Here is a 52,401-nt window from a genome sequence, read left to right as displayed (position 1 = left end):
GCTGCAGCACTTCAGCTACAACAGGTGAGAAGTCCTAAGCTCCCATGATGAAGTCAGTGGCAGGCAAAGGTTCATCAAAAAGGGGGCTTAATTATCTCTTTTTCCTTTATTAACACCTATTGAATCTCATCTTGTAATCTCAGGCAACACTTCTCACTCATGGTGTGCCTGTGAATGAGAACACATTCAGTGTCTGGCACAGCCCTTCTTGCAAGTGTTTTGCTGGTGCTGCTCTTTCTTCTCCTGGTTTTCAAAATCTGATTGTGATTTGCAACATGCAAAACACCCCAGCAGAGATCAGCATTTCAAGGTGGCTTGCATTTCTTAATGCTGTTTCCTCAGCACATCACAGAAATACTTTCATTCTCACTTATCATAACTTTGGATATGTGAGGTGGTGGGATTGCTTCACACAGCAGTGAGTGCAGAGCAATATCACTACATCCACTACAGCTACACTATACAGAATTTGGGAAGTTTTCCTCAAGGAAGGGATAATTCAGCTTAGTCATAGGCTCATTTATATCAGATTTTCTCATCACAGGGTCATGACCCAGCTGAGATGACTTAATGTTCTATAGACTTCAGAACCAAAGTCCAAGAAAAAGAAAAATAATACCACATCAGTCTTCAGCCAGGTTGAAGACTTTTCCTCCTTCTTGGCAGGAAAGCCAGCATCAGCAGCATTATGTAACCCACACATCATGGGCCCCAGGAGCCACTGTTTCATCCTGCTCTGCTCCTTGCACTTTCACACTACTCCCTAATGTCTCTTCCCAAAACTGGTACCTACCAGCCCAGCCCGAGGCTTTCAGGCCCTTTTACAAAGATCTTGCTTCCTTAAATCCTCAGTCTTCATTCCTGCAGATGTCCTGCATGTCCTTGCCAGAGTATTCCCTTCTCACGAGGGTTTGTCTGCTCCCGTCACGTGGGGTGAATAAATTGGAATTAAGGTTGAACTCCTGCTCCTCTGAGGGGTCCAGCTCAGCATATGTCAGGATGATCTCCACAAGGGGTAGCTTGGCCCATTGGCATTCCACCTCCATTCCACCTGAGCTCCTGAGACACTGGCTGCAGCTCAGCAGGACAGATGGACACATCTAACTTCAAACATGAGAGCAGCCCCAGGAATCAGAGTAGTGGCATTGCCTACTCGCCCACCTGAGTGCTCAACTGACCTAGCTTTGGCTCTGGATTTAAATGCTGGAGGCTGAGTCTTTGCTTGCTGCTTTAAAGGAACTGAACAAGCCTCCTTTTTCAGATACTGAACTCCAGCTGGTTTAGCTAATGTCAGGGGAAATCATGAGTCCTTTGGAAATCGCTGAAATTTAGGCACATAATGTGTAAAAGAAGATTGTACAAACAATGCAGCCAAATAAGTAAATCTTGGTGAAAGAACAGCCATTTACTGAGGAAACAGCATACAGAGAAAAGGAATTAGCTGGGAAGTACTGTTTTGTAAAATTATTTGTCCAATTTCCGTGTAAGCCATCAGCAAATCTTAGACATTACCTTGGAGATTTCCAGCCACTGGAACATTGCTGCCAGCTCTCTATTTCCGTGCCACAGAGATAAAAAAGATCTACTGAACAGTCCTCCCTTGCTTCCATGCTGCTCTTACACAACTTTCCCACTATTTTCTACATGGTGACATTTTTAAACAATAAAAACTTCCACCTGGCATAGGAGACTCTTGCTCTCTCTCTCTCCATTTCCAAAGCACAGAAGAATCAGTGATTCACCATGGCTAACAAAGAATGAAGGGGCTGCAAAATGGCTCTAGAAAAGAAATATCAGATGTACAAGTTCCCTGTTGTGGGAAATGAAGCCATCTCTGCCAGCCCTGCACTGCCACTGCAGCACAGAGTTCTTGGTGCAGACAGTCATGAAAAGAGTCTTGGAAAGAGACCCTAGGAAGCTGCATTTCCACCAGTCCTGAGATTTACTGGAGCAGAATCATAAAGTTAGTTTGCTATTTATTTCCACATTAACTCCACTGAATAGGAGTGGGCCAGGTACAAACACTAAAACAAGAACAAACCTGGCCTTTAATCCAAACTCTGAGACTTGACACAAGCATAAAAATGTAATATAGTAAATATATTTTTTTTAATGCTCAATTTCCTTCAAATGCACTTATCTCTAGGGTTGCAGCTGCCAGCCAAAATCTCTCTATCTCCAGAGATAAATAGTGAGATTATGAGATCATATCCTCTGAAATTAATTCCCTGGTATTCAGTTTCTCCAGCTTCGATCCATGAATTCTGCACAAAATGTTTGAAAGAACACAGTGCATCTTGGCTAAAGATTACTTGTTAATAAACAGGATTATTTTATGAACACAGAAATTAGAGAAGGTCAATAAACAAACTCTATTTTAATAACATCCTCTGCATTGTTTCCCCAAGAGAACCAGAGCAGAAAGTGCATTGATGTTTCTATGAAAACTCCAGCTCCACATACTCTGCTGCTGCTAGTCAGGCCCCTCAATTGCTCTGGAGCAAGATTGCATGAGCTGAGGGTGAGCACTCTCCTGGCCTGGGGGTCAAAGACAACTATGCTAAAATGAGCAATAGCATGATAAAATGGCAATAATATGAAAAAAAAAAACAACAAACCCAGAGATAAGGTGCAGAACATGGGTCTCTCCAAGAAGTGCAGAATGCATCTTAGGCAGACGGTTTATGTGCTTTCAGAAGCAGATTGCAATTAAATCATCCACCAGTAAGTGGGTGAATGGTCATTTTTTTGGCTGAGCAATAAGCTGAAGAGCTTAACAGTCTGCTAAAACATTTTATCCTCTGCATGGCCATTTTCAGCCAATCTATGGCCAGCCTTTTGAGGTATCACTGTATTAAAAATGTTCTTTCCTGAAGGTACTTCCACACCATAGCAGATGTCACTGACTTGGCACTGTTTGAAGGGTCTATTAAAAGTAATATAATTAATTACTTGGGCTGTCATCACAGCACTGCTTTTGAGATATTTAAAATGGTTTATTATTGATAGCCTTATGGTGCCATGTGCTGAGCACCTTCACACTCAGCCCTGGCCACTGAGACAAGGGCCAGGGCAGTCCCAGGCGCTGAGCATCCTGTCTCCTCCTGAGGCTGCTGCTCCACGTGGCACTCAGCACAGGGCCCAGTGCCACCACTGGAGACCTGACCCAGCAGCAGGCACTGTGGCCAGGTTGGAACACTGAATCCTGGGCCAGTTGGGGATTTGGGGAAGTGATATTCCCTGCAGCTGGGTAGGACCCACACCAAAGTGGAGGAGCGTGACAAGAATGGAGCAGCAGGGCTGAACTGCTCCACACTGACCATAAGCCCAGTCCCCTTTGCCTTGCTCAAGGGGCATAACCTGTAGTGATAACAAGAAAAAAGGAGCCTTGAAAAGGGGGAAGGAAAGATGCTTTCTCTGTGTGTTTTAGTGTTAGTATTTTGTCTTCCAGTACCCAAAAAATTAATTAAATGAATAATTAATTGGCAATATATTAATTACATTTTCCTCAAGTCTAGCCTGTTTTGCCCATGATGGTAACTGAAAGTGATCTCCCTGTCCTCATTACAACACAAACTTTCTCATTCCTGATCTTCCTCTCCTCTCTCCCCATCCTCTTAAGGAGGAGAGCGAGTGAGCAACTGGTGGGAGTTTGGCTGCCAGCCCTGGCCATCCCACCACACTTGGATACCAAACATCTCACATGGACAAATCCTGAGTCATGGGCAGGCAACTGGGAACTACAGCACCTATGGAAACCTCAGTGACAGGGATGGCTCCTGGTGCCCACTGACCACCAGACTCAGACAGAGCCATGCCACCACTAAACTCAGCCTGCATCCAATTTCTTCCTCACTAAGGAAATCTTTGGGGTTCTGCAAAATTTCTGCCAGTGCATTTGACTTCCATCTTGGGACAGAAAATGCAGTATAGCAAAGCATCCTTGAAAAGTTGCTGAGCTCTGCTCTGTGGCATCTATTGCCAATAAAATGAAAAGGAACAAATTCTGAGTGGTGAAGAAAAATCTATAGGCATACAGAGGATAAAAGAAGTAAGAGTAATCTGCTGCCTAGGTCTCTAAAGCACAAATCTTTGGTTCATTTCAGTTGCTGATATTGCTGTTGTTTGTTTCATTTTAGACATACCACCAGGAACAAAAAAGAAGCATCACATTTAGGGTTAGGTTATAAAAGATAATTTACACAGTTTCCTCCCAAAATCAATTCAAAATGTCTCAGATATGAGCCAGATCATGCAAGCTAAGATATCCCTAAACGCTGTAAACAGAGTACAAGTAAATATGAATTTGAAATATGAAAAGAGGGGGATGTCTCCAGGCATCTTTCTCAGCATCCTCTCTTGGTGATACAGAAGAGTCATCAGCACACTAGTGAACACAGTCATGTTCAATATTAACAGGAACTTTTCTCAAGTGCTACCAAGGGCCAAGAAATTGTACATAGGAAGTAATATAAGAGTGGTTAAAGTAGAAAGAAAGTAGAACACAAGCGGATTTAGGCTCTCACCTGAAGTCTATTGAATAGAACGGGTAGAAAACCCCTGACTCAGTGATGCCTTGTATCTTTCTTGAGAGAGATGCATTCAAACTAGCATTTTCTCTGTAGGAAACAAAGCTACAGATACTTCTCCAAGCCCAGAGACAAATCTGAAAAGCAACAATAATGAAAATGAACTAGAAGTGAAAGCAGGGACCTCGCTAGGTGTGATTGTGCCATGCAGTTTGGCAGCTATGTATATATGTTTGGGCTGCAAACATATATACATGGTGTGGTGCTGTGCCAAGTGATTCAGGCTGGCTCTAAAAGAGTTTTTGTGTAACCAAAACCTCTATGGCTGTCTTTGCTTGGCACCCCATTTGATCTCAGAGGAGCAGAATGCTTTACCTCAGTAGCAGGTGGCATCAGAGCAACACTTAAACTGGCCAAACCCAGACTGACTAATTTCCAGCTACAATGCATGTCCTCCATCCAGAAAGGTTTTCCCAAGAATGAAAGAAAGGCTGTAGGGAAAAAGAAGCCCAGCACCCAGGAATCTTCTATACAGACCATTATGACCAGCTGCACTTACTTGACAAGATGAAGTGTTCCTTGTGGCTGCTACAAGATCTGCTAGATGCTGTTGCTGGCCACAGTGGTGGTCCCAATGAGGAAAACTCTCTCCTTTGGAATAGGAAAAAGCTGTACTTGATCCCAAAGTAGAGACTGGATGAACAGGCTAAATTTTCCTCTGTTTGAACTGTCAATTTACAAGAGAAGTTTACCATTTGAGTACCATCCTCCTATTCTGCACTGATTTATCTTTTTCTCTCCCACTTCTTGCAAATTGAAATAAATGGATTAACTAAAATTCAATTGACCTTCTGTTGTTTAAAACTGAGTCTTGCTTGTTATGCTCATACAAAATGGCACAGAACTAAGCAGACATCCAACCTAGACAGGCAGGCTTTTATGTTATGTAAAGCATAAGCAGATTTCAAAGCAAAGCTACTATTAACCTCTGCCTAATTTTTTCTAAAAGGATTTTTTTTTTTAAGAATTTGAAATCAGGGCAAAGCAAAAACTACATTTCAGAATAAGGCTTGTTAAACAAATGCCAGTGAGATAATACATGACTCAAACATACTGCAATGTTTCCCTCCCTCTGTCTTCCCATTTACAGAATCAAAATCAAAGAATGGGTAAGTTTGGAAGGGACCATGGTGGTTCAAGTTCTCTGCTCAAGCATGGTCATCCTAGAGCACATTGGAAGAACTCTTGAATATCTCCAACAAGTGAGACTCCAAAACCTCTCTGGGCAATCTGTTCCTGTGCACAGTGAAGTTCTTCCTCATGTTCAGGTGAAATGCTGTGTTCAGTTTCTGCCCATTGCCTCCTGTCCTATTGCTCAGATGGAGCAGAGCCTGGCTCCAGCCTCTTGGCTTCTCCCTTCAGGTACTGACAGACATTGGTGAAGTTCCCTCTCAGTTGTCTCTCCTCAAGGCTGATCAGGCCCAGCTCCCTCAGCTTTTCCTGTAAGAAAGATGTTCCAGCCCCTTAATCATCTTTGTTACCCTCCACTGGACCCACTCAGGAGCTCCGTGTCTCTCTTGTACCGAGGAGCCCAGAACTGGACACAGCACTCCAGGGCTGAGTAGAGGGGCAGGATCACCTCCCTTGATCTGCTGGCAGTGCTGTTCCTAATTCAGCCCAGGCCATCACTGCCCTCCTTGCCACAGGACACACTGCTTGGATGGCTTGTTGTCTATCAGGACCCCCAGGTCCTTCTCCACAGCTGCTTTCCAGCAGGTCAGCCCCAGCCTGTGCTGATCCATGGGGTTATTTTTCCCCAGGTGCAGGACCCTGCGCTTCTTTGAATCTCAGACAGTTCCTCTGTGCCTATCTCTGCACCCTGTTGAGGTGTCTGGAGGGCTGCACAGCCCTCTGGGGAATTGGCCTCTCCATTTCAGGTGGAGTTTCTTACCATCAGGTGGCCCCTCTTGCTGTGTGTGCTGCACACCTTGGTCCTCAGCACATTTACATATCCGTGTAACAGTAATAATCATAATTACTCTGAGAAACAGAGGGTGCTGCTCCAGGGAAGACTAGCTCATGGTGAGGTCTTATGAATTTACTACTTCATTTGGGAAACATCAGTTGAATATAAAGAAGCAAATGTATTGCCACTTTCTCGTCTCTTAATCATATGCTAGAAGCTTCTTATTAAGGATATTCAAGTGACCTGTGTGACAAATTACTGCTTCAATCATTTTCCCTATGGGCACTGCTACAATTGTGCCATCACAGATCTAGGCAGTAACATTTCAGCATTGTGCCAGGAGCAGACCAGAAAATGAAGTAGGACCCACAATTTACTTCTTAGCAGTTTAGTCCCCAAAGAGTGACAGTGCCCAAATGCCTCAATTCATGCCCACTAAGAGGAACCATTCCTGCTTTTCCTTTTTCACCACTTACCACTTTGAAGAGGGCTGGACACTGAAATTTCAGACACTGAAAACCAGACCTATCAGGTAATGTACCACTTCTCTTTCTTTTACAGCAACAGGGTTATTCCCTCTTAGCTACTGTATTCTAAACATATAGAATGAAGCCAATTATCTTGGCCCTCAAAGGTTGGGTGTTCTAATCTGCTTTTCCCTGTGTTTGGATCAATTCTGTCTTTTTTGAAACCTCTTTGAATCTTTACTCAAATATCTGTATCAGTAATAGCTGATCAAAACTCAAAACTTCCACCATGTGGGGAAGTCCAATGATGATGAAGTCCCAAGACTCTGCAGTACAAATTTTAACATTGCTAACACTCCTCTGGTTCAGTGCAGCTAGAGATAGGCACACTCAAACAGCCATCTATTAAAGCCCAACCAAGGCTAAAATAGACAGGCTGTGCAGCTTCAATGTGAATATTTATTTCTCTGTTTTGTCTTAACTCTTGCAATCTAACTCCTCCACCCAGCTATGCAGGGTGCTGATCTCACATCTGCATAAGATACTGACCAACCTCAGGCCACACAAATTTCAAAGCAGACTTTTCATCCTCTCTGGAAGATGTCAAAACATTCAAGTGTGCTATATAATTAAAAATACAAAAAATGGCAAAATTAATTACTGAAATTGCTTTTTGAAGTGCTTTGTACCAACTTGTATGTAACATCTAAAATTATAATTGGAACAAGATGCTTTTGGCTTGTCAAATTTAAAAAAGGTTCAAAACCTTTCCTTGAAATTTTAAACAGTATGTGTATGTGAAATACAATTTCTAGCACCCAACCTATCTGCTTGAAAATTTTCAACTGTTTTGCTTCAGTAATTTTACTCCTGTTCCCTGAACAGCTGATTGTTTTCACTGTTTTCTGTTAATAAACAGCACATAATTAAAGATAAACAAGGTATCACTGAAGGATGACTTGATGGAAAAGGAGTTACCTCAGTGGTACCACACAACATATGCAGGGCTCTGAATTAGAAAAGAATAACATGGTTTAGCTTTCCCCTGCAGAGTTTCAGTGATTCTGGCCTCCCCTAAAAAGACATGAACAGAACTGGAGCAAGTATTCCCATTAAAACTCACACTGACAAAGCAGAAAGGACTCAGTAAAACTGCATAGGTACGTTCTACACCCTTTGCTATTACTTCAGGTGTAAGTATTGAAATTTGGACTTAAATATGTGTTCAATACATGTTGGTCTGTCCACCTGATTGCATTTTAGGGAAACAATCATTAACTAAGTATCCATGTTACAATCATCTCAATCATTGTGTGGTCAATTTTGAGTGCCTTTTCTTTTAATACACTTTTTAAAAAGCAGTCTTTACATCTAGGCATAGTGAAAACAGTTTCTAAGAGGCATTTTGCAGGAATCTTTAGCTTTGAAAGTATAGATAGCCCAGAGAGAATTGTATTTTCCACTCAGTACCTAGTGGATATTTCCTGTATCAGAGCATCCTGGACACAGCTCAGAGAAGCAGGCAAACATTCACGAATTCCATGATCCCCTGCATCACTATGGCACAGAGGGGTTCTCTGAATATGGAACTGCAGGAGTGCAATGTCAATGTCACAAGTAATGCAATGTTAATGGCACAAGCTGCAGACATCACCAAAGCAATATACTTTACTAACTCATTACCCTGTCTCCCCCTCCTGCTGCTTATCCTACAAGACAGTTCTCTGCCCAAAATGGGACTTCACCAAGCATGGACTTAATCTGAGTAATAGGGGAAAAAAAGCACCAGAACAAGATATAAGGGATCTTCAGAAGTTGCAGCTCACCTCTATGATTCCTTGCGTTTTCCATCCTTGAATAGCTCAGAACAACCATGCAGTGAGCAGCCTTTGTCCTTTACAGATGGGACTGGTCTGGCCTCAGAAGCAACCCACTGTGTGATACCTCTGCTACGTAAAGTCCTGATTTCAACCTATCCTTTACAAGCATATAGGCAAAAAAAATGGAAAAAAAAAAAAAGACAATAAAGAAACCAGACTATCTAGTATTGTCTCAATTTAAAAAACATGAGTGACTGCAAGAGCTAGATACTTCTAGAGCCAGCCACATTCCTAGCATCCCTGTGCACAGTCTGTGTAATTCGTAGTATGTTTTATCTATCCTTCAGTAAGTCCATCTGTACGTATGCCATAGTTACCACAGGAGAGTTAAAAATACACCCTAGGTGTAGCAATACATAAGGCAGATCCTCACCAGTAAACTAGGAAATGAGTAATTCCCCACTCTCCTGAACAATTCTTCACAATGACAACTCCCCCCTTCCCACACACCTACACTCTCACACGCCTGGAGAAGCCGGGGGCGGGGGAAAGCTGAGCTTTGCAATGTTGTCTGGAAGCTCATCAGATCCAGGCTACTTCCAGTTAAAGGAGGGAGCAAGTTCAAAGCCTCTGCTGATCTCTGCCCTGAGCTGGCATTGTGCTCAGAGACATCTGTGCCTGCTGCTGAGACACAAGTCTGCTGAGCCAGAGAAGAATGTGCACGAGCACGTCCCCTGTCAGGAAATAAAAACAGGATAGCAGGGAAACCCCAAACCTGCTCAGGTGGCTGACAGTACTGGAAAACTGGCTTGAATTAACAGGAGAAAATGACAACCAAACCCAAGTGAACTACAGTAGCTTCTGAGCACTGGCAGAAGATGCTGAAGGGGAGTGAAGACCAAGGCGAGGAGATGCACAGAGGGAAGGTAATCCTGGCACTGTTGACATCATCCTGCTGTGTGGATCTGAAGGGTTCCAAGCTGCAGGCTGCTTTGCAGCACTGGCTTTTTTCCCCCTCTCCCTAAATGCATGTACTTTAAAAGTCTCTGGTTTTCAAATCCTAGATATTGGACTGGAAATGAAGAAACAGCCTTCCAGAACAGTAAGGTACTTCAGCAACTATCATTCAGACATGCTTGATGATAAGCTGTATAATTTGTCACATCATTTCCCTTCTGCTAATTGTTAGAGGATTCTGCATTGAGATAAAAATTGCCCAATTGCTGCCATTAGCTTGGGCCTGGATTTTTTTGCAGCATCCATAAAATCTTCAGAGTCAGTTCACTGACTAGAAATGGAGCTACTAACACACACTTTGTATTTGCCATGACAAATACAGTGACAACAGCTGTGGCAGGTCCCATCTCTAAGCTTTATCTGGTCCTTCAATATCATTAAAGAAGGGAAGACGAGTGGGGAGAAAACAGATACTTGCATGCTTGTGAGCCAAAACAATTTTAAGCAGAGGTAGGTTCCTACTGCCCTCTGCTGTAACATCCTTTTAGAACTCCTAAGAAGGAAGCACGACTGCCTGACGTGCAGCACTGGGTGTTACACCCAGATTGTATTAAAACTGTGAGGAGTGGAACAAGACAGTTAAAAACAATAGGCTTTGGTTTCTTGCTACTGCTTTAAATTCTTGAAGTGGATTTATACCTCCAGATGTTGACCCAGGCTCTACCAAATTACTGGTAAGTCTCCCTAGCAAAATACTCCATTGAAGCTGCCTGAAGCTTCTTTGGCACTGCACAATCACTGCAGCACCAGAAACACCAAATTTTCCTAGCATAAAAATGGGATACTTTGACTGGACAACCCAAGACATTTATATATATTTTAAATAGGGGAAAAAAAGTCTAATTCATCATAATATAAGATAGTGATATAACTTACATAATGAATAATGGTGGTCACTATGCAATACTGACGTGTATTTGCAAGTTGATCTATATTTACAGAATTTCTTTCAGCTGTTTTTCCAGTAGTTCTTGATGTTCCTTGAAAGCTTTGCAATTTGTGGAGACTTCTACAGAACTACAGGCTTATACAACAAAATTTAAACAAGTAATTTTTGTCTGTGTTCTTTCCCTCTAATATTCAAACACCAACAACCCTAAATTTACTGAAGCTGGCTGTGATACATCCTGTTCCTTCTCTTGCCTCTACTGTTCATGCAAACAAAATCCTTTCCTATAGAAAATACTATGTATTTAGGGGCAGTGAACAAGATGCATCCATTTAGTTGGACAACACAGCCCTTCCCCCTCCCAAAATAAACCAGACAACACAATATCTGTAACATGATAATTGTAGCTTGGCAACATGCACGTGTGAAGGATTGCATATGTAACACATACTGTCACAAATAGAGAGGCTACATCTAAATACAAGCAGAGGCTGAGAGTCTCAATGCCATTTGGGTATACATGTACTTCCTGTTAGAAGGAACAGGAATTAGACATTAAAATCACTCTAGTGGACCTGAAAGCCTCTTCTGTGAACAGCTTGTGACACCAACATTTACTCCTCTTGTAATTTCATTCCTAAAGTCTTTCCAGTAACTCTGCAAGCAGCTGTAGTTAAGGGAGAACAGAATCCTAAGTTAAGGCTGCAATACATGGACACTGCATAGGCAAGGTACTGATCCATAGATAAATCCACACCTGCACATATCTACACCTCATACAAGGCTAACAAGATTCATTGCCTTTCTAATACCCTCTCTGAACTTTGGATCAAGTTTCCTGTGTGAGCTGCTATCCCTTCAAAGAAAGGAGGACATAATTACAGTTCTCAAATAGCCTGAGGCATTCAAATTTTTTTTTTTTTTTTTAAGGTCTGCATTCAGCTTACATGAAAAGGTCAAACAGTAACCTAATGAGGCATTTGAGTTATGGGAAATCCTGGGAAAAAAACTGCAGAACAGAGCCTGCAGGCAACTGCATAAATGCTAGTGAGATTTGGGATTCTGTGAGGTCTTCAGAATAATATCAAATTACTGGAGTAAATTTGCTCAAGGAATGGGCTGGATCTTTTTAAAGATCTGATTCTGATCTTAAGTTGTGTTTGTCTGTAGTGTAGAGATATGCAGGTGTTACATACCCTACTGTTAAACCTTTAGATTTCAGTAGAGCCTTCTTCAGGGCTCTTTTTCACCTTTTTAGCAAACAGCCCCACTTCAAGAATTTTTCTGTGTGAGATTAAAAATGCATTTTTCCCACCTAAAAAGAAAAAAAAAAAAAAATCCTGCAAATAAGAACAGGATCTGGAAATTGAACTAGAGGTTTGGAAGACAGATTTTCTGGAATCTAGGGTGTGGCTTTGAGGAAAGCCGCATGAATTTCAATACACAAATAGTCTTAATGACAAAACGGAACTACTTCTGTGTTTAATTAAGTACACACATAGGTTCTCCACCTAAATCTGGACAAAATCAAGGGCTAAGGACTGCTAATCCATATAAAGCTTCATTCTAGGTTATATATATTAGAAGAATGTGATTGAATACATTGAGCTGAAAGGCTAGGGTACAACTACTATTTTACACTACAATAGTGCAAAGCTACCAAAAGTTAAAGCAAAAACCAAGGGAACTCTAAAATAAGTAAGCTCTATTGGCTTTAAAAGCAGTATTGAAATCACGGTATAACAAGACATGCCAGAATGTTTCTGGTTTCACTTTCATCTCCAATTAATTTTCACCTTTGCATAAGGCCTTCTCTTATAGAACATTTATTTTACCCACTAGAAAAGAATACTGAGCTAGCAAATCTTAAATTATATACTATTTCAAATCTTATAATGTACTACTCATCTTGGCATATGAATTATCTCACAAAGGTTGATCACCCAAGTGGAAGGCAAGGCCTGTCCTCTTGCTCCAACATGTTAATCTGATTGATTAAACAAATCCATCTGAACAGCTGATAGGTACTACTGCCTGCAGACTCTGCAAAATCAAAGTCCATATGGCTACAATTCTTCTTTACCAACAACATCTCAAAACCTTTGATGAGCAAAAGGCAGATGAAGCAGAGCAGTCCTCTGCTGAAAATATCAGGAGAGAGGAAGCAGTATCACCTTACTTCATCATTAGCATAATAAAGTGCCTCCCTGGGACAGCCCAGCAACATGAACATAGTCAAGTTTCTTGTGAGTTCTCTTTTCTCCTCCTTAGAGAAGTGTCACAAGGGAGTAGCCTTGTAAGTGAGTGAAAATTCAATTTCTTCAGGATGTATTGGGGTGAGGTTCCCATGGCATCATCTTCCTCTTCCTCATATACCCTTACACAGGCTCCAGTATCTTACACAGTCCCTGGAGATGTGAGTAATTTATCCCAAACACTTTCCAGGGGAGTAAAGAGGAAGAGACCGCTCTTCCCCTGTCAGCAGAGGGTTACAGAAAATTATATATGCAATTGCCAAGTGGAATTCTTACTTCCACTAGCTCAGTTCTATTGCATATCACCTGTCCAAAGCCATTTTACCCCCAAAGGACACCCTTTCCTTTCAGGAGACAGCTGGCAGGTCTCCCTTCCTTAGTAACAGCCTTGAGATAAACATAGATGAGGTTGTTGAGGCTTCCAGGTCACTTTTTTTTCCATAAATATACAATTAGGCTTTGGAGCAACTTTCCTGGAATTTAAATTGTACAGTAATTAGATACTGAACAGGGTGACTAGAATTAGAGGAACTACTGGAAAGGGCTTCACTGAGGTTTCAACAGTCACATTATGCAGCTTCCTTCAGGATGCATTTTTTAGTCTTGCAGGACTCCTAGAAATGTCCATAGGTGTGAACTAGAGAAGGACTGAGACTGGGCCAAGCACTATCACAGAGCTGTTGTATTATTTAATTTTTAGCATAAACCTTGATACACTTTCACCCATGCCAAAATGCCATTTACAAACAACATCCCCATGTACCATTTCCACACTGTGGAAGAAAGATCTGGCAATGCATGAACTTATTAACTTACAACAAGAACTTATTGTAAGAGTGAGAGGGCAGAAGATCTCTGTTATCTGGACTTGCTACATCTCACTACAGCCATTCTTTGGTGAATACTTCATAAAATACCTAAGACAACAGGACTGAGGTGGGTGCTTGATCTCGATACTCGTTATGTACAGGTATGCATTACAGGAACCAGCTAGTAAGGTTAGTTTATTATTTCACAGTTATAGAGAATCACAGAATCATTTACACCGGAAAAGACTTCTAAGATAATCAAACCCAACCTTTAAGCAGTGGTTGTTCTTCTCTGGGTGTGCCTTCTCATCAATATCAGTGGGAAGTGGACACAGATTTTTTCACCAGGAAGGTTAAGCTTACCCATTCTGCATTAGTGGAAACAGAGAAAGGAGATCATATCAAGAGGTAGTAGCAGCCATTGGGTATGCAACAGTACCTGTGCATAGAAGCAGCTCAGAAAGGAAGATGCTGTTGCCAAGGCAACAAGAGTGTAGAGGTTCTGGGCATCCTCTCCTGGACTCCCACAGAGAGTTAGGTTCCACTCTGGCAGAGCCAGAAGGACAGGAGGCACTACCACCATGTGCCCTCCCACAGGGCAGAACTCTTCCTCTGGGACACGGGGCTCAGCTGGCACAGGCAGTGCAACATCTCATCAGCTGAAGCCAGACAGAGCCTTTCTGTTTCTGTTTAGCAGGAGTTCCAGCTGCTTTCAGAAATCCCAATGATAAAGTACAAGCCAAAAGAAAGAAATCCAGATCCTGTCTTTCAGTTTAGTTCTAAATTAGCAACTGTAGCCCTTTAAATTGTTGCTTTTTTGCCATCATCCAGAGAAAATCAGTTGCTTGTCATGCCTCAATTAATACATGACCTGACAGGTTTTTTGCTGGGATCCAACAAAGGACATTCAGCAGATATTAATCATTAGACAAGCTTCAAGTGAGACTTTCATGTTCAACAAAAGGCTGATCCCATGCAGCAGTAGATAAACCTTGAACCTAAATAGGTGGCTCTTGCACAGTGTGAGGTGAAACCTTTGCCTTGCAGGTTTTTTTACTGGCTACTACTTGCTAATGATCCATGTGGGATTCTGGCCAGAAAAGCTGACTCACTAGGGATGGCCTGCCTCACAGTACAGCCATCACAGCACTGACAGCTTCATACTGGGAATGGCTGACATTGAAAAAGAGCATTTTTCAATGCCTAAGGCACTTTGTGCAGGCAGCATTAATTTCTGTTTTGCTACTTTTCCAAGGCTTTCCATGTCCTTCCAACAATATACTTGCTGTGCAGTAAGAATCAAGAAGAGTTAACAAATTATCTTTCCTGCCATTCCTTTTCATGAAGTGAGACTAAAACCTCATAGCTGCAAAACTGCTGTGCCTGGGGCTTCTGAAATGAGCTGGACATGTATGTTCCATCTGTTTAAAGAGTAATTACAGGGATCAACATAAGCTTCTTGCTTTTTATGGAACAACATTTGCTCTTGTTAGTGAAATAGCATTTCAAGAAAGTCAATAACTACAGAAATAAATTGATTGTGGATACAGCTACATTCAGTAACTCTGAGTTTTATGAATTTGAAATCAATGAATATTTAATGTGCCTGGCAAATTACAAGTTTTTTCTCCAAAATACCTGCTGTAACAATGGTTTGAATTAAAGCAGCATGTGGTAAAGGGCAATCAACTTTAAAGGCAAGACAATCACTTGCTTTAAAAAAATATTAACACACTGCTACTTCATCAACAAATGGTTAAACCTCCCTACCTATCACACATGGGATTGACACAGGAGACATTCAGGAACATGCCCGTACGGCCAAGAGACAACAACAGATGGCACATGGCTGCAGTTTGTGTTCCAATCTGTGGCAGTTTGGAGTTCTTAGGGAAAAAAAAAAAAAAAGACAGTATCACATTACCTCACATCTTAAATAGAGTGTGAACTGTTGCAATAAAGCATGAGGGGGCAGCATCTTCAAGAGTTCAACTCTTTGGAAGAGCAAGCCAAAGAGTTTTAGAAATATACTAAGTCCAGAGTACACAGACTGATCTGGCTTGTGGTTCAATCCTCCAATCTCCCTGCAGCATCTCCACAGTCCTTATGAACATCATGCCAGGAGGAGGAAAAGTATTTCATATACACATGACCTACCACTGAAAACAGTCTTTTTTTTTTTTTTTTTTTTTCTGCATCTTAGACATTCTTATACAAGTGACTATTGCTGAAGGACCCTGAATTCTTGGGACAAACTAATTTTAAGTATAAGATGTCATCATTTTGCCAGATAAAGTCTTGCTTTGTGGAAAATGGTGAAAGAAGCATGATATAAATTCTTTCACTATCTTTGTTATAGACTACACAACTCAATTGCAAAATTCTTTTAGCTAGTAAAAGAAACATCTACATGCTATTTTCCTAAATTACTGCAGTTCACATTTAGGTGAGTACAGGCCTATCACTAACTTTGAATGAAAGGTCACTTTGTCTACTCTTTTGGCCAGCAGCATCAAACATTTCAAAGATGTATTTGTTTCTTGGGGTTGTTCCCACTGAGCTGTACTGTTTATAAAACAGTATTACCAACTATCACCACCTCCAGCTGAGTAGCCATTTAATAGGTAGCCTGGATACCAGAAAAACAGTTGTTAAAACAGCACAGAACATATTAACATACTCACCAGAGTATGTTAACCTTTACTGCAATTCAACTGCTTCTTTTAGCTTTGCTTTTAATGAGCTTGGGTGTCATGCGGGCTTCAGGGGGATACTTGAAAATGTATATATATATATATATACACACATAAACAGTAAGAAAGGATAGCAGCAGAAGCCACAAAATAATAAACATGAAGCAGAAGCAACTAAAATAAAGGCAGATTTTCAGACTGAAAAAAACTGGATACATAAAGACCATCAGAAGTAGGTATCAAACTATACAACTAGCTTATTTCCCACCAAGCCTACAATGCTTAGTACTCCCAGAATGGAAATAATAAAACAAGATGAAGTCATATGTTGACCATTTTCTTGGAAAAGAAAAAAGGCAGTCATACTGAAACAAGATAAACATCAACTGCAGCACACTACTTCTGCTTTTCCTATAGGAAAATGGATACAACCAGTTGATTTTCAAGTATTATTTCAGAGAGGAATTTTGAGTGGTTTCCAGTAAAAGTTGGCAGTAGGCTAAGATGCCTATTTCAAAGCAGCATGTGTATCATTCCAGTGCTCTTCCCTTGTTTCACTTGTTCTTGTTTCTCCTTTAAGTTATAGACAGCAGTGGGTACTCTCTCCTACATGGACAGATGCACAGTGACTTCTAACATCACAGGCTAATATTCTTTAAATTTAAGAATACATGCTCGAGTTTTAAGAAATGGGACTCAAATGCACAACTGAGTTTTAAAGAATTACAGACACTTGAAATTTATGGAAAAGCAAGAAGCACTTGTGAAGTTGCAGAAGTCCAACTCATACCTCATGGACAACATGTTGGCATGGGATCTTCCACAGATACTAGCAAATGGTTCCAATGGGAAGAATGCAGACAGATGCCTTCATCCCCATTTTTTGTAGAAATTAACCCTCACATGGCAAGGCCACTGCAGCATACAGTGAAGGAGGAACTGCAGTGTTTGCTTCAGCTGCTGCTTAGAAGTGTTATTTGTGGGACAGCAAAAACACAACAAGAAGCAGTCTTTGATATGGCTGAAGCTGATTTTTCTTTCTTTGAATAAGTTGAAATGAAGAAATAAAAAAGAAATTGGATAAAACAAAGACTAAGGCAGAACCAAAGTTCTGGGGTTGTTCCAAGCAAAAAGCCAGAACCCTTTATTAGGAAATAGTGGCCACTGTTGGCAGTACATCCACAGGACACTGTTACTGTCTTTAAGTAGGAATCTAACCCTGGCTGCAGGCCTGAGTCAAGAACTCATCTTCACTCTAATCCTCAGTATCACTATTGTCAAACAATCCTTCAGTTTTCTCTTCTGCCATCATACTTACCTACCTTAAAAGGTTGTGAGGCAGATTTATTGCTCAAGTGCTTGGGGATTACAGACTATGCAAACATAAAAGCAGGACAGGAATGAACGAGATTTGCAGCATAGAGAAACATTTCTTCTCTTACAACATTAACATAATGAACTTCACCCCTCCAAAAAAGTCTTCTGTAGTTTGAAGACTAGAACACCAACACTAGTGACTCAAGAGATTACCATAACAAACCTGTAACAAACCTACATGCACAAACTGGCGCACAAATACAGTTTGAGTAATTTGGTACAAAAATTACCACATCCAAACCCTTTAAAAATAGCTGACCATAAATGCCTGCAAATAATTATTGATCAGTTACATTAAAAAGCTGCACTTGACCTATCTGTACAGACCTGGGTGACTAAAGAAGCCTTGATCTTCCTTAAGCAAGGTTCAAATGCCTATTTGCTGTGCACTGATGCCACCACCTGGCTGTTTTCATAACTCGAATTCCTGCATCTACTTCTTAATTTTACTTAGGGCTTTTTTTGTTAAGGCAGCAAAAGCAGTTAGTTCATCTAAGAAAAAAAATACTTAGCCCATTAAGATTTCTGTATTGTCACCTACAGAAAGAATACACAACATTGTATGGGAATAAAGTGATGCCTGACAAGTATGTGATAGTGAAGTTCTTGTGTGATTACCAGAGGAGCCCAAAAGTAATGCTTAATGACACCTTCACATGCTGGCCACAAGCTTCAGAGCTTCATTTCCTCAGTTCAACACTAGAGAACCCTGGGAGCAAAAGCTATTTGTTGTTCTGAACTACCACCTACTGCTAAAAGGACAGAATATATTTTATAGCAAAACAAGCACATGCTATACTCTCAAACAGATGCTTGAACCAATAGTTCAGCAGAAAGCTGAAGACATCCAGTTACTCTGAGCCCAGCCTTTATTGAAGCCTCCTTTTTAGTTATCACACCCTTCTAGTTTTCCACATGGCTTTGTACCCTTGAAAACTACAAGTCAGCAAAATCTGAATTGTATTCCCTGAGAATAGCAACCCTCATGTGGGTAAAAACACAAGGATCTCAGGGAGCCAATGGGGCCTAGAACCTCAGGGATAGAGAAACAGATAGGTATGAGTGGATTAATACAAACTTGTCTTAGGGATTGAATATGGTCCTCTGAGAACTAACAGCCAAAGCTTAAAGAGTGTAGCTTAACCTAAGGGGCATAAATATGCACCCCAGTGTTGAGGAAGGCCAAAGGACCAGTAAGCCTGTACTGGATGTACTTCCACATCACATGAGCTCATGCTCCACCCCCACCCGAGTGCAGAGTACCTGATGGCCAGAAGCATGTGAAAGCTTCTTGAAGGATCAGGCTGACCTCGCCTTTTTTCCTGCAGCTGGCTCATGACTTGCTATCAAGAAATGGGATGTGAGAACTCTGGAGGGAAATCAAACGCCTCCCACCACCATCCCAGAGAATCCTGCTCCTGAGCCTTTGGGAGTCTGGCACACAGGCTGTCCAAGAACTGCTGTCAGGCCTGCTCTAAGTTGTAGGCAGCTGTGACAAGCTCTTCCTTCTCCATTCCCTTCTCACTTGTACCTTAGACTGCAACTATGAACAGCACACCTTCCAGCATGGCCTCCCCTCAGCAACCAATGCTTGAGATCTTGTACTACTAGCTTGTCTACCTCTCACTGGACTACTACATGTTTGGAAAATCATTGTCAGCAAGCAGGACAACATATCCTTTTTTCTCCTGCCACCCCCAAGGGCACCTTGCCCAAAACCAATCCATGACTGCAGGTGCCGACTGAAATAGCAGCCCTGTACCTGACATCCAAATCTCCAATCCTGCAGTGACCACACAGTGGTGCAAGGCATCTCCTCCAGAAGAAGCTTCATGCTGTTGCTCCCAGGGCCTGATTAAGAAACAGCTGCCATTAAACCTTTCAAGCTTGTTGGAATGTGGAATGGAAAAAACAGTATTACAGTGTCAGCAGGTAACTGCTTTTTGTTTCAAGTAAACTGACAGCACAACCAGTATTTGTCCCTGCTACTGTTCACAGGACTGTGTGCAGTTGTCATCAGCTCACCCCCTAACAGCACCCAGAGAGGGGAAGACACTGTATTGTCTCTGGAAGTTGAGAAAGGTTACACAGGCCCCTTATCCTTGTAAGCAGTCCATATAATTCCTTGGACAGACCTCACGTGGCAGGAAATAGGCACTTTGAGGCATACTTGTTTCATGGCAGATTTCTCCTACACCTCACAGCTCTATGGAGTTGCTTTTAAAGACCTAAAGCAGCCCTCCTGTTCAGATTAGCACCTCACTGTCTCTCCACACACTCAGGCCCCATGTGCTAGTTCCATCTGAAGCCTCACATGCCTGTCCCCATCCTCCACCCTAACAAGCTGGATAGGAAAACAGTAAATTCACCTGGGCCGAATCTCAGTTTCACAGGAAGCTGAATGCTTCTGAAGAGATGTCTTCAGTATCACTGTAGTAAAGACAAATGCTCATAATGTTTGTTGCCCTGGTCTTCAAGAAGGCCTCTTCATCCTTTTTGAACTGTACCCCATATCCCAGCTGCTGATCTTCTGGTAGTCAGGGACTGCTGAAGTGCACAGCCTCTAGGCTATCCAGTCACCAAAGATTTCATCCATCTCATGACAGACTGAAAAATGAGTATTTCATTTCAGCCTAAGCTACCACCATGCTGTAACACCTGGGAAGTCAAAGAGACTTTGCCACCATTGTCCATTTCTTCTTTTCTGCCCAATCAGAGCAACAGAAAGCATGATAAAAAGAACAGAAAGGCTATTGTGCAGATTGTGGGACAGCAAAGTAACAGACTTCAGTGGGACTCAGTGGTTTGGATCATTGACACCATGGGCATACACTAGGAACAAACTTCTGTTGCATACAACTAACCCAAAAGACTTAATTTGCATACAACTGCAGAAGCCCTGCAACCCAAAGCAGTACATGAGGACAACCAGGAGGATTCACTTCAAGGCCACAAAACTGCCCTGAACCAGTGTAGATTCAGCTTCTCAAGAGCAACTCATTGTAGATAACCAATGGAACCTGGTTAAACATCAAGTGATTCTCTCAAATCAGGTCTAAACTGTGCAAATCTCTTTTCAGCAGTACATGCCTATAATACCAGGCCCATAAGTAGAATGAAGAACCATGTAACTACAAGAAACACAAATAGTACAATATTTGGTTAGGTAAGGTTGCAAAATTTAATACCAGCCCTATTCTGATAGTATCTCCTAATTAAAATCTCCCATAAAAGCCAAAACTAATATACTTTCTTTTCTGTAGTTTTGATATATATACCCGATCTAAACCCACTTCATACTTTTTGTTATATATTTTCCACCAGTCCTTCTCCAATCACTGGAAAACAAAGCAGATAATCTATAACCTCCCCATATTTGGTTAGACTTGAAAACAGAAGATTCTAAAGGTGGGGGAAGAAATCCAAAAATCCTCATCCAAGACAAAGACTAATTTTTCTACACTTTACATGGGAGCTCTAATTCTCTCCTAACTACTCATTTCAGAATTTTCAGACACTTCAAGTATCTGAAGTATGACTTCACAAAATCTGCAAAACTGGGAAATAAATTTGTAAATCTGAGATAAGCCTAGTTTTAATGCATCATGGTCTGAGTTGTTAGGAACCATGCACCATGCACATATTTCAGTGCTGATCAAGGAATAAGGTTTCAGATGAGACAAGAGCAGGATAAATATGGAATAAATGTCAGCTCTGCATTTGCAGTAACAGCATTCCATGCACTATCCTTTGGCCACTAGATGGCATCTGCGGCCCAGACCAATTTGAGCAAAAAAACCAAAAAACTACATCAACTGGATTGGGTCTTTATTAAGTAACCAATGTAAATAATTGAATAGTATTAATATAAACAAATCAGACCAAGCTAAAAAGTATGTCTTCTTACTCTAGGTGGTAAAGGCAAGGGGAGAGCTTCTAAGCCTACCATGTCAGTCATTGCTATTTCTATCACTAGAGAGAAAAAAAAAAAAAAAGAAAAAAAAAAAAGAAAAAAAAAAAAAGTAAAAAAAACTGTCTCCCAGCCCCACAGGAATCAGCAATTCAATCTGACAATTTCCACTTAGACTTATCAAAAGATAAGCCACAGACAGGAACACTTCTTCATTTAAAGACACCTTTCTGTTCATTGATTCAGACTTTGGCAGAAACCAGCAAGGTGGATTTCTAAGACCAAACAAGCTTACAATAGGAATGTAAGTTTAGTGACAATAAAAGCAACTTCCTTCTGCGGATCAGATGAATTTCCATCAGTTCCCCAGGCAAGTAAGTGCACAGCAATGCACAGCAGTGGGATGCTACTTGCTGTGTCACACCTACCTACTGGTCCCACTCTCAACAGAGAGCACAGTACAAACAGAGATTGTCCTCTCAACAGGATCCTGAAACTTGGCGACATCTGGCAGCAGGACACCTGCAATTAATCACACTAAACCTGGAAACAAAATGACCAAGTAAGACTTCAGTGGCCACAAGTATTCCTGTGTGTCTCTATGCAGCAAACCAAATGCAATCCATTAGTTTAAGACTCTCACACCGCTTTCAGCTAGTCTATTTCTACAGCAGTTTTTGCAAATAGATTAGATCGTTACAAACAATGTACTTAACAGAAACAGTGTTCAAGGTATTAGAGCAGCACAACCACAGGAAACTTTTTTCCTCCTTTAAAGCAGCAGACAATTATCCATGCATAGAAAACACTGAGCACTATAAAGCATACAAAAAAAGTGATGCAAAACAAGAATCTTGTATCAATCAACACAAAAGAGATCAAAGCTGTATTCCTTGCAGCATATAAATTAGTGTTTGGGAACTCAAAATGCCCATCAATCAGAAAGGAACAAGACAAGAGGTTGTATGCCATGAATACTCTACTATAAACATGGAATGAGTATTACTGTCAGAAGAAGGTGGTGGTGGGGGGGAGTGTTAAACATGCAAAAGCACATCTTAAATGGTGTAATGTTTTATATGCCTCTCAACAGTCCATATGAGAATGTTCTTGTTTATTCCAGGACACTATACATGCTATTTAACAGTATTTAAGGCTTGTACAGACAAGATGTTTATGTGGAAAAAAAATTATTAGCCATTAGACCATTAGCAATTCCCATGGAAGAAAGTTAATTTTATCTGAGTAGAATTAGACTGAGTTTATTTTTTCTACTTCTCCCAGAATGGACAATATTAAAAATAGAGATCCATACCAACCCTGTAAATGTAAGCTGAAGTGGTGAGTTCTGTTATGTATCAGAGTTGCTTTTAGTATGGAATATCAGTCATATCTGCAGGGGTAAGATTACTACATCACGTGTGTTTTCCACCATATAGATGATGAGGCATGTTAGCAGACATCCCAACTCTACAGAAATCAGAACAACATTTGAATAATTTCCAAATTACTGCTGCTATGTAAAAACATGATTCTTCAGAATACCAGCACCCAGTGTGGCTCACTAGAGCCATTAAACAAACTAAAGATTTCCTATTTCTTTAGGACACAGAAGAAGGCCCGAAGACTTTATTTTTCTTTTGACATAGCATCTGTAACACAAGCGAGCATGTTAGGTACTCACATAACATACAGCTTTACACCTGGACATTTTATGATACAGAAGACATTGTTCCAGAAACAAAAGAAAAAATGGAAAAGGGTTAATCCAGATGTTTGGTAACACAGAGGCTGGCACTTGGTAAAACCCAGCATTTTCAAAGCTTGCAAAAACAAACCTCAAGTAAGCAACGACTTAGAGCAGGAAGTTACCATGTCAATGCTTACAGATTAGATTTCATTAATTACCTTGTCGCAAACTGCAGTTACTCTCACACAGCTCTTATCACTGACTTTCAAGAACAAGTGTCTTTGAACAATATCAAAAAAAATCTACTCATTTTATTTTAAGCATTGAAACTGGCGTTTGCTTCAAAGTGGGGTAGAATAAACCACTGTTCAAAACCACAGACCAACCCAGTATAAATCAGTAACAGATAGATATATTGTAAGATTTCCTTTTCTTTATAAACAACCAATTCTACACATTTTGAGTAAGTCAGGTATGTTAAAATAACCAGTCAGACTTCATTCAAATGAATTAGACAACTTTTACTAAATGAAAAAACCCCTACATTTAAAATATGCATTTAAAACAAAATGGAATTAGAAAATACTTAAATCCATTTTAAAGAACTTGCTCACTGTGTCAGAAATCAATATATCTCTTGCATTATATAATGTGCCAGTTCATAAAACATAAGTTACTAGAATCCTTGATTTAACATTTTCAAAGACAATACTGAAGTCAAGAGTTTACATCTACTGATGCACATTTAGAATGGTATAAATCTGCAGCCTTCCCCCAAAGAATCTAACAAATTTGATAGTTTTCAGTAAAAGCTTTTGTACTTGTGTCCAATAAATATTGCATCCTAAAGCATCACAAATCTGTGCCTTTCATTTATCTTACTATATATTTTGCATCTTCTCTATAACTTGTCATTTGCCAATGTTAACTCTTTTAATAAAGGGGAGAACTGAAAAGAAATACTGCATAACTCTTGATCACGTACAGAAATTATTGCTACTATAGTACACTACAAAGCAGAAGTCTATACAATAGTATATGAAATTTGATAATGAAAATCCAAATGATAGAACCTTTAGTGATGTAAGCCTTACTATAAAGTTGAACATTCCTGTAACATTCTCAGCTCACCACCCATCATCTAGCATACTGTACGTTGAAGAACATCCATTTAAATGCACCCTCTTCTGAAAAAGAATGTCAGCTTTCAAAGGCTTAGCAAATAAGGATCTTCATGTCCTGTAGAACTATGTAAGATGAATTTTGATGCAGGTAGGAAGTTACCTGGAAGCTAAGCATGCCAAAGGTGTTTCATGCTAATAAAACTAAAGCCAAGGTACCACTAAATCAAGTTACCAACTAATAGGCAATACCATTTTTGTCCTATCTAAGTTAAATGAAGTGCCATCGCACAGTGTAATGTCAATAATTTAAAATAGTGTAGTGCACAAATTCCATGTGTGGCAGTTTAAGTTAAAAGGTCAGGACAGGTTTTTCTGTCTTAATGTATGTTGGCTGCCAAGCTGTCCAGTCTGGGCATTTGGGACTCAGTTTGCCTTTTAATCACTACTGTACTATAAACTTTGCATTATAATGGGGCACACGGCATTATGATGACAAACCAGGGGATGAGGGGGAGGATAAGAGATCAATGGCTGTTCCAGAAAGCCCATTCCTCATATCAATTTCAAAGAGCCAGGAAATAAGACTAGATACCATATTCGCATCATTCTAGCTACAAAATAACCAAAGTAAAAGCAATTAAGCAACAATAAGACCACATTACACAAATGGAACATCATGCTCTCATCTGGTTTAACTATTACACCAAGTTTTAACTGGGATGTTGGTCAACTTTAAAAACCGTGGTAAATGTGAATATGTAGTTGAAATAGTTTTTTACTAATTTTTTTCCCTCTCTATGCTGGATATTAGAACTTGGAGCTATACTTGTTACAATACAGTGTCGCACATCTTTCTACTAGAAAAAATTAATAAAGATCCTTTACCCGTCTCTTTAAGTTAAACGTGTGACATCATAAAGGGTGTCAAATGGCTGGATGGTTTTACAGTGCACACTTATTATATACTGTAATATGGAGTTTTGTCCTTGACAGATCTGATGGTGTTTTCTACATTATTTCCTTTCTTCACCTCTTCTTCGGTGGGTTAGCTGTGCGAGGTGGAGTGACTGGACGCCCAGAATTCAGTCCACCATACTGGTACTTGGCTTTCTTTTCAGATGGTTTCAATATCTTAGAGAAAATAAAGAAGTTCCTTTGAGTCAGCAACAACTAAGAACAATTCAAATACTGTTAAGCCCACATGAAACCTTGTTCAGCAGCAACAATGGGGATGAGGATGGTGGGGGGGTGGAAATCACATCACAACTCGATAAATTTCTTAGTTCTACATGCAACAGTAACAGCAACTCTAAGTCCTTCTAGTTCTACCACTATGTTAAGGAGGAATGGGGAAAGAAAAGGGACAGAAAACACATCCACATTAAACTTTAAATTTTGAAATGAGCATTTGAATAGAATAAACAACTTAATATGCAATAATTTGGAAAACATCAAATCCCAGTTTTCTGGAGAACAGCTGGTTTGCAGTTGTAGTTGTTCACAAATGCCAGCCTCCTGTGCAGCCCTCTCTGTAGCCCAAGAATATTGCTCTACACTAACCACCAGCACAACAACGAGCACAGTATCACAGTCCATACAGCCCAACACCTACACTCATCTTGATGCACAAATATACCATACCTGGAAGGAACACATCAGAGTTTCATCCACACTCATCATGCCCCCTGCATTGTCAAACTCTCCACAATAATTTGGAGCTGAGAATAGGGTGACCAACTGCCGTTTAGCAAAGAACTCGTATCCATCTTCAACCACCTGTCAACACCAGAGAAATCAATATGGCTTACATATGAAATTTTGAAGAAAGAAAAGAATCTTGAGACAAGCTGGACTTTATATTAGAAGGATAAAAGAACTTATCAAAAAGCTATTTTGTGTCTTGACTTTCAGACAGACAAGTTCACTCATTTTATCTTACCTGGCACTGAATGCCAGGCCAGATAGCATACCCCACATCCGACACTTCAAATGTTAAACACACAAGCTTGACTGTTTAACATTTTCATAGTTTGAAGTCCAATGCCAGCATGAGGATTCCCAGCATTTAATGCTTTATACACAGACATGGATATTTGGCCTAATTAGTTTGGAGCATACAAGGTCTGGATACCACCTTCACTGCAAATTGAAACAATTAAGTTTTGCTTAAACTGGTGTTGATTGCACACACCTCAAGTGTATGTGATTTTAGAGCATCAAAATTATAAAAAAAGAGCCATTCTGCCAGATCTTGCCTAAAAGTATAATACACCTTTACAAGTAGTAACATCTGCTAAGTATGTTCTCTCTTCTCCAAAACAAAAGCTTCATGTTACAATGTAGTACAAGTACACCCAACTGCTTACTTCGGTGCGATCTTCATGATCTTTTACAAGATATCCTTCTTTTATGAAGAACTGAATCAACTATATGAATATAGCAAATTGGTAGTAATCTTGATCAGAAGTTAAGAAATCTGGTCAGCATGTGGAATCAATACTGAATCTTCTCTAATGTTTGAGCAGTAAAATTATAAAGAAAAAATTTTAAGTGTTCTAATAGTGTAACCAAGCCTAAAAGTGACATAGAATAAAGAGCCTATTTTTGTTTCACAGCAGGAGGGAGCTTCTAAAATAGACTAAATAATGAAACTGAAATGTTATACAGGAAACTGAAACCTGATGTCCACCTAACTAGCACTCTTGCTTGAAGTAACCTAATAAAAAAGTGTGCTAAGGATTGACAATGCAAAAACAGCCTGACTGAAATGTGAGGAATTAAAAACAATCTATGCCTAAGTACTCTGGATAGCTGAACTAAAAACTGGGAACAGTGAAAGTTTTTATGTACAGACTTGTTTGTAGAGATAGTAAAAATGCATTTAATTTTTCCATGAAGCAAAGCAGAGGTAGTTTAAGCCTGAACTACCAGGGAATTGTCTACTGCTGAAGCTGAATAACTCAAACTTCAGTGTAAATCTCAAATTCAAGTCACTCTGCTCCTTTAAATCTGGAGACTTTACCTGTGATGTTCACATACATCAGTTTAACATTTAGCAGACAGTACAAAAGGAAGAACTCAATGGAGAAATCCAGTGTTATTATTCTACTCCACTGACATTAGACACATGTGTCAACATGAGCCAACAGAAGGACACAGCCTTTATAGGCCCTTTATTAGAAAGATTTTTTTTCTCTAGAAATAACAGTGCAAATGAAGTTCCAAATATATGCTACTGATAAGGAGCAGGAGAGGTTTTAAGAACAACAGCAGCAAAATTCATACCTGATGAGCTCGACAGATCAAATCCAGATCATGACGATTCAGAAATTTACTGACCACATCAGCACCAAAAGTGAAAGAGACCCCACGATCATTTTCACCCCAACCTTGCACATCTTTGTCTGGGTCAGACCACAGCAGGTCACAGAGCAAACCTTCAAAAGATAATAAAAGTGAAAATGCCAGTCTTAGGAGGTATTTTATAATGCAAAACAGTTCTATTGTAATTACCAGAGCAACTGTCCTAAAGAAAATAATCCTTAACAACAAATGCAACAATACTTAAACAGAAACTCAGACAAAGAGTACAGTCTGTAAATCTGGAGATTGTTTTCCCCCCCTCCCCCACTGAAAATGCCTTGAGATTAAAAAAGTCAGAGCCAAATAGTTCTCTGAAATAATCTTTTATTGCAATATTCAGTGTGTTTACAGTGAGCATTTAAGGAGTTTAAAAATATTAAAAGGCAACCATCAATTTTACAGCTCACCATGAAAGCTTAGTTTGAAAGCTGTAGTAAAAGTCCTATAAAAGACCAGTCATAAAGGCAGCAAGTAATTTTGTACCATAAGTTTTTGAACAGGAACAGCTTTGATTCTTACCCTTCCTACCATTCATGAGGAACCTTAGATGACTAAATCAAAATGTAACAAAGCAAAACCCTGATACATCGTTTCACATAGCACTGTCAATTTGCTTGGACCCCCATTGACTGTTTCAAAAAACCCCGTGGCAGCCAGTCTGGAAGCTAAGCTACAACAATAAGCCTCTCTGGCATTTTAGCACTGGTCAAGATTTTTTTTTTTTTTTTTTTTCTGCCAGCAAAAGCTCAGCCAACTCTGGAGTTAACACCAGGTATTAAAAAAGATTTCTCTAGATCAACTGCAATGCCTTTACACATATAGAACTTTCCATAAATATTAGCATGAGAACGAACTAGGCCAATCCAACTGCAACACAAACAAACCCCCAGACATTTGAAAGGCATCCCTAATGGCTTCTTACCATGAATTTCCAGCAAGTGACAGAAGCTGCTTGTCTCAGCTGTTTAGCAAGTGCTTAATCTTCTATTCTTTCTCCAAAATCAAATCATCTTTAGGGTCATACAGAACAATAGGCAAATCTGTCCTAAGAGGTCTTTAAATTGCAGTCAAAGTTGCAAAGTCTTTTTTTGTCAGGCTAGAAGTCGTCATGATCTAATCCTAGCACAGCCACATGACCATCTACCAAAACCTCTGTATCAACACAAACATTCCCTGAGTGACACCCCTCCACAAAGGGGTAGCTTTGAAGGGCTTGAAACTTTCATGGTAGTGAGACTACTTCAATTTATTTTTAATTTTCCACAAGATTTACTTCCATTATGTAAAACTAGTTTCCTTAAATAGGCCCAAAAAATGAAGACTTTTATCATTGTACCACAGCACACATGCCTCTGATGGGACATTTCATTTTAGCTCTGACAGTACACAAACAGCTATTGCTTCTGAAAGCAAAATTAACAATACACAAAACAAAAGCCTTTTACAAAAAATCTCCATACTTATTTTTAGGAGGTACTAAGAAGAGAGATGATTTCAGTGGAGTGTCCATGGAAACAAGAGCTACGTTCTGTAAGGGCATTCCTGAAGTGGGGGTGGCTCAAGCAGTTATTATTCGCCTGCTGAATAAAATCATCTTTTCTGGGAATGCTGATATATGCAAAGATTGACTTGTTTGTGCTGACATTTATTTGGTTATGCACTGAATGAGTAAGTAGCATAAAAGGACAAACAGTGTAGTAATTTATACTACAGAAACAATCACTCACCAGTCTTTCATGATCTCAGTGTCAGGAGTGCATATATTGGCTTGCACAGCAGTGGTGTTTAAGGGACAGTAGATATGTTAACATTAGTCCCTGGATTACTCCATGCCAAAGAACATTACAGCAAACAGAATTCTTCTACTTCAAAGTTTAATTGCAACTTATGTTCAAAAAAAGTTCAGATCTTATCTCCTCTGTTGAAATCAACACTTTAAAAACTATCCCATTATACTGCTCAACAGTCCTTTCAATCCACTAATAAAATAGTCTGTAATAAATGAGACACTGAGCAAGACTGATTAAACCATTCAAAAGAACATTGTACAGAAAGCACTAGCAATTTGTATCCGACATTTATAAACAGAAAAATAACCTATTAGAAGAAAATTTCACAACTAGTACATTCATAGATACAACTGAAATCCCAAATGCAGTGAAGAGCTGTATTTTTCAAATTTTATGAGGAAGGAGACAAATAGAGCGAAACCCAAATACTTAAACACCCAAGAAATTTAACTTTGTTGTACTGTAACTTTGAACAGTTATGTTCTTTGATAGACTAAAAGGTCTGTGTGTGCCTAACCAAGGCATGGGGAACTAGTTCTTCAGTTTCCTTTATCTTTCATTAGATTTCTAAGGTGTTTTAAGGGAAACTTGAGAATAATGTATCCAAAAACATACCCTACTCTGCTGTGACAAACAACAACACATACAACAACCTTTAACACATCAGATATCACAGCCATCATGAGGAACAAGGCTCATGTCCTATACATGCACCAAGGAATACTGTACTGTGAACAGAGGTTAAGTCACTGCACTGCTTGCACAGAAATTGATTAAACCTGTTTCATCACTAAGACTTATTTACAGTAAATTCCATGTCACTCACCTGTGTCAGGAACATCTGTAGGTCTCATAATTCTCCGGATCTGTTCCATTGACTGGAGATCTGGAGACAGTCCTGTAAAAGTACAAGAAAACAAGTGACTCATATACACATTTTACCTGTGGAAAGGGTTCCAGAGAACACAAGATTTGAGGTTCAAAGGCACACAGCATCCATTGTTTCCACTGCAACATAAACAAAAGGCAGTTTGCTATAAGACAATTAAGTTGCTGAATAGAGGACAGAGAATAATGCAAGTGAAACTAGCAAGGGGTTCTCATCACCATCCTTTTAGCCACGGAGGTTGTAATCTACTGTAGCTCAGCTGCTTAAGTCAATTATAAAAATCACAGTACTTTGATTACTCAAAAAAAAAAAAAAAAAAAAATCCCCAGAACACTTAGTACAGACACAGCTTTCTTTCAATAGTTTAGCTATTAACATGCAACTACAATTAAAGCATGGAATTCCAAAGTCACCCTTTGAGGAGATTACACACCCTAAAGCTATTCTACTTGGGGCATACAGGCATGAAAGAGCCTGCTAGATCCTATAGCATCTTAACGTGTCCTTAAATAAGGGTCCTAATTGTTTTAAATTACTTAGGCCAAGGTATCTAATTGAGAAAGCTGCAAATTTGAAAATAGAACATGAAGACCTAAGTTGTGATGAAACACATTTCATGTTAGCAAACCATATCAATTTGACTCAGTCCAGAATGCTGAACAGGAAAGAAGAAAGCTGTCATTGGAAAGGTCATTTTATGTGTCATTTCACCATGTAAAATAATTTCAGCTAACATCACAGTTTGCACAGTGGCAATGTATAATGTTACAAGAACAATGATATTTGACAGGAACCAAAGAATTTGATACAGACTTGAGGAACTCTTCTTCAAGTATGAAGATTTTAGATTATTTCTCTTGAAGCAGTCTTATGGTAAAAGCCTTCTGTCATCATCAGCTGGCTAAAACTGTTTTCATGCTCTTGCTTTGAGGTTGTAAAGGATGGCAGAAATCTAACAGTAAACTACTTAAAGGGGGTATTAATTGAGTATATAAACGCAACAATACAGGAATAGTAATATAAATTACAGTGACAATCACCTTTTAAACTTTGACAGATTTACCACTTCCCCTTTGCCAGATCTGATCTATTTGCATACACATTACATTAGCACATGGCACCACACCCAGAGATTATTGCAGTGGGCAGTCTCAGGGAAGTAAGCATGACCAGTTTGTAACGTCCTATGAAGCTACAGCTTTCAGCATTTCAGTTTGCATCCAAAATAAATCTTTAATCCCTGGAAGTGTTCAAGGCCAGGCTGGATGGGACTGAGCATCCTGGTCTAGTGGAAAGTTCCTTGACCACAGCAGGGTCATTGGAACTAGGTGATTTTTAAGGTTCCTCCCAACTCAAAGTACTCCATGATTCTTCAAAAGGAAGTGTTACTACAAATCATGCTTCAACCCTGTGGTTGTCCATTATTATGCTACTTTGCATTACTGGAAAATAGCAAAACCCTACAGAATTGCCTGCACATTTGCAAACTTTGGAACCATTTCTTTACCCAAGTATTTTCCTAACTCCCCTTGCACAAAGAAATGGCTAATGTCTCAAATTCATACCAACAGAAAGAAGTCTTACAAGATCAGTGTTAAATTCAGGACATAAGAATGCTAAAGCTCCCTGTAAAACTGCTGACAGAAAAGTGACTGCTGAAACCTACAGCTGAAATTAAGCTGTCTTGTAACAACAGCTAAGCACAGAAAAAATACCTTTCAGTATACTCAGTATACTGTATTTTTGAAGCATAAGACCACCCCTCCCCTAAGGGAAGACAAAGAATTACTGCTGGCAGACTCAAATTTGATTTGAACCATTCTCTGACTGGGTGGAATTGGTAAAGTAAGTGTGATAGGTACTAATTTTTATAGTGTAATCTTTGAATACTATGTAAATCATGTAGAACTAAACATCAACACCCAGTTCGTTGTCACTGATGTCACAGGAAAAAAAAAATTCCAGAGACTAAAAACACAACTCCCATCTCAGAGCTTAAATCCAGTATGGTAAGACCAATGTATTCCATCAATATGAGACTACAATACGGACTTAATTTATAGAAACTTGAAACTAATTATGTAAGTTCTGTAAAGATAAGAGCTAAAGAGTGGCGTCATAAATAAGATTTCCAATGCTGTACATAATATGATGCAGGTAATGGAATAAGCTTTAATAAAGTGAGATAAAGAGCAAAGTCAGAAGTTAGTTGTGAGGACAGCTTTAAAAAAAGGACATGTATGAGGAATGTGGGAAGAGAGAGATGGTAAAGATACAATGAAAGATGCCCTCACTAGCATGAACATTTAGAGACAGGGGTAGCAAGAGAGGTTTGAGTTATATTACAAGATGGATAACGCAAAACAGATGCCCAGAAAAGTTTAGGTAAAAGAGATGTCTCAAATTATTAAGCTATTGTAGATGGCCTGCTGGGGTTGAAGTTAGGTGCCTTTTGTTTTACTATGTTATGCGGTTTTGCAAAGTTTTATTATATCCCAGAGGACAATATTTTTAAAATAAACTATGCAAAAATGCGCAATATAGTAAAAAAGGCACCTACCTTATATCTATATGCTAGCTTCAACCTCCAGCAGAGTTGAATGGTTTGTTTTGCTGCCTCAGTGTCTATTAGAGTAGTAACATCATGAAAAGGCGTTGACAGTCCATTACTTCACTGGATCTGGAATGCAGTTTGGATAGGACTGGAGAAAAGTGGAAAAAGGGCAAAACTTACTTCTGTGCTGAACGTCCACTTCCATTTATAAGGAGCACACAGCACATTAGTAATCTTTTCACTTTGTTTCACAGCTATTATCAGAGTGGCAATAATTTCAATTATAGACTAAGCCTGTACAATTTAAGGGGCAATTAGCAATGAATAACAAAGTAAATGCTGCTTTTCATAAGAAGATCCTTAAAGTATACTATGCACAAAATAACGTCTTTAGTCAAGTAGGAGAATTTTTCATTCACACATGCCCCCCCCTCCATTTACAATGAAGGTTTAAATATTTTTTCTTGAAATATAGCTCTCAAGGCTTCTTTCTCATAGTTCAGGTCTCAAATGCATACACACAAAGCTACTGGTTTTGTCAGAGCGTTCTGCTCTGTTAAACTGCTTTGTTTATCTTCCACCTATACTTGTTTGCCTGAAACAAGTACTTTGTTACTATTCATTCTGTTTTCTAAGAAACCAAAATTTTAAAACATATGTTGACAGTAGAACAGTAATTCTTTCATAAGATTTTTTGAAGGCAAGTTTATTAAATGGGTTTTTAGCCACTGATATTTGGCTACCTAGGTGCAGAAGTGACTCTACGTCACATTCTTAAAACCATGAGATATAGCCTGTAAGATAGATACCAGTTCTTAAAAAGAAGAAAACACTACCACATGCCTTAAGACCAAAAGATGAGCTGTAAGCAAACAGGCATTTTGACATGTCAGTGGTACCCAGAAACTGGCAGACCCAAGTGTATTACTGCATTAACTATGTTTTTAGAGGGACTTAACAATATCTCAAAGCATGTTATGTGTAAGACCCTATTAGCATATTCTAGCAGGCACTGAAGGCAGAAGCTTTCAATACTAGACACAAGAATACTCTAGATCATTTTTAAAGCACATTCCATATAGGCATAGCTCTTGAATTGATACCTGTAATTAATAAAGGCAGGATGGCAGCCATCAATAGAACCTCATGAAGTCTAGAAGAGTATTCTCAGGAACTCTGGGCTACACTCAGTTTCTAATTCCAAACAGAGGTGTTCAAACTAGATGTTTCTGCGTTGCTTTCATTTCCACCAATTTCCATCTCACTGGAAACACAGGTGTGACATCTACCAAACCATTTCTAGATCACTCAGAGAAAGGCATTAAGTTGCTTATTAATGGAGATGACTGCCAACACAGCTGCAAAAGGCAGGATGGCTCTTTCTACATGTAATTGAAATTCTTGTCCAGTGTTTGACACTGCAAGCTTCTGAAAACCTGTTAAACATCATTCATTGCCTGTAAAATCATGACAAGGCCTGTTCTACAAAGAAGAAAGCCCAAGTAAGTTCCAGTATTCACACAAGTCATAGCCCTTGGTCAGATGAACACCAAACATTTTTTTGAATACAAAAACAGGGCAGCACAGGACCCACAGAATGCAGACTGTCTAGCAGCAAAGGCTTTATGGAGTCCATGCAAGCCATGTCTAATCTGTTCCAGTGTTAACAAATGTCTCACTTCCAACCGCAGGCTTCACTGTGTGACCTCAGAGGTCCCGCCCATCAAAGTGTTGTGAAACAGTTAAGGAGGCTGAGAGTACAGAGCCAAGGTTACTTGTGAAAGCCATTCATCACTGCTAGGGATGCCACCATTAGCAAAGGCTGCACTGATATATAGTAACAGCAACAAGTAATGTGGCAAAGAAAGCAATAATTCTATCATTAAGTAACCTTCAGAGAGGGATACACTGATGAGAAGACTTACAGATGCACTTCCCCCTCAGGCACAAGAGGACCATGTGTATCAGGTAAGAATGATGGTCTACTGACAAGTGCCCAGAAAAGCATGACCTTTACAGACAATACAAGGTTAAATATCTCCAGCTAAATATCAGGTACACACAGCCACACTCCATTTGGTATAGCATTAACCCAAAATCAAGTTCAGATACAGGCTTTAAAAGCTGCCATTAGCTTACCTCCATGACAACAGAAGATCTTCTCATCCACAATGGCTGCAATAGGCAGGCAGTTAAAACAGTCTGTGAAGGTTTTCCACAGCTTAATGTTAAATCTCCGCTTGCCTACAAAAACAGTGTGGGACATTAGGAAGAGGAAGCTGGTTTTTAAAGACAACCTGTAATACATATCAGAGCCTAAGCAAAAATGTCAGTAAACTGTCTTCATAGGATTGTATGTCTCCTAGCACACTTACATCCCAATGACTTACAAGAGCATTTCAAGGACAAGAGAAGAAATAATAATAATGCTCCAGAGTGACTTTAACCTTGGCTTGGAACTTAGAAAGCTTCAAAGCTGGTTCACAGATTATTGAAACCCTTGCATTACAAGAGTCACTACAAGTGTTTCCAAAACAAAGTATTACTCTGTTGTAGTCTTCCAAAAGTAATAGATTTTGCTTACATTCATCATAAAATCCATAGATTCGATTGATGCTAGCACACTCATGATTTCCTCTTAGGAGAAAGAAGTTTTCCGGGTACTTGATTTTATATGCCAGTAATAGGCAAATTGTTTCCAGAGACTGTTTGCCTCTGTCTACATAATCTCCAAGGAAAAGATAATTAGCTTCTGGTGGGAATCCTCCATATTCAAATAATCGAAGCAAGTCTGTATACTGACCATGGATATCACCTGAAAAAAAAGAGTTTACCAAGGATTAGTGCAACAACATAAAGACTTATACAAGTCAAGAACTTAAGCCAGCTAATTAGTTTTTATTCAGTGATATTAAAAAAAGGCACTAATATTACCTTTAAAAACTTTGTAATGCAATATGCATTACAAAGGTAAGAACCAGGGTCATATTAAAGCTGAAGTACTCAGAGGATATAAATAACTCACCATATCTGCACAACTGCTATGTCAGGTATGAAGCCAATCTGAAACCCAAAAGCTACAAAAAATCTTCACAATAAAGCATAAGCTTTCTAACCAAGCTTTAATTCACTTAAATTAAAACAAATCAGAAAGAAAACCTCTAACTGAACAGGTATATGACCATGAAGAAAATGTACCTCAAAAAAGTCACATTACTTACTGCAAAAACAGACCAGTGAAGAATTCAAACAGACAGGAGAGGAACTGAACGCTGTGCTGGCAAAGTACACTTACTTCAAAGGTCAATTTCCATAACGTTGCTGTACTAAGAATCCCATCCCCCGGCATTTAGACTAACTCCTCCTTTGATGCATGTACCAAGCAAGACAGAGACTCAAAGACTCCATCCCTTACAAGATACTCAACCCTGCAGCTTGTTAGGAAAAATATCTGTCATGTTACTCTTCACACTGCCAGCTTTAAAACTAGGCTTTCTACGAAACAGCTCTATGTGGCATTTACACCATCACAGTGCATCACATCAGAGCAGCCAAAGCTAAACTATCTCTGAACTGTCCACATGGGTCAAGACACCAAAGCTGCTCTACAGTAACTTCCAGCATACATGTAATGTATTCCAGCTGACTGGAAAACTTATTACCGGAGTGCCTGGATGCAAAACAGATATGCCAAAAACCTTCAGTACAAGCTGTATGCTTTAGATTCAGTACTTCCTGGTACACTAAGCACGACATAAATGTATTTTCTCCACCACTGCTTGTTCAGTGACAAAATCCTGACTTTAAGCAGCAGTTATTGTCCAGTAGAGCACAAGCTACTGTGGCCTCAAAAGAGAAAAAAGAACAATTCATGTAACTTTTTTCAGCTTAAAACAGAAAAAAGGTTCCCAAACCTGTACGCTCTCTGGTTCAACTGTTAAAAGCATACAGTGGTAAGAAGAGTACTCGCTATATTATATTCCTTTAAACTTTCCATGAAAAATGCAATACTTCCTCCTTCAGGCAGCATTCTCCCTCTATTTCTCACTCAGCGAGAAGAATCACTTCTCCAATTTTCTTCTAATAGAGGTGATCAGAATCTACTACCTAATTTCAGTCACAATCTGAAACTCCACTAGCTAAAATCTCCTTCACACATGTTGCAACAAGAATGATTTGTATTCTCATTGATATTTAGAAGTCTCCAGGTCACACACTGAAGAAGCAGAAGACTCCTCAACAAATCATTTCTATGCCGAGTCTAGTACTCCAGAACCATGTTATCAAATCAACAGACTTCAGCACTAACAGAATTAACTACCAAGTAAACACACTACAGAAAATATTATGTTGTCTATAACTACTTTCAGTTACACATGTGCACTGAGGGACAAATGCACTTAATGGGTAAAAACATTTTACAGAAACAACTTTACAAAGGTACCAAGGCATTTACCATTCCATTCAGGGCACTTAGCATTTTAAAATACAGCTTCATGTGAGCACAAGTTGAAGTCTACCAGATGTAAGACTTACATTAAAAACCACATCTATTTTAAAATGGACATTTACATAAGAGCATCTTTCATCTTACATTAAAACACAGCCATTTGAGATGCAGAGCTTATTTTGAACTGACTTGATTGTAAGACAAGACAATCCTATTATGGTTCCTCAGGCTGTGGTTGCCTGAACACACAAAAGTGATAGTTCAAAGCAGTACCAGCTGCATATTTTGCTTTTGGTGAAAGCAATCATCTTTCTTTCACTTTTATCTAAATGCAGCTTTGACAATTGTTCCAATATTAAATTTAGATGCACCTGACACTTCCTGGTACTTTCACTGTGTTTGGAATCCGATTTAAGATAACAAATGCCTCATCTAGCTGTGCATTAGCTACACCTACTACTGCACACCTAACAGTCCATTCAACTGCCTCAATCTAAACAGACAATCTAAACAGGTCCTCTAATCTAAGAGGGGACCTTATTTTGAAGTAGGCCAATTATTCTTTGCAGACTCTGACTTATGTACAAGCTACCTTAGTTGCCATGTTTTCTTCATCTAGGAATACAATAAGACTACACTACAGTGAAAAGTCTCAAGAAACCACAATGTGATAAAGTTGCATTTTACCTTCAACTTAATGCAATTAGGCAAGCTGGGCTGGTTTTAGCTCCCCACCCCACCAAGCAATTAGTCATTTAAAAATGACTTTGCCATTAGTGGTTGGTTTGTGGGTTTGGCTGTTTTATTTTGGCGTTTGGGTTTTTTTTAAATTGGTAATATCCTCTCAACATAAGAAACATTGCAGACATTGCATCTGCCAGGAAGAAGCTAATCCATGTTAGAGGATGTAAGTAGTAATGAATACAAATATTGTTTCCCCTTTAATATTATGACACTTCAACTAATCAAATTCAAGGAATTTTATGCTTTCAAAGGCATTGTCTATTGTTAATTATCAAGTTGAAAAATGATGACAATCTAGTATTTAGAAAACTTTTAAAACATTTTTTACAAGCTTGTAGTTACAGTGTACTTTGGAAGGAGTCTAAAATAAGTGAGGTAAAACACACGTTTTATTTGTGTTTCAAAGTAATACTGATGTTAAAACATGCTGTAAAGCTCAAGGAATTTGTTACATGGTAACTAAGCCTAATTGAAGTCTGCATTCAGTTTTACTTCCTCAATTGAAAGACCAACAATGCCTTCAATTTTTCAAATGTTTCATTTCATGAGGTCTTTGTTTTGTTTATGCTTTGAAGTGAGCAACTGCAAGATGCAACATGTGGGTCTTTTAAAAGCAGCTGCTTTCTGAAATAGTGATCAGAAGAGCACCAGCCCTGTGCAGGCAAGGAACAGGTTGCAAATTTGCACTAGATGAGGGCACAAGCAGCCCATATTGCCAAGGAAACTTGCTCCAAAATAGAGTGAAGAGCATTGACAATGTACCAAGTGCTAGCTGCTTTTTCTTCACTTAATCCAATCAAAGCTGGAAACTACATTCAAGATTTTGAAGATCTCCCTCTAATCCCAACATAACCTCATTTGCCTGACTCAGTATTCTTCCAATCCCCTACCATAGAACTAGATTAAAACACCTACATAAAACATGTATATACCAAGCTTACATACCACAAATTTTCAGAGGTGCCTCTAGTTCCAGAAGAATAGGCTGGCTAAGAAATATTTCCCGTGATTTTATGCACAAGCCCCGAACTTCTGCTTCGGTCATCTGAACAATCTTCCCTGGACGACATCCTCGTACTGAAATGAGATATTTAACAGTTGAAGGTAACTACCACACAGATATACAGCAATAGCCAAATGTAGATGATCTGTATTTAAAACCTATATTTGACAAAAAGCCAGAATCACATTCTACATATGTACCAAATGCCTTGGAATTATGTTGTCCAATGAATTGTAAAATTAATCTCTGATACTGTGATAATCTGTGCTTGAAGATCTGTGTACATTCCTGTTTCATCAGATCTCAGAAGAGAGCAATTAAAGCAGTGCTTTTGTCCATATCTGAATAAATAGCAATTTCAAGAAGTGTTTAATTTAACAATTCCTTTATGCTAGAGTATTCATAAAAGACAAGAAACAATGTGAGAACTGAGAACCTGAAAACACTTCCACATTAGCACAGGGTAAACTTCTTTAGGACTGTTAAGTTTAACAGCACTAGTTAAATATAAAGAAAAAAACCATAGACATTATTATGTTTAAATAAATTGAAACTGCTATATTAGGAACATCACACTAAAAACTACAAAAGTTTGATGAAATTTTCATCTATAATGGCTCTTAAATTACTGAAACCCTTACAGCCAAGAACATTCTAATTAGAAATGAAATTGAATTCACAAAACCTGTAAGTCAGGCACTCAGACCTATATTTAGCATAAAATCAGAAGCATTTGCATGTCATTGCACTCCAACCAATATCCTCTGGAAAGTTTATCTGCAGCTGCTTCTTTCTACAAGTATCTGTACGATTCCTGTCAGAGGCTTTAACGTGTCTTCAGTGAGGCAGCAAAATGGAACAATTGTGTTGTCACTTTGTCCGATCCAGTTCAGTCTTGCATCTCAGCACAAACCAGACTTCAGAGTTCAAATGAATAAGCCAGAATCTATCAGTGTCTTTTAAAGACAACAGGCAAACATCCTGTCCTGCCATCTGTTTCAGGTGAAAGCAACAATCAGCAGTAAACCATGGTAGTACCTTCAAGCAAAGGTAATACACCACTTTTGCAGCTCAAATCCAAATGTTTTCAAATTCATGTATAGGAAGACTTCATTAAAAATTTAGCTGCAACTTCACACAGCAAATTCGTTCTTCACACAGCAAATTCCTAGGTCACCTGCTTTCCCTATTCAAAACAGAAGAGTAAGCGTGTAATTTTTTTTTTTTAATTTAACATAACCTCCCTTTTCCTTTTATTTCTGCTTAGTTCCTAGAAAACCTACTATATATAGGAGGTCAGTATAATTACATCTAGCATTATCTAGATTGTGCAAGGGGGAAGAAAGGATATGAGGAAAAACAGTTTGTCCTAGCTCACCCAGTACTACAGTCCAAAGTGTTAAACACAAAATACTCTGCTCTGGTTATCACTGCGTACTTGTCCCAGTGTAACTGCGCATCTGACCACGCCAACACTGAGCTATAAATATTTATTTTTAATAAACACCAGACACTTGTTAGAGGTTAAGAAGCAGTCACAGGAACACGTGAAAAGGCAGAACTGAAGAGCGGTTTTCAAACACAAGGAAGAGATGTGAAATTAGATCCTGGGACAACTAGTCTGAGTGCCAAAAGAGCAGGAATAGTACATCTGAAGTTGAGGATATACTGGAAATACTTAGCTCATTAGAACCTCCCAAGAAAAATGCTGTGTCATACAGGACTTCTTTTAGTGACACTCGGTGAATCACTACCAGGTGGTTTTTATGACATGGCAAGTCACATTCCTCTGGCTAATAAGATTTCAACTACACTTGAGAAAGCACACAGCATTTTAGCAACATTTTTTGTGTTATTATTCCTCATGCATTAAGATGCTCACTTACATATTAGAAGAATACAAAGGCAGACATCAGAAACAATTGATGTGACTTGCAAACAATATATGCCTACAGGCTTCCATTTCATCACATTTCAAACAAATGAGTGATGTTCTTACAGATACATCTTCAGCCCTGTTATCGGCAAAAAAAACACAAACAACCAAACAAACAAACTCGGGCTTGACAACTTTGCACAGAACTTGACTATCCACTTTGCAAGGTACCAAAATGTTCCAATAATCTTAATTTCAAATGCCTGTGTTCCAATAGTTTATAATGATCCCAGTCAGAGACCTGGGACTTCTGATAGGCACAATAAACTGCCATTATACACAAACAGAGTCTTCATATTACAATGGCTATAACTTTAATTAAACAATTGCTCTATTTTAGATCCATAGCTTGCAACAAAGTCACACCAAAGCACCATGCAGCACAACCAGCTTTCCAGTCATGTCTTCCCACTACAGACAGTGCATTCTTTTAACCATAAGCAATCACATTCTCTCTGTATTTATCTTTTGCAGTACCAGAATGATGCCATTTCATACAGCTCAAAACCAAGAAGTAGAGCTAGACCCAAACTAGTTTTGGAACTAGACTTGCAAACCCAGGAAAGCCCACTACATACAACATTAACGTTACCAGAAGCAGCACCAGACCAAGCACTGAGACCAAAACTGAGATAACAGTTCAAGTAGGGCACCCATAATACTTTAAATGACTTTGACCCAATCGGTCTTTCTTACAACACCAGCCTTTAGCTCCCTTTGAAAGTCACACAGAGGTTTAAACTTGGAATATTTGCTTTATAGGATTGATGCTTTCAGTGGTGCTGGATTTTTTCATGAGAAGCAAGACACAGAGAACATGCAGTTCCTGATTTCATAATTAACTGCCAGTCACTGCCTTGATGGTATTTCTTTACTTCGAACAGTAGAGCCCTAAATGCTGCAAGTCCTTAACAGACAAATCAACTAAGCAACTTACTACCTCACTTCAGACTTTCCAGGTTAGGAGACACTTCTACAACTCTAACAGGTCTATCACTCTCAGAAGAGGAGACAGCATGCACGTGATGATCAGCCACTTCCAACCTTTGGGAAGGGTGCAGATCTGAGCCATTGTACCTTTGCAAAGGCACCTTCCACCCAAAAAGTCTGCAGCTCCAGAGTAAACACATAGGTTTAGTTATATTTGAAATAATACAAAACCTGAAGTTTCATCAGGAATAATCATCAACGCTAGTTAAGATAAAAGCAGTTTTCTCCCACAGTTCCCAGATCAGCAACAAGGGTACTGCATATTGAGAAATGAGAGGCTTCTGTGACCCTGAAAGGCTCAGCACTTCACTGGATTCACAAAGACACAGAAAGGTTTGCCAAGTAGTCATCTGGAACAGATGTGCCACAGCTGTGGTTCAAGTACATAAGTAAGACTAAGCACTTATTTCAGCAGCTTACATTACAACTAAAATTTTATTCCAGTTCCCTTGACTCAGCTGAGTTTTGCGTGGATTGTAAACAACACTGCATTTAGTTTTTCAAAAGCCAAATCCCCAGGAACAGATTGAAGGGGAGGTTCTAAGAAGCAGATCGAGAGAGTAAGAGATGTTTTTCAGACTCATTTACAAATTACTATAGCTCAAGTCATAGCTTCACACACTGCAAAATCTGTAGTCCACAAACAGCCTTTAACAGCATTGGGAAAACCATCATTTTTAACAGCTGTCAGTTACCCAGGGTAGAAATATGCCAACATTAAAGGTAAATTAATTCTCTTTCAACTAAAATGCTGTAAACAAGCTTTGATTTACATAAATTGGCCTTTCAATAGGGACAGTAGGGACAGCACTTCCTGTTGTAATACATAAACTCATGTGCATAGTGCTTTGAGAGAACAAGCCATTCCTCCAGTGAGCTTCAAGCAGAGTGACATGGCACAGGATAAAAAGGAATAAAAGTAAATATATGCATTGAACACTGAGACTTATTTTAACACAACAGATCCTACAGTTACCTAAAAGCTATTCTAATTAATATTAGAATAATCTCTGCATCTACACAATCATTGGTAGGCAACCTTAAGAAGTTCAATAACAGCAATTAGGAATCCAAGACACGAACTGCACAGTGGAGGGTAAGAAAAGCTTCAGAAAAAAAAAAAAAGAAAGAAAAAAAGAATTAATCTCTCTAAACTCATGCCAGAGTGTAGTAGATTATGTAAGGCAATACTGGAAAGGAAAAGGAAAGTGGGTCAAGAATTGGCTGTTCCAAATTCCACTTGCATTGCTTTTTTCCATAACCTTCCACAAAATGGAAAAAATGTATTTAACCTGTTCTGTCACACTGCTTGTGGTGTGCCTCTCTCTCAGCAACCAAGCTGCTCATGTTGTGCCATCACAAATAGCTTCTTCAATGACTAACTCAGCTATGGTATGCACAGCTACCCTAAGCTTTTACCTGGTGTTGCTTTCCAAGAGCACAGTGTCCAGTTTACTGGATGTAACACTCACAGTTTTATCATAACATCAAAACCCAGGGACTTCCCCCTAAGTATCATTTAAAAAATTGGGTCAGCATTATTGCTAATAAGCACTCTCCTTTCCATTCACTCTGCTTTTTTTGCAGACATGCACTTATGTGGCCACATAGTAGCCACACCGTAAACTGCAGCGAACTGATATTTTCTTCCTAGAACAAAGATACAACAAATAAAAAATGTAATCTAAATAGTTCCCTAAGCTGAAGAATATAGCCTCTGTGAACTTGAGATAGGGCTAGTGAAAGAGTAAGGAGCTGGTTCTGCTTCTTTCCACAGTAGCTCCAGCCAAGCTTGTGTCTGAAATTATGGCTTTAGAAGTCAATTTTGCCAGAGCAGATCTAAAAAAAAAAACAAAAAAAAACACCCCAAACTACAACACAAGATTGCAAGCATGCAATTTTACAAATTGCACACAAGCAATTGCCTTGAGCTTACACTCTCCCCACATTCTGTGCAATGTTTAGTCATTGGTGATTAACAACTCCAATATTTTACTATTTTTTTGTACTTAAAAGTACTTTGGAGTATTTGGCAAACGTTGAACAGCCTGTCAATAGTAGGAGCAGAACGGATTTTAAAGCTTAAGGTGGCATTACCTGTGACTTGGGAAAAAAACAAACAATCCTCACACTGATTTTGGAAACATGTTCTGAAGTTATCTGTTCTTAGTATTTTTAAAATCCAAATTTCATACTTTCATGAGTTTAAGTCAAGAATCCTATACTGGATTTTAAAAGCAAAGCTTCTACTCCCTCAGAATATCTTCTGTTATTTAACTTGTTCAGCTGCCATCCAGAAGCAGCCACTCCCTACCTTGCAGCAAAACAGAGAGTTAAGCCAGCAACACAAGTTTTAAATTTTCAGAACTCCTGTGACAGAACTAAGCCTAGAATAGCTCTCATTCACATGTTACGCTGGTGGACAACAATAATATAAATGAACCCAATAGAGCTTTGCTCAGTTCAGCAAGACCAGATCGCTGAACATACAGCTCTTCTGCAGTATACCCAGCAACCCTGTACCTTTCCTAGGATACATCACCCATATTTCTCACTAAAAATAGAATAATCAGTCTTACTGGGAGCTTTTTTCCTGAAAAAACTATGCTTTTACAACCAAGTAACCTTAAAGTCTTTCTAAAATTGCCTTCACTAAATGACCTTGATATTGAGTATTTTGCTGAAGAACAACGATTGCTTGTGAACTCATTTTAGCAGGCTTATTTAATATCAAGCACAAGTTCACTGAAGAGTAAGAGACTGCCTAAGCCTTTAATGGAAAAAAACCCCTACCAATGAAGTGGTGTTGTTCTACCCAAACTTGAATTTACATTCTTTAAATACACACAATCCAGCAAAATCAATACTCAAGGAGAAGAGGCTTTGAAACTACATAGAAACAACTATGTAAAACTGCTTCGAGGGGTTCTTCCAGTAAGCCCATGAAAACAGCAACCTTTACCCATTCCTTTAGCTTTTCATGGATCACCTGCTTCCTTTACACAGAAGTTCCACAAACTAACTGATGTCTCAGTCATTCTGTATCATATATGGTTGCAAGAATTGTTGAATTCAATGCTGAAGAATAAGATCACATGTTCTGTATTTACTGTTTGCTTAAGTACACTTGAACCTGAAATTCAAGCAACCAGCAAAACTGAAGGTAGAAGCCTCTCACAATGCTGTATTACACAGTGATAGTAATTCCTGTCCTAGTCTACCTGGAAAACTAACTCATGAAATGAAGAATTGCAGCCTATTTCTTAAAGGATGACTTTCTTTTCCCCTAAAGCAGTGCTAATAACATTCCTAAAACTCAAGGAAGGTGAAGGTAAATTACAAAAGTTATCAAGTAACTTCTGAGAAGTACCAAGGAGAGAAGTTACTGAACTTATGATACAAGAAGCTAGGTGCAATTTCTGCACATCAATGTCACTGGTATTTAACCAATACAGTTACACGGGATAGATACACAAAAAGCTTTACATCAAGCTTGGTACAAAAATACCAAAAAACAAATACAAAACACCCCCTCAAAACCGAGAAAAGATGGTATTGTGAAGCTAAAATGTCCTAGTCAATGTACTAAAGCAAATCACACAAGAGAAGGTCCATATCAATGTTTCAAATTATAAATCAGATACCCAATACCTTTAGAAGCACCTCAGGCTGTAGTTAAGAGTGGATTCCCCTGTACAGCCTCTCACTGAGTACTGCATCTGACCTTAGTGAGCAACAGCCAAAGACACCAGCATGCTGCCTTCACTAGGACCTATGGTTTAGCAGCGTGGTTTCTTCCTTTCTAGAAAAAAAGTTACATTCCTACCTTTGGTGGTAACTAATGAGCATTTAAGAGAAATTTTAACACTTAAAGTTGAAGTTATCTTAAATAAGAACAATGTTTCTTTCTTTTTATACTATGACTTAGCTGAGCAGTGAGAAAGTCACTGAATGACTCAAGTAAAACCAGTGCTGCAGAGTATCTAAATGGAACAGTTACTGAACCACGGAGCTTTCCAATGGCCAAACAGCCCGACAGAATAAAGAACCCCAGCACACTGCCTGATGCTGGGTCTTGGCTCTCGGTGCAGTTTTTCAAGCCAACCATTCCACTCGTCATGCACTTATAAAGCTAAAGATGAAGCAGCTGCTATCTGCACTGCTGTACAAACCCAGAAACAAACTTCATTCTTCTATCCCTCCTCTCTGATTAATACAATACCTACCTTCCTAGAAACATACCAAAACTGCTTATTTTCTTCCTCTTGTTAAAGACTGTTTTTAAAAAAAGCCTTTGCAAGCAACTCCTTTTATTCATGTTTATTTTTCTAGTTGCAAATCATCCAGTGATTTCACACCAAGCCAGGTAATAACTCTTGTTTATTCAGGATTCATCTCCATGGTTTGTTTATATTGTTTTGCAACAGATCATTAAGGTCTATTTTATTTCTCTACAACTGCCTCTCTCTTTCAGCATCAGTTACAGAGCCCAGAACTGCAAGCATTACTACCATATCCCAATGCCACATCATCAGGCTGGCTGGATATATTTATTAGCTAAGACAGTAATAAGAAACGTATCAACCATAGCATATTTGATCACTATGCTCTATACCATTTAAAACTAATAAGGAAAAATGTCAATTAATTAATATAATTTAAAACCTAACTTTCATTTAAAAATAATAATATTCAAATTTCTGTTTATCACAACCTATAAAACCTCCAAAATCACAAGAATATTATTACGCTTGCAGCTTTTTTAGAAGACAGCTCATTACATAGTAAGAACAGCATGTAATCGGCTTTATTAAGGCAATCATAAAAAACATCTTTTTAGCTACCTACTGGCAGTCCAACAAGTCTCTCCTTGGATAAGTATTTCCCAGTTTCCTTGGTGCATTGGTACTATTACCAGAACTAGTAGCCCTCAGCCGCACCAAAAATGAATTTGTTTAGAAAAGATCCTCATTAAGTTCAGTCAGATTAATTCAAATTGTTAATTATAATTAGGACAACTAGATTTAGGCAAGCAAGGTGTCTTGCCTAGATAAGGCAAATTTGTTTGTACTGCAATAGAAATGAAGCCCTTTACAGAAAGCCATCTTGTACCTAAGGTTGCTGTGTCTCAGTTTCCCTAAGTACATTCTCCCTTCCAGATGGTAAACTCCCTAGTGTTTACTAAGACAGACACCTATAAATTTAAAAGAGCAGAGATGCATTCCAGCTGGGATGCCTTATATCCAGAAATTAAGGATACAGCACAGAAACAGAAAGCCCAACACCCTGACAGAAATACGAAACTCCATTACTGAACACCATTCACAGCCCTCTACAAGTCAAGGTTACACCTATTCCAGTATCTTTGCTTTGATATAGGGGAAACCTTTTCCACACATCACTAAATTTAAAACAGCTTAGAATCTGGCTTAAATGTAGACCTGGTGCACCCACTTAGCTCAGCATTGTTGCACATTTCAGGGCATTTCCCAGAGAGGGATACATGGTATTCCTAGATGAGGCAAAACACAAGTAGCAATTTCAGCTGCAGAGCCCAGGAGAAAAAAATAAATCTCTGTTCACACTGTAAAGTAGGATTCAAAGAGACACTCGAATCACAGCCTTCCAATACTTAAAGAGGGCTTATAAGAAACATGGGGGCAGATTTTTTAATAGGGCTTGTGATCAGACAAGGGAAACTGATTTATACTAAATAAAACAATTTTTAGAGTAGGTTAAGACTAGATATATGGATGAAATTCTTTTACAGTGACAGTGATGAAACACTGAACAGGTTGCTCAGAGAGGTGGTGGATGCTTCATTCCTGGAAACATTTAAGATCATACTGGACAGGGCTCTGAGCAACTTGATCCAGTTGAAGCTGTCCCTCCACTGGAGAGGGTTTGTACCAGGTGACCTTTACAAGCTCCTTCCAACCCAAACCATGTTATTATTCTGTATTTCATAACTGATGTGCTCATGGCAGTATCATGCGTGCATATTCCTGTGATGTCCACAGCTAGAACGGACTGGGAAAATAATCGATCCACCAGATGGCATAGCTGGGATAGTAGGAAGGAAAAAAAATAGTAACATCAAATAAGTAGACACATTGAAGCAAAAATAAGACCACCATCTTCCTATAGCGTAACATAGCTAAGCTTGATTTGTGATTCTGCATAGCAGCACAAGAAGGAAACACTCTTTCAATCAATTTGGCTTATTCACTTTCATGGTCACTTATCACTCTAAGAGTCTTTTAGCAAAGTTATGAAATTCTGTATTTAAATGACCTGCAAATCTTTGTAGATTCACTTATGACAGACAGTAAAATTCAGAGTATCTCCAAGATAGTGAGGCACACATGTCAGAGCACCAGCGCCTCCCTCATTCTTCTAGTAAAGCAACAGGAATGACAATTTAAATCTGGCAGATGGTACCTGGTAGACAGAGATAGAATAAAACATTGCTATGTTCAGACTTCATGTATACACTTGAGGTTTTAACCTGCCTACCATTTCCGAGCAGTAGTTATTTAGAAGGTATCACTAACTAATGGCCAAGTACTAGACCCACTGCAAGAGAAAGTCAATTCAAAATGAGATCTCAGCATACCTAAATTCACCACTTAACCAATGAACAGAGGAGAAGAAATTGGTATATGCAAAATAACGTGGAAATTAAAAGCTAAAGAATATGGAAATTAAAAGCTCCTGTCCTAGAAGACTATTAACATTCATTACACCCATGACATCACCACTTCAGGTGAGTCTATGAAAATTCTCTCAAAATTCAACTCAAGAGTTTATTGATCTGGCTTTCAGCATTCAAAAGACCTACAAAGTAAGTATACATTCAAGACAAGCATGTGGGCTTATCCTCCTTGAGGACTGGGAAGATGTTCTTGAATTCTCCCAAACAGCCCAGCTGTAGGCCACTTCATATTGATATCTCGAAAAGAAATCAAAATCGCAATTAAGCACAAAAAAATGTAAGACAATCTAAGTAGGTAACTCCAATCAAAAGGCAAGTTAATGTGTCATATAACCCAGAAGGATAAAAACAGTTAGAGTAACCTAACTAAAGTAGGAGCAAGAATTCCTGACAGTTAATATCACAGCCTAGAAACAGGTGTCACCACCCAGCAACCCAGTAGCAGCAGTGAAGTTTCCTACTGCTGTGGCTTTTGATATGTATTTTCTACCCTTGAAGAATTACGTGCAGCAGCCACTGAGAGACAATTGTAGACTGCTATTCAAACTTAAAGCCATACATTTCACTTAAAGAACCAAAAGGACTAAATATATACTGCATGACAATATTTAGCGAAAATGTCTTTTTATTATTTCACTGTAGTAACACACCACAAAAGCCATGTTTCCCTATCCTTTTAAGTAAAAGTTGAAGTGTGAGTAATGGAGCCAAACAACTTGCTTTGAACAATTTAACTGGAGATAAGAGTCAACGGAATTTTTTCTGCGCAACCAGCGTGGAGAGGGATTCATACTCACTTTACCAGAACAGGTCAGCTAAGCAACAGCAGGAGCTCCAGAATGTGAGCTGCCAATTGTACAAACAAACAAAATAAAACCCAAAAACAAACAAAAAAAAAACCCAAAAAAACAAAACAAACAAAAAAAAACCAACAAAAAAACAAACAACCTTCATTGTGGAACACTGCTGTTTGAACAACAGGTTCAAATGCTATATGCCAGCAGTGCAACAAATAAAAGATGTTAAAAAGAAAGCAAAAATAATTGACACAATGCATTCCTTTAATTGCTGCCATTTTTTTTGAACAAAACCTGCAAGAATTACCTATTACGTTTCAGATACAAGATGTTGTACCAGGTACTCCTCTAATGTTAGCAGAAAGAAAGCATCTTATTCCCCTTAAAAATCTTCATAATCTCTGCTTAGAGTTAAAAATGGACTCGGAAACAGAAAAGAAAAATTACAAGCAAGGCTTGCTTCAGAAGTTGTACATACATATATCCCAAAAGGTTAAAGGACTATGGAAGACAAAAAACCACGGGGTAGGCTGCTGAAACATAAGGTAAGAACTATAATCCAAAAAAGCTATGAAGTTGCAACACACATATTTATGATGTATGTAAACTGTATGGAAGACATATTTTAAAAGTCTTCAGAAAAAAAAAAAAAAGCAGAGTAATATTTTAAGAGGCAACAGAACAATCCAACAAGTTGCACACCAAAACAATGCAGAATCCCCTCCTCCTAAAGCACTCCATATTTAAATTACTACACTATTGTTGAACAAGTATCTTTCAAATATATTATTTAAAGCGTCTCAAAAATCCCAGAACCATAAATATACATGTATCTTAATGTCTCCCCCCAAATCTGCCCTAAAATGTCAACATTTAATAGGTTATTATTTAGTTCATCTTTAAAACCTACCTATTAATCCGTGTTTCAACATCCAGAAAAAGGGAGTTTTATCTGCATTAACGATCTAAGAGAAACTTCAACTGATACTTGTTTCTTCATACTATACTACACTGCATACCTTAAATCACAAGCATAACAACTATTCAAAGACTTTATGTATTCTTAAATATTGATTTTGCTGCTCTTCGTTTTCACGTCGAAAGAGAAGAGATAGCAACTACTAAGAAGCCCTTAAAGCCCTAAACCGCCGCCTTGTAGTAACTCGACTAAACAAAACTCAGCCTTACAAAACTTATTTCCCTTCCCAAACTATACATGTTCCATAAATTCCTTTCTATAAGCCTTCTGCAATGTGATCCAACTATCTAAGGAGTACAGCAACCAAATAAATGAACGGCGCATACCCATGCAAGTACTCTCATCTCATCTCCAGCATACCAGGTATTTGTTGAATGTGGAATGAAATATTAATGGAAGAAGAGGCCCAAGAAGACTAAACATTCACGACATAGCTTAAATAAAAAGAAAACGCTAGCAATAATTCCTCAACTTCTCCAAAAGCAGGCAATAAGTGAGCTTACTTTCACGGGCAGAATCGCTATTTAATACACAGAAAACCCTCCACAGAATTTATCGGCCACCCATGAGAGCCACTTCTGGAGACTGCCCCGTCGGCTGAGGAACGGCAGCGCACTCAGCCCCTCCGCTCCCACCGACACTCACGCACACACAGCCCCACACCCAGCGCAGCTCCCACCGACACTCACGCACACACAGCCCCACACCCAGCGCAGCTCCCACCGACACTCACGCACACACAGCCCCACACCCAGCGCAGCTCCCACCGACACTCACGCACACACAGCCCCACACCCAGCGCAGCTCGCAGACGTAATTTCACACACGGAGGACTGCGACTACAACCCGGCCGGAGGGGCGGGGAGGAAAAGGCTCGGCTAGCGACGAAAAGAGCCCAGCTCGCCCCTCATCCAGGCAGCTGCAGCGGCGTGAAGACGGAAAACGAAGCTTTTTTTTTTGCTTTAATTTTTTTTTTTCCTATTAAATATGAAGGCAGCCAGACAGGGCGGGCACCCCCCGCGCTCACCAGCCCCTCCTCCCCCGGCGGGGCTGCAGGGCCGGGGCTCTCACCGTCCCGCCGGTGCCCGCTCGCTCCCGGCCGCCGCCCCGGGCCGGCGGCGCCGGGCAGGCGCTGCCCCCGCTCGCCCCGAGGCGCCTGCCCCGGCTCTGCCCGCGGGCGGCGGCGGCGCGGCGCGGCGCCCCGCTCACCTTCCAGCAGCCGGGTGATGAGGCTGTCCACGTTCAGCTCCCCGTCCGCCATTTTGTGGCCACCAGACTCGGTCCCGGGCGGGGAGAGGGCGGGGTGGAGGGCGCTCCACAGAGAAGGAGGAGGAGCAGGGAGCGGCGGCCGCAGCGACAGTGGCTCCCCCCCACCCCCCTCCGGCGGTCCCCGGCGGCCGCCCGGCTTCTCCCGCTCCCTCGCAGCTAAATGGGAGAACGCGGGCACCGCTCCTCCCCGCGCCTCCTCCCCTCCTCAGCAGCCGCCACGGCGCATGTGCCGCCTCGCCCGCCGCGGCCGCCCCGCGCCCCGGCAGCGCGCAGGCGCGGCGGGCTCGGCGGCGCAGGCGCGGAGCGGGCGCGGCCGTGAGGGGGGAGAGCGAGCGCGGGGCCGCGCTCAGCCGGGTCACCCCTCGCCGCTGGCACC

The 52,401-nt window shown here is 39.7% G+C and overlaps 1 protein-coding gene across 1 annotated transcript; it reads right to left on the bottom strand.

Moving 5' to 3' along the window:
- Positions 1-23,321: 23,321 nt before the first annotated feature.
- On the bottom strand, positions 23,322-52,145 carry PPP1CB (protein phosphatase 1 catalytic subunit beta). The gene is made up of 8 exons (XM_021552321.2): positions 51,966-52,145; positions 39,282-39,413; positions 35,727-35,957; positions 35,282-35,386; positions 30,526-30,597; positions 27,832-27,983; positions 26,188-26,322; positions 23,322-25,677 (listed from the first exon to the last, which is right to left on the bottom strand). Exons 1-8 carry the CDS (start codon positions 52,015-52,017, stop codon positions 25,573-25,575), a joined length of 984 nt encoding a protein of 327 aa, XP_021407996.1. The 5' UTR covers positions 52,018-52,145; the 3' UTR covers positions 23,322-25,572.
- Positions 52,146-52,401: the final 256 nt, after the last annotated feature.

This window comes from Lonchura striata, chromosome 3 (genome assembly GCF_046129695.1).
Source record: "Lonchura striata isolate bLonStr1 chromosome 3, bLonStr1.mat, whole genome shotgun sequence".
NCBI classification, from domain to species: Eukaryota; Metazoa; Chordata; class Aves; order Passeriformes; family Estrildidae; genus Lonchura; species Lonchura striata.
The sequence above is the reverse complement of the archived record's forward strand: the minus strand, read 5'-3'. Positions and strand labels throughout refer to the sequence as shown.

What these genes read in the sequence shown, in the direction of transcription:
- PPP1CB (XM_021552321.2), bottom strand. Translation starts at nt 52,017, where the DNA reads ATGGCGGACGGGGAGCTGAACGTGGACAGCCTCATCACCCGGCTGCTG. An exon ending in CATCACCCGGCTGCTGGAAG is followed by an intron (nt 39,414 to 51,965) that starts GTGAGCGGGGCG and finishes ATCTCATTTCAG; the next exon opens with TACGAGGATGTCGTCCAGGG. An exon ending in GGCACCTCTGAAAATTTGTG is followed by an intron (nt 35,958 to 39,281) that starts GTATGTAAGCTT and finishes CTTTTTTTTCAG; the next exon opens with GTGATATCCATGGTCAGTAT.